The sequence below is a fragment of the Pseudophryne corroboree genome, chromosome 9, assembly GCF_028390025.1.
Source record: "Pseudophryne corroboree isolate aPseCor3 chromosome 9, aPseCor3.hap2, whole genome shotgun sequence".
Lineage (NCBI taxonomy): Eukaryota > Metazoa > Chordata > Amphibia > Anura > Myobatrachidae > Pseudophryne > Pseudophryne corroboree.
In genome coordinates, this window is record NC_086452.1 from 438,475,733 (window position 1) to 438,547,821 (window position 72,089).

Below are 72,089 nucleotides of genomic sequence, written 5' to 3' on the forward strand. Positions count from 1 at the left end.
GATTGAGTCCAGTACTGCTTGTACTTTAACCAAATGGGACCCCCAGTCTGTACTGTGAATTACTACATCATCCAAATAGGCAGCTGCATATTTTCTATGGGGCCTCAAAATTTTATCCATCGCCCGTTGAAAGGTTGCTGGAGCCCCATGCAACCCAAAGGGTAACATCTTATACTGGTACAGCCCCTCCGGAACCGAAAAGGCTGTTTTTTCTTTGGCACTATCAGATAAAGGTATTTGCCAGTAACCTTTGGTCAGGTACAACGTGGTGAGAAACCTGGCTGTTCCCAGCCTTTCTACAAGCTCATCCACACGGGGCATGGGGTATGCGTCAAACTTGGACACCTCATTTAACTTACGAAAGTCATTACAGAAGCGTATGCTACCGTCGGGCTTCGGGATGTGCACTATGGGACTGGACCACTCACTGTTAGACTCCTCTATGACTCCAAGTTCTAACATGGTTTTAACTTCTTTAGAAATAGCTTCTCGCTGAGCTTCAGGAATCCTATATGGCTTTAAATGAACCCTGACCCCTGGTTCTGTGACAATGTCATGTTTTATTATGGTCGTTCGGCCAGGCAGCTCTGAAAATATCTCCCTATTTTGGATGAGAAATTTTTTAACCTGATGGTTCTGATCAGTTGATAATGTCTCTGACACCTTCACTGCGGGAAGCAACCGGGGTGAAGACACCGAAGGGCAAGGCTCCGCTGACAGAGACAACCTATCTTTCCAGGGTTTGATTAAGTTAACATGGTAAATCTGTTCGGGTTTTCTCTTTCCCGGCTGGTATACTTTGTAATTAACCTCATTCACTTTTTCCCTAATCTCAAATGGACCCTGCCATTTAGCTAGGAATTTGCTTTCCACAGTGGGTACCAAAACAAGAACTCTATCTCCAGGAGCAAATTCCCGTATCTTGGCACTCCGGTTATAGACCCTCTGTTGAGCACTTTGGGCCTGTTCCATGTGCTCTCTGACAACAGGTACCACGGCTGCAATCCTATCCTGCATTTGTGTTACATGTTCAATAACGCTCCTATAAGGAGTGGGCTGTCCTTCCCACGTCTCTTTGGCAACGTCCAACAGCCCTCTGGGGTGTCTACCATACAACAAATCAAATGGAGAAAACCCCGTAGAGGACTGAGGAACTTCTCTGATGGCCATTAACAAGTAGGGCAACAAACAATCCCAGTTTTTCCCATCTTTATCAACCACCTTTTTTAACATACTTTTTAATGTTTTATTGAACCTTTCCACCAACCCATCAGTTTGGGGATGGTAAATGGACGTCCTGAGGTGATTGACCTTAAATAATTTACACAATTCTTTCATGACCCTTGACATAAATGGAGTACCTTGGTCAGTCAAAATTTCTTTTGGTATTCCCACTCTACTAAAAACCTGCACCAGCTCCCTAGCTATCGCCTTGGTTGTGATAGTGCGTAAAGGGACAGCCTCAGGATATCGAGTGGCATAGTCCATTATTACCAGGATATACGGATGGCCCCGAGCGGACTTCAACAAGGGCCCCACGAGATCCATGGCTATTCTGTCAAACGGGACCTCTATAATAGGCATGGGAACTAGTGGGCTCCTGAAATGGGGTCTAGGGGCATGATACTGGCACTCAGGACAGGAAGAACAATATTCAGACACTTCTTTATAAACCCCTGGCCAAAAGAACCTTTGTAAAACTCTTTCAGTGGTTTTTTATGCCCCTAAATGTCCTGCTGTAACGTGACTATGAGCTAAATCTAGTACCGTTCTCCGATAAGGCTGGGGTACTACCAGCTGTTCCACCACATCCTCACCCTTTTTGACAATGTGGTACAAGAGCTCATTACAGATGGCCATGTGGGGATACGTAACCCTGTCACCTGGTACCACAGGCTCCCCATTAACAATCTTAACATTCTCTCTAGCCTTTATCAAGGTAGGATCCTTTAACTGTTCAGACGCAAACAGATCCTTTTTTACCTCCAGGTCAGGCACGCTTTCGTTTCTAACCACTATGTCTCTGTTCCCAGCAAGAGGGTCCTCACTGGACTCCCCATCTGTCACTTCCCCAGCCAAACTGGCAAAAGGCAAAGGGTCAGAAAGTTCCGAAGACACACGTACACCCATACAATCACCGGTATTACCAACTGGCTCTTCACTTCTCACATCTGTTGATAAACGTGATTCCCACAGTTTCCAAAAATGAGGAAAATCCCTCCCTATTATGGCCTTATGCACCAAGGTGGGGACCAGTCCTACTTTAACCATTGCTGACCCACAACAAGTTTCTATATTCACTTCAGCAGTGACATAATATTGGGTATCCCCATGTATGCAAGTTACCCCAATAGGTATTTGCTGGACCTTTAAGGGGTTCACTAACCCAGCTTTCACGAGGGTAACTAAACTTCCTGAATCCAGCAAGGCCTCTACCCGGTTACCCTCTAAGAACACATCACACATTTGTTTTTCCAGCTCAGGTGAAGGTACCACAGTACAGACTAACCTAGCAAAGAAAGACATTCTGCGACATTCAAAGGCAGCATCACATTGCATGGGTTCTTGCATGACTGGGCAATTGGCAATAACATGACCTGGCATACCACATCTAAAACATTTAACCACACGATTATCAACCCGTTTGTGCAACATAGACCGTTCTAGCCCCATTGGCCTGTCTCCAGGGCCAGTGTTTACAGTCTCTCCAGCCTTGCGTTCTCTTAACCGCCCAGCAACGTTTTCCCAAGGAACAGTCTTACCAGTCTTTACTGAGGGGCGCTGTCGAGGATCTATGGGTTGCTGGGTGGTCATCAGTAGTTCCTCTGCTGCCAAATACCGCTCTACCATGTCCACTAATTGGTCAGCAGTACCCGGGTTTCCATGGCTCACCCACTTGCGCAGGACCATGGGCAAAGATCTCAAGTAGCGGTCCATGACGACTCTTTCAACCATCTGAGGACCAGTTAATGTCTCTGGCTGTAGCCATTTTTTTGTTAGCTGAATAAGGTCGTGCATCTGGGAGCGCGGAGGCTTCTCCATGGCGTACACCCAACGGTGCACCCGTTGTGCTCGTACTGACAGCGTGACTCCCAGGCGGGTCAGGATCTCAGTCTTTAGTTTATCATAGTCCCGAGCCTCAGCAGGGCTTAAATCAAAGTACGCTTTTTGGGGCTCGTCTGACAAAAAAGGTGCCAGCAGACTGGCCCACTGCGCTTTCGGCCAGTTCTCACGCTCGGCAGTCCTTTCAAACGTGGTCAGGTAGGCCTCCACATCATCAGCCTCTGTCATTTTCTGCAGGAAGTGACTGGCCCGTATAGAACTAGAGCTGGTCGGAGCACTGACGGCCACATCTCCAATCCGGGCTGCAAGGCTCTGCACCACTTATGCTAAGGCCTCTCTATCCTGACGCTGTTGCCTGTAAAGTTCGTCAATAGCCACCTGCTGCTGTCTCCTATTTTCCTCCATTGCCACCTGCTGCTGTCTGTTGGCCTCCTGCTGAGCCGCTGTAGCTTGCAGCAAGGCTTTAAGCAGATCCTCCATGTCGACAGATTTTTCAGGCGGCTTTGTAGCTGCTTTCACCCAGGACATATATCAAACCCTCAGGGGTGAGTCTCAGTAACTTCCCACTGGGCTGTATCTGCATAAACCACCGTTTTCTGCAGGCCTCACAAAGCTGCTGCTTTCACTTATGCACAGAACGGCATGCTCGCATTCTCCACCAAGTTGTAACACTGTAGGGGTGCAAGGCGCCTCTTCCTGGGGAATATGGCAGCACACAGCAGCTGAGGAACAACACAAGTCCAGTGTCTGGTACAACTGGCCCCGGACAGTTTTATTGAAACAGAAAATAAAACAAACACCAAAAGAAAATACCTTGCCTGTCCGGCACTAACTAAACACAAGATGTTCCTAACTGTCACTAAACAAAAACACAGAGTTCTCCAGTAACACTGTATAGCTCACTTGTATCAGGAAGCGTGTTTCTCTCACACAGATCCCTCCAGTCTTCCCAGGCAGTCTCTCCCATACTAATCAGGCTAGCAGCCCTATAACACTCTTACACAGCTGAAACCCTGATTAGTCCTCTGTGAGGCCAAAGACCCGAACTGGGCCCAATGTCTAGAACTCGCCTTATCTTTCTCTCAGAGCCTTTACCCAGCTTTTACAGCAAACTGAAAAGGTTCTGACAAAACAAAAGCATTTTTCCTAGAAGTTTCCATTTTCTAAAACATGTAAGACAAGAACCTGGGACAAACATACCTGCCCTCAAACACTATCCCAGTGTTCTTGTCACAATATATCTCCTATATAATAGCCCAGATCTGTGACTTTGTGATTCATTTGCTAACGCTGGGCGGAGTCACAACAGTGGGCGGAGTTAGTCAAATGAGTCACGGATCTGGCCAAATCTACAGGAGACTAGGAGCAGAAGCAGATAGTATGGGCATGGCACAGGCAGGGGTACATACCTCCCAGCTTTCTGCAGGAGCTTTCTTCAGACAGGAGGGACACACACTCGGCGAAATGGGGGCGTGGCTTCATGGGAGGGCCCCGTTTTCGTCAATGAGGGGGCATGCCCAGCGCTCTGTGAGCAGCTGGCATGCCCCCAGGGGCTGATTATGAGTCCGGGGGGGCCAGGGCACTTGAGACAGGGGAGCCCTATCTCATTGCTGTGCCTGCTGTGGGTTGGGGGCGTGGCCTAATCGTGGGACGCGAGGCCACGCCCCTTTACGCAAATTCAGCTTTTTGTGTTTTTTTTTTAATTGAATTTTGGCCCCTCAGCTAGGGGTAAATCCAGAGGAGGTGGTCGCTCTCACCTACACACCCGCACAGGCAGAAGAAAGCAGGGAGACTGCTGCCTCCCTGCAACACCACAGACCTGCCAACACGCAGCAGCGTGTGCTGACAGTAGCACAATGCTGCCGTTGTTGCTGGCAGGACGGGGGGGGGGGGGGCTTCTGAGCTGGGACAGAGCTACTCGAGCCGGGGGGCCCCCTAAAACTGTGGGGCCAACGGTACGTACCCCCTGCCCCCCCCCTTAATCCGGCTCTGCTGCTGGAACCCCCCTTTAATCCATACCCCCTGATGCCCCCTCTCCCTCTGTCTCCACTATTCACCGCTGCTCTGATAAGCAGAACAGCGAGTACAGGAGCTTTCCAACTGACCCCCCCGTTACCGCGGGACACTGCGACCCGCGGGTGGGACAGCGGGACAGACCCAAAAAATGGGACTGTCCCGCGAAAATCGGGACATTTGGGAGGTATGGGGGTGTGTGAGGGGGTATGCCGTACAGACAGACGGGCACCGGCTCACTGTGTGCTTGACCCCCCACTTCAGCATACTCAGCAGGGTCTCTCTGGCGCGGAGGAGCGTCACTTTCTGGCACACTCCACGCTTCTTAGCTGCAGTTTAGTGGGGCACCTGCCGCTGTGCAGGTTCCGTACTGCCTCTGTTATCTCCAGCCCCGGCAACCCCACCGCTAGCTGCAGCGCTGCCACCTACAGTGAGGTGCGCCCAGCTCCTTCACACACTTTAGCCGGCGGGTAACGCTGCAGAAGTCCGAGCTGCTTGCAGGCTCCGACCCCCTCCTCCCTCCAGCCACAGCATCTCCTGGGGGCTAACCAGTCACTCCCAGTCTCCCCTTACCACAGTGCCCGGCAGCTGCGCGAGGTCTGCGGTGTGTGACTGAGGAGGGGGGGAGGGATGCGGACGGGCAGAGGAAGCAGGACTCCAGCCTAAGAGAGTCAGCCATGCCAAGTCTCCACCAGCAGCAGATCCCAACAGGTTGGAGTGGAACAGCAGCAGCTAGCAGCAGTGACTCCGGTAAGACACATCTGTCTGTCACCACTGTTTTGTCCCTAATACCAATCTCTCCCGTGCCCTGTGTTCTGTTATGTCCCTGTCACCCCTGGCCTTGCCCTGCCACCCTTATCCTGGCCCTGTCACCCTTATCCTGGCCCTGTCACCCTTATCCTGGCCCTTTCACCCTTATCCTGGCCCTTTCACCCTTATGCTGGCCCTGTCACCCTTATGCTGGCCCTGTTACCCCTATCCTGGCCCTGTTACCCCTGTGCTTGCCCTGTCACCCCTGTCCTGTTCCTGCCACCCCTACCCTGGCCTGTCACCCCTATCCTGTCCCTGTCATTTCTGTCCTGGCCCCGTCGCCCCTGTCCTGGCCCTGTCACCCCTTTTCTGACCCTGTCACCCCTGTCCTGGCCCCGTCAACCCTGTTCTGACCCTGTCACCCCTGTCCTGGCCCTGTTACTGCATACCCTCCAACTACCTTTTTGGCAGGTACAGTACCCGCAGCGCCTCCAGACCTCTCCCCAATGCACCACCCCTCCGCACCTTCCCCTCCACCCCTCCCCCACACGCTGTGCCTCCAGACCCCCTACACCACCCGCGGCTCCCACTCCTCCGCCCCTTCACCACCCACAGCACCTCCAGGCCCCCTCCACCATCCACCCCCTTTATATGTCTCCCCCCACACCTGCCCCCCTCCACCCGCAGCATCTGCAGACACCCTCCTCCATCCGCGGTCCCCCCCTCACCCACCCCTCCCCCACCAATGGCACCACCGCACCTGCCCCTCCACCACCACCTCCGGACCTCCTTCCCTATGCGCCGCACCACCCGTACCTGCCCCTCCCCTACCCATGGCGCCTGCGGACCCCTACCCCACCCCCGGCACTCCCGCCCCATCCCATCCCACAGCACCTCCGGAACCCTTCACCCATCCACAACATCCCCACAACTGCCCCTCTCCCACCCATGGCACCCCTGCCCCTCCCCCACCTGCAGTGCCTCCGGACCCCTCCCCAATCTGCATCCCCCACTCCTCTGCCCCTCCCCCACCCGCAGCACCTCCCGACTCTTCCCCATCCGGGCCCCACCCCCACTTCTGCCCCCCCTCCACCTGCAGCATCTACAGACACCATCCGCAGTCCCCCCCGCACCCGCTACATTCTGTACATCGTGCCCTGCAGGTGCTGTTCACGCCGTCGCAAGGGGCTGCGCCTCCTTCACCATCGCACGCCCTTTCATTGTGCAATATTTAACCACTAACAAAGGAATGCAGGTAATACTTTATATAATACAAATATTGAACCCCAGAAAGGCATGCAAGGGTTAAGGGGGCGTAGCCCCTTGCGACGGTGTGAAGAGCGCCCGTAGGGCGCGATGAAGCACCTAGTATATATATATATATACATATATACATATACACACACGGTATATATCTATATATATTTATTTATGTGTGTACACAAAACCCTTTTCTCCCATACTTAACTTACTTAACATGTACCAGTGGGGTCAGCAGGAGGAAAAGCCACACCAGAGAGCCAGGTCCCTGTTACTGATGGGATTGGGAGCCAGGTGTGTCGAGCCATTAGGTCACTTGCAGTGCGATTTGCGGGTATGTGGAGAGGGGGCGGGGTCAAACGCAACAATGGGTGGGGCTTAACTTGGGTGCCGTGGCTGCATTCTTTTGTTGAAGATAAAAACATTTTGGTCTGTTAGGGATGGATTGGTAGGGAAGGTGGGAGGGCAGGCGTTTGATAAGTCCTGCAGGCTGCAGCTGCAGCAAGCATCGTGTGAAAGGACAGCATACATCCTTTTTCTTTTTTTCTTTTTCTTTTTTTGTTAAGTGGCTCAGCGGCGCCCTCCAGTGGCTGGCGCTCTAGGCAGCTGCCTAAAGCTGCCTAGTGGTAGCGCCGGCCCTGCATCCAGCCATTCAAGAATCAACTCAACCATTTCCAGGTTTGGGTCCAGAGGGACAATTACATGAAATGGACTCTGGTCATGTCCATCCGCAAATGCCAACAGCTCCTAGTCCTGCACCTCCTGATAGTGCAACCATACCAGGACCATACACACAACAACAAAAACAAGATAAATCACATTGGCCTTAATCCAACAAATTTATGTACTTCTTACCTTAGAATATTTTTTTAAACTACAGTATTTGTACATTGTTTACGTTTAAGAAAGTTTGCACATATTTATTTCCTCTAATTATAGAAGAGGGATGTTAATTGTTACTTGTACTCTCAAATTTGACCAATGTCTATATGTACTACTCCTTGTGGTTTGCACTATCATTCATTTTAATGTTATACCTTTTACATTTGCTTTTCAGGGTAAACATAACTCTGTTTGATTGTTTGGCTTGTTTGGAGTCCTACCTGCATGATTTGTTTCTGTGCTTTGGGATGCTTATGTGTGTGCACAGTAAAATGGAGGTATATACACTATACCTAGATATATATATAGGTATACTATACTAATTATATTGTCTTTTATAAAAAAAATTACTGACCAAATTACTTTTAATATGTAAGTTTATTAAAAAAAAGTTGAATAAAAATGAAAACACAAGTAAATATTGTTTACAGCTCATTGACATTTACAAAATAAATTAAATTAATTACTTTAATAAACTCATAAAAACATGCTTGAATATTCTTTTACATTATAACCTTTAAGAAGTTTAAAACTTTGCTACCTTCTGTTCCGTTTGATAAGAAAGTTGATTTGGTTGTGTTGAAAGGATCAAAGAAAAGTCCAAATCAGTGTTCCTAGGAAAAAAACAAAGAGGACAGGGCTTAGTACACACTTACAACATCAAAGCTAGCGTGGACACAGAGGGAGGGGATTTGGGGGATACTCACCGGAAAGGAGACTGAAGGGATCCCTCAGCATCAACCTCTTTCTACCAGGAAAGAAGTGGAGAGGCCATCTCGCTGCTGGGAAGGATGGATCACAGGAGCCAGGGACAGGTAAGTGAGGGCACAAAGGAGACGCCTCTCATGGAGTCAAGGTAGCTGCAAAAACAGAAAATAAGATTTTAAACCTATCGGTAAATCTTTTTCTCGTAGTCCGTAGAGGATGCTGGGGACTCCGTAAGGACCCTGGGATAGACGGGCTCCGCAGGAGACATGGGCACTTTAAGAAAGACTTTAGGTATGGGTGTGCACTGGCTTCTCCCTCTATGCCCCTCTTCCAGACCTCAGAGAAACTGTGCCCAGAGGAGACGGACAGTACGAGGAAAGGATTTTTGTTAATCCAAGGGCAAGATTCTTACCAGCCCACACCTATCATACCGTATAACTTGTGATATACTAACCAGTTAACAGTATGAAAACAACATAGCATCACTCCAAGACCGATGAAAACTATAACATAACCCTTATGTAAGCAAAACTATATACAAGTCTTGCAGAAGTAGTCCGCACTTGGGACTGGCGCCCAGCATCCTCTACGGACTACGAGAAAAAGATTTACCGGTAGGCTTAAAATCTTATTTTCTCTTACATCCTAGAGGATGCTGGGGACTCAGTAAGGACCATGGGGATTATACCAAAGCTCCCAAACGGGCGGGAGAGTGCGGATGACTCTGCAGCACCGATTGAGCAAACAGGAGGTCCTCCTCAGCCAGGGTATCAAACTTATAGAACTTTGCAAAGGTGTTTGAACCCGACCAAGTAGCAGCTCGGCATAGTTGCAGTGCCAAGACCCCTCGGGCAGCCGCCCAAGACGAGCCCACTTTCCTAGTGGAATGGGCCTTAACAGATTTTGGTAACGGCAATCCAGCCGTAGAATGCGCCTGCTGAATCGTGTTACAGATCCAGCGAGCAATAGGCTGCTTTGAAGCAGGGGCGCCAACCTTGTTGGCCGCATATAGGACAAACAGTGCTTCTGTTTTTCTGACTCTAGCCATTCTGGCCACGTAAATTTTCAAAGCCCTGACTACATCAAGGGATTCGGAATCCTCCAAGTCGCGCGTAGCCACAGGCACCACAATAGGTTGGTTCATATGAAAAGATGACACCACCTTAGGCAAGAATTGAGGACGGGTCCGCAATTCCGCTCTATACATATGGAAAACTAGATAGGGGCTTTTATGAGACAAAGCCGCCAATTCCGACACTCGCCTAGCCGAAGCCAAGGCTAACAACATGACCACTTTCCAAGTGAGATATTTTAACTCCACCGTTTTAAGTGGTTCAAACCAGTGCGACTTAAGGAAACTCAACACCACGTTAAGGTCCCAAGGTGCCATCGGAGGTACAAAAGGAGGCTGAATATGCAGTTCCCTTCACAAAAGTTTGTACTTCTGGGAGAGAAGCCAATTATTTTTGAAAGAAAATGGATAAGGCCGAAATCTGAACCTTAATGGAGCCTAATTTTAGACCCAAATTCATTCCAGTTTGTAGGAAGTGAAAGAAACGGCCCAGATGGAATTCTTCCGTAGGAGCATTCCTGGCCTCACACCAAGCAACATATTTTCGCCATATACGGTGATAATGTTTAGACGTCACTTCCTTCCTAGCCTTTATCAGAGTAGGAATGACCTCATCCGGAATGCTCTTTTCCGCTAGGAGCCGGCGTTCAACCACCATGCCCTCAAACGCAGCCGCGGTAAGTCTTGGAGACAGGGCCCCTGTTGCAACAAGTCCTGTCGTAGGGGAAGAGGCCACGGATCTTCTGTGAGCATTTCCAGTAAATCCGGATACCAGGTCCTTCGTGGCCAATCTGGAACAATGAGAATTGTCTGTACTCCTCTTTTCCTTATTATTCTCAACACCTTTGGGATGAGAGGAAGAGGAGGAAACACATAGACCGACTGGAACACCCACGGTGTCACTAGGGCATCTACAGCTACCGCCTGAGGGTCTTTTGATCTGGCGCAATACCTCTGTAGCTTTTTGTTGAGGCGGGATGCCATCATGTCTATCTGGGGCAGTCCCCACTGACTTGCAATCTGTGCGAAGACTTCCTGATGAAGTCCCCACTCTCCTGGATGCAGGACGTGTCTGCTGAGGAAGTCTGCTTCCCAGTTGTCCACTCCCAGAATGAACACTGCTGACAGTGCGCTTACATGATTTTCCGCCCAGTGAAGAATCCTGGTGGCTTCTGCCATTGCCACTCTGCTCCTTGTGCCGCCTTGGCGGTTTACATGAGTCACTGCAGTGATGTTGTCTGACTGGATCCGAACTGGTCGGTCGCGAAGTAAGGTCTCCGCTTGTCGTAGGGCGTTGTATATGGCCCTCAGTTCCAGGATGTTGATGTGAAGACAAGTCTCTTGACTTGACCAAAGACCTTGGAAGTTTCTTCCCTGCGTGACTGCTCCCCAACCTCGGAGGCTTGCGTCCGTGGTCACCAGGATCCAGTCCTGAATGCCGAACCTGCGGCCTTCTAGAAGGTGAGCACTCTGCAGCCACCACAGGAGAGATACCCTGGCTCTGGGGGACAGGGTGATCAACTGATGAATTTGTAGATGTGTCCCGGACCACTTGTCCAATAGGTCCCATTGGAAAGTCCTCACATGGAACCTGCCGAAGGGAATGGCTTCGTATGATGCCACCATCTTTCCTAGGACTCGAGTGCAGTGATGCACTGACATGAGTTCCTGAGCTTTTTCTATCGGAAGATAAACTCTTTTCTGGTCTGTATCCAGAATCATGCCCAAGAAAGTCAGACGAGTTGTAGGAACCAACTGCGACTTCGGGATATTGAGAATCCAGCCATGTTGCGGTAACACCTTCAGTGAAAGTGAGACGCTGTTCAGCAATTGCTCTCTTGATCTCGCTTTTATGAGGAGTTCGTCCAAGTACGGGATAATTGTGACACCTTGCTTGCCCAGGAGTACCATCATTTCCGCCATCACCTTGGTGAAAATCCTCGGGGCCGTGGAAAGCCCAAACGGCAATGTCTGAAATTGGTAATGACAATCCTGTACCGCAAATCTCAGGTACGCCTGATGAGGTGGATAAATGGGAACATGAAGGTATGCATCCTTTATGTCCAGAGATACCATAAAATCCCCCCCTTCCAAGCTTGCGATGACTGCTCTTAGCGATCCCATCTTGAACTTGAAACTTTTCAAGTATAGGTTCAGGGATTTTAAATTTAAAATGGGTCTGACTGAACCGTCCAGTTTCGGGACTACAAACAGGGTTGAGTAATATCCCCTCCCTTGTTGAAGCAGGGGAACCTTGACCACCACCTGTTGAAGATACAATTTATGAATTGCATTTAACACTATCTCCCTTTCTGGGGGAGAAGCTGGTAGGGCCGATTTGGAAAACCGGCGAGGAGGCACCTCTTCGAATTCCAGCTTGTAACCCTGGGAAACAATTTATATTGCCCAGGGATCCACCTGTGAGTGAACCCAGATGTGGCTGAAAATTCGAAGACGTGCCCCCACTGGGGCGGACTCCTGTAGCGGAGCCCCAGCGTCATGGGGTGTATTTTGTAGAGGCCGGGGAGGACTTCTGTTCCTGGGAACTAGCTGTGTTGTGTAGCTTTTTTCCTCTGCCCTTACCTCTGTCAAGAAAGGACGCACCTCGTACTTTCTTGTTTCTTTGTGATTGAAAGGACTGCATTTGATAATGTGGCGCTTTCTTAGGCTGTGAGGGAATATAAGGTAGAAAATTTGATTTACCAGCTGTAGCTGTGGAGACCAGGTCCGAGAGACCTTCCCCAAACAATTCCTCACCCTTGTAAGGTAAAACCTCCTTATGCCTCCTTGAGTCGGCATCACCTGTCCATTGCCGGGTCCATAGGACTCGTCTAGCAGAAATCGACATTGCGTTGATTCTAGAACCCAGTAGACTAATGTCTCTTTGAGCATCTCTCATATATAAGACAGCATCTTTTATATGCCCTAGGGTCAATAAAATGGTATCCTTATCTAGGGTCTCAATTTCCGCTGATAAGGTATCTGTCCATGCTGCTACAGCGCTACAAACCCAGGCCGACGCAATCGCTGGTCTGAGTAAGGTACCAGAATGTGTGTAAATGGACTTCAAGGTAACCTCCTGCTTGCGGTCAGCAGGATCCCTGAGGGTAGCCGTATCTTGGGATGGCAGCGCTACCTTTTTGGATAAGCGTGTCAATGCTTTGTCCACCCTAGGGGAGGATTCCCACCATATCCTGTCCGTTGGCGGGAAAGGATACGCCATAAGAATTCTTTTGGGAATCTGCAGTTTTTTGTCTGGAGATTCCCAAGCTTTTTCACATAATTCGTTCAACTTATGTGAGGGGGGAAAGGTTACCTCAGGTTTCTTTCCTTTATAAATGTGTACCCTCGTGTCAGGCGCAGGGGGTTCCTCTGTGATATGCAAAACATCTTTTATTGCAATAACCATATATCGAATACATTTAGCCAATTTTGGCTGTAACTTTGCATCATTGTAGTCGACACTGAAGTCAGAATCCGTGTCGGTATCTGTGTCTACAATTTGGGATAGTGGGCGCTTTGGAGACCTCGAAGGTCCCTGTACATAGGGACAGACATGGGTTGACTCCCTGGCTGTTCCCTAGCTTTAGCTTTGTCTAATCTTTTGTGCAATAAATTTACATTATCACTTAAAACATTCCACATATCCATCCAGTCAGGTGTCGGCGTTGTCGACGGAGACACCACATTCATTTTCTCCTCCTCCCCTTGGAAGCCTTCTACCTCAGACATGTCGACACACATGTACCGACACACCACACACTCAGGGAATCCTCTTATCTGAAGATAGTTCCCCCACAAGGCCCTTTGGAGAGACAGAGAGAGAGTATGCCAGCATACACCCAGCGCTATATGACCCAGGAAAAAACACTATATGAATATATGTTTACCCAGTAGCGCTATTTGTACATATATAAATGCGCCAAATTATGTGCCCCCTCCCCCTTCTTCAAAACCCTCCTTCACCATGGATTAAGCAGGGGAGAGTCCGGGGAGCTTCCTCTCAGCGCTGTGCTGTGGAGAAAATGGCGCTGGAGAGTGCTGAGGGAGAAGCCCCGCCTCCTCGGCGGCGGGCTTCTGTCCCGCTCAAATATACTAAAACCTGGCGGGGGCTCTTTATATATACACAGTGCCCAGCTGTATATATATATATATATATATATATATATATTTTGGCCAGAGAGAGGTTTATATGCTGCCCAGGGCGCCCCCCCTGCGCCCTGCACCCTTACAGTGACTGCCGTGTGTGAGGTGTATGCAGGGCCGGAGCTTCCACTAGGCAGCTTTAGGCAGTTGCCTAGGGGCACCGGGACCTGAGGGGCTGGCCTGATACAGTTACCTGAAAAAGGTACTGTGGTCCTACCTCTTACAGCCGTCGCAATCCCCCCAGCACTCATCTTACAGTAGCCGCGACTGCCAAGCTCCGCCTTCACCCGCCACAGGCAGTAACTTTGACATCTCCTGGAGTCCTGGCCAGGGGTTACATACGGTGCTACTCTTCATTCCAGGCTCTTTCACAGACTACTCTGCAATGCAGCCTGCAGGTAAAAGTGGCTGCACAGTGTACTCTCTGCATTTGATAAGGAAATAGGTTGAGAGCAGCAGTCTGGGTGTGTGTGTGTGTGTGTGTGTGTGTGTGTGTGTGTGTGTGTGTGTGTGTGTGTGCCAGTGGCGTGCGGTGAGGTCAGTGGCTGGTGAGGCACTACAGCCATAATGTCCGCCGAATCCTGCCGATGACCCCTACCGCCGCTGAGCCAATGCCCACTACTACCACTGCGCCGATGCCTGCTGCCACAGCCAATGGCTTACAAACTCGCCCACCATCAACTGACCCAGCCCCCCGCCACTAATTTGCATCTCAGTCCGATGCCGCGGGAGATCAGCAGTCAGCATGGGGGCCAGGAGAGGAGGCAGGCCGTTGAGCACAGGGAACACTAAGAGAGCGAGGGGGCCGAGGCTGGGAACACGGGGGATAAGGGAGCGGGAGGGGGGGGAGCGCAGCGGAGTATGCAGAGGTAAAGGGGGGGAAACAGCGCAGCACACAGAGGCTCCCACTTGTCGGATCTTGGAACGGTAGAAGCGGCTGTGAGCAGCGGGTACATGCGGCCAATCGGAATAGGGGTATCTGACTCACTGCCCATCACAGTCCCAGCCTACCCCCTGCCGCTGTCCAATGATTTGACAGGGGTGTGCCTTGATGTGAGCTAAAGGCACAGCCCCTGTCAATGAGGCAGGTCTGGTGGTGCCGCAGTACATTCGTTTTTCAATGGGCTTTTACAGCCCGTGATTTGGCTCCGCCCCCTGCCCGCCCCCCTCTTCAGACACTTTATCATTGTCACTGGGAGGCAGCGCTCTCGCTGCCTCCCATAGAGATTCAGAGGCATTCTCAAGTAAAAATGACTAAAATAATACAAAGTAGAATGTGTTGTTAGTATCGTCTTTGTATTATTTTAATCATTATGACAAGGGAGGCACTGCCTTCCCTGCCTCCCCTGACTGCACGTCCCTGGTGTGTGCGGGGTGGGGGTTAGGTGATGAGCAGCAGGCATGCACACAGTCTGGGGGGGGGGGGGGGATGAGGAGCAGCACGCACACAGATGGTGGGGGATAGAACAGCAGACATTTAACATGGGGGGGAGGTGAGAGCAGCAGGCACCCACAGAGACTGGGGAGATGGGGAGAAGAGAGCAGCCATGCAACAGATTGGGGGTGGGGGAGAGCAGCAGCATACCTTTCACCTGAAGGGTGGGTATGGGGAAGGGGCAGTAGGCAGAAGTTTTGCCTAGGGTGCCAAGAAACCTTGCACCGGCCCTGGGTGTATGGGAGCAATGGCACACAGTTTCACCGCTGTGCGTTACCTCAGTGAAGATCATGAAGTCTTCTGCCGCCTCTGAAGTCTTCTTTTCTTCTCATACTCACCCGGCTTCTACCTTCCGGCTCTGTGAGGAGGACGGCGGCGCGGCTCTGGGATGGACGGCGAGGGTGAGACCTGCGTACCGATCCCTCTGGAGCTAATGGTGTCCAGTAGCCTAAGAAGCAGAGCCTTTAAACTCACAGAAGTAGGTCAGCTTCTCTCTCCTCAGTCCCTCGATGCAGGGAGTCTGTTGCCAGCAGGCTCCCTGAAAATAAAAAAAACCTAACAAATATACTTTCTGACAGGAAACTCAGGAGAGCTCCCTGTAATGCACCCAGTCTCCTCTGGGCACCGTAGTAAACTAAGGTCTGGAGGAGGGGCATAGAGGGAGGAGCCAGTGCACACCCATACCTAAAGTCTTTCTTAAAGTGCCCATGTCTCCTGCGGAGCCCGTCTATCCCCATGGTCCTTACGGAGTCCCCAGCATCCTCTAGGACGTAAGAGAAAGGCTGTTTATTTATTTTTTAAAATGACACAAACTTAACACATTTGAAATAGCAAACTCATTCACATCATAACTAATAGACAAATTTCACACCTGATAGGATGTAAAAAAATAAAAAACCCTCCAACAAGTAAATGGAAAAATAAACAACAGCGCTTCAAAAAGCAAACAAGAAAAACCAAATGGCCATATTTTAAACAACAGGGGCCAAACTCGGAAGAAAATCTCAAGTACATTCTTCTGCAAATAAAAACAAAACAAAACCATTAGTATGATCAGTATCTAACAAGCACAAACAAATAGAAAGGCAATAAAAAAAAAACTCACCAGTGAAGAATCCATCAGTGTTCGACAAGAATCACCTTCTTCATTCATACCCTCAAGTGATGCTGAGCAAATGTCCGAATCCCGCCAAACACCTGGATCTATATTCTCCGGATATCGGTTTGCAACACAGATGTTATGTAAAATGCAACAAGCATTAACTATATTGCAAACTTTATCTGGAGAATATAACAGCGTACCCCCGGACCTGTCTAAACAGCGAAACCGGGATTTAAGCACACCGAAGGTCCTTTCAATTACACCCCTCGATGCAATGTGCGCTTTTTGGTACATATGCTCAGCATCACTATCGGGATTGGACAATGGGGTAAGAAGCCAACTCTTGTTAGGATATCCCCCATCACCTTTAAAGAAATAAATGTTGGGAAAAAAACATAAATAATAAACCACAATTAAAATTTTTTTACTAAATCAGAAAACAAAAAAAAAACTCACCCAACAGCCAGCCATCCGGCATATTGCAATCTTCAAAATCACGGAACACGGATGACTGGCTCAAAATAAAGGAGTCGTGGGCCGACCCAGGAAAGCCCACAAAAAGATTGGTGATTTTCAATTTGGCATCACACACCATCTGTACATTCAAGGAATGGAAACATTTTCGATTACGAAAACACTCTTCCATTTGCCTTGGTGGTGCAATTGTCACATGAGTGCAATCTATCACGCCCAGAACATTGGGAAAGCGTGATTTCTCAAAAAAATCCAATTTGGCCTCCCTCCATTCGCTGACAGAGCTTAGAAAATAAATAAACTGGGTCGTTAATTTACGGAAAGCCGTACAGACCTGAGTTAAAATACGCGACAATGTGGGCTGGGAAAAACAGACTGTTTGGGACAAAACTGGCTGGAAAGTGCCAGACGCAAAAAAATGTAACGCAGCCAGCAGTTTAGACATACCACTGACTGCGTGATTGGTGGGCACCCGAGATTCAAGGTCCGGCTCCATCAAGTCATATAGCATATGGATTGAACGAGAGGATAAGCGAAAGTTCTTAATCACATCCACCTCAGAGAAGTCTGCCAGCACACGCCTACTACGATAGAAACGTGGGCGTGGGCATGGAATTGAAACGCACTCTACCTCACCACATAGAGCAATTGACTGATCACCTTCCTAATCTGTCCTGTCCTCATAGACGTGCGCAGCACATTTTATTAGGGGGTGCACCGTCGTAGGGGTGTGTCTAGCACCGCCTTTGGGTGTGTTTAGCACCATCTATTGACGGTCAACGCAATATAAAATATCCACCCTTGTACCAATCCTAATAAAGCAGATACATTGTCAGATATTGTGGTGTGCACCAAACAAACACCCCTGCTCCTCCTCAGCCTGGTCTGGCTCCCCCTCACTTTTCTCTGCAGAGTGCAGCAGCTTACTTACAAGTCACTCACTCACTGACAGTCACAGACTAGTACTGCTGCTGCTGGAAAAACGTGTTACGTGTCAATGCTGCTGCCGACCGCCTGCCAGTAACGCTAGCTGCATGCTGAGCTTCATCAGTGGCTGGCGTTGGCATAGCATAGAAGGAGAGAGGTGGGCATGTGACGGGTGGTCATGCGAGCAGCATGACGTAATCACATCTCGCTGTTTTTGTACATGGAGGTGGAGCCGATAGTTTGAAAGCCAGTGGCAGTGGCACCCTTGATTAACCCAGGCGTCCAGTCAGTAATGCATTCCTGTCAGGGTGCAGCGCAGAGGGGACAGTAATCAGCCTGCTCGGCGATCGCTGCATCAGGCATGTGAGATTGGGGTGCCAGACATTAGGGGGTGCCTGTGCGTACCAGGCACCCCCCCTGCGCACACCTAAGCCTGTCCTCCTGTGTCACAACAGCAGCCTGGATCATGAACATGCAAACAGTATCAGTGAATGGCTCCATGATTGTAGACAATGCTAAAAAGTTGTCAAGTAATAAATCCGCAAACTAACCGCAAAAAAAACGTATCCAACAGCAGACTGCACAATTGCTGTGTTTCTCCTTGAAGTCCCAAGAGAGGAGTGACAGATTCCTGTCAAAACAGGAGCAATGCATCCTGGGGACTTTTGCATTGCATCATGGGGATTAATATTACAGTAACCAAAAAAACTATTTCAAAATGCTTTAAAAATTATAAAAAAAGACAAATTACAAAAATAAAACATGGGGCACACTTTAAAAAAAAAACAACTAAACTATTGACTTTTTTCTGAAAAAAAATAACATTAAAATATATTTCACCTACTCAGCAGTAGGTTAAGTAATACGGCGATAAGTACCCGTCAAAACGACCGAAGAATATCGATTTGGACAAAATTAATACCATTCCGCGATAACCCTATCTTTAACCATTGAAAATTGGTTACGGGTGAAAGTGAAAACGAAAATACACATATCACCCGAAAAACACGTAAATGAATATACCGATAATATTTTACCCGGAAAACTGACCACGTGACCGCAAGTTAACGGGTCTTAAGACGTTACCAATCCAAATTGAATACCCTAGTATGACTTTATTATTTCAACTGGACCCCAGTCTCTATCCGGTTATATGATATCTGGCTCAAACTTTATTGAATTTTTAATAAATGTTCTTATTTTGGGACTGCAATACCTGTTACCCCGTAATTCTTATTAAGGAACAGAGATACATGCATGAATTGAACTGCAAAACAAGTAGCACAAACTAGCTATTACATCTCTGATTGTTACATGCCATTGTATCTATCTGGTGCTTGCTGCCAATAACTCGTTATTAATTAATAACCACTGGCATTTACTGTGATTAAAATGGTTCTCTAGTGCGACCCTTTATATATACAAATGCAGCAGGAGGCGTTTGTTACATGCAGACGCCTCCCCCTGCAGTAGTGATCTGACCTGCATTCTAGGACACAGCATCGGATCACTGACTCCCCGGCATGCGGCACTCATGGGGATGTTCAAGCCACCCACTGCAGAGGCCAGGAAATCTCCGTCCAACGATGGAGATCCCTGGCCTCTTCCCTCCCCCTAAACAGCGGTGACATGCCTCCATTTTGGGAAACTGAGGGCATTGCCACCTCTCCTGCCCCAAAATGGCTGCAGACTATCTATCACTGACAATATGCTGCCATCCTTCTTCCTACATCGCAGGACACATTTGTGCACGTACTCAACGGGTCCTGCGCACGAGCAAAGTACCGATAATCGGTAGTATACAGCAACAACTGGACCATAATGAGGTCCAAAATACTGTACAATAACCACCTCACATCACCTCCCTCAGCTCCTTCAATGTCCAAATTACATAAAATGTATCAAGATTAAAAAAAAAAGAGTAAAGGCGATTTTGAGCAGAAAGCAGTCACTTTTGGTGTTTTCAGCTGCTTTCAGCTCAAAAACGCCCAGTGTGTATGCCCCGGTGATGAGCGCTGATGCGCACTCCCGCTTCATCGCCAGCGGCCGCCGTTTATCTGCTGGTATTACCAGTAGATGAACGGCGGGGTGAACGGCTATCCACAGCGTCCTGCTATGGAAAGCCGTTCACTCCCACTGACATTGCTGGGCAGGGGGGAAGAGCGCTCAGTGTGTATGCACTGACCGATTTCCAGCCCTGCGATGTCATCAGCCATCATCGCTGTGCATACACGCTGGGCAAAAACGCTCAGTGTGTATGCACCTTAAGAAGGTGCAGAACAAAACAATCACATTCAAAACACTGAGGCGTACGAATAAGCAATTCATAAATCACAATAAACCATTAGCATCACTGTTCTAGGAGCATACAGATCAGAGGCGTATCTAGAGAGGAAGAGGCCCGTGTGCAGGCTCCGTCAGGTGACCCTAGCGCTGTCCCAGAGCGTAGAGAGCATGCACAGATCTCCAGGAAAATGTTGCGGCGCTCATTTTCCCAGTGAATTTCCTACAATGCATGGGCAAAACACCGGGAAAGTAGCGCTGCACCATTTTTCTGTGATTTCTGCAGCACTGCTGCTTCGCCGTGGGGCTCAAGAGGGTATTACAAATAATGGGTGCAGGTTGTGTCGTGTGGGCCCCCCTGGACCCCAGAGGTCCATGTGCACCGCACACACTGCACTCATTATAAATACACCAGTGATACAGCTGACACAGTACTGAAGTCATTTCACAGGTGGGGCTGCATAGTACCAGTGTACACAGTGTGGGGGCACAGGTGGTGCTGCATGGTGTCAGTGGGCATAGGTGGGCTGCATAGTACCTGATGTTATAAAGGTACTGTCTAGCTGCCTGCAGCTGAATGATTATGATGTCACAGAGCTACTGTCTATCTGCCTGCAGCTGAATGCATTGTGATGTCACAGAGGTACTGTCTAGCTGCCTGCAGTTGAATGCATTGTGATGTCACAGAGGTACTGTCTAGCTGCCTGCAGCTGAATGCATTGTGATGTCACAGAGGTACTGTCTAGCTGCCTGCACCTATAGTGATAGTAATGTCACAGAGGTACTGTCTAGCTGCCTGCAGCTGAATACATTGTGATGTCACAGCGGTACTGTCTATCTGCCTGCAGCTGAATGCATTGTGATGTCACAGAGGTACTGTCTAGCTGCCTGCAGCTAAATGATTGTGATGTCACAGAGCTACTGTCTAGCTGCCTGTACCTATAGTGATAGTAATGTCACAGATACACTGTCTAGCTTCAAGCAGCTGAATGCACTGTGATGCCACAATGGTACTGTTTAGCTGCCGGCAGCTGAATGCATTGTGATTCCAAAGTGGTACTATCTACCTGCAACTGAATGCATTGTGATGTCACAGAGGTATTGTCTAGCTTCCTGCAGCTAAATGCATTGTGACATCATAGAGGTAATGTCTAGTTTCATGCAGCAAAATGCATTGTGATGTCACAGTGGTACTGTCTAGTTGCCTGCAGCTGAATGCATTGTGATGTCACAGAGGTACTGTCCAACTGCCTGTAGCTAAATGCATTGTGACATCATAGAGGTACTGCCTAGTTTTCTGCAGCTGAATGCATTGTAATGTCATAGAGATACTATCTAGCTGTCTGCAGTTGAATGCATTGTGATATTACAGTGGTACTGTCTAGCTGCCCGCACCTGTATCGATTGTAATGTCACAGAGACACTGTCTAGCTGCCTGCAGCTGAATACATTGTGATGTCACAGAGGAACTGTCTAGCTGCCTGCAGCTGAATGCATTGTGATGTCACAGAGGTACTGTCTAGCTGCCTGCAGCTGAATGCATTGTGATGTCACAGTAGTACTGTCTAGCTGGCTGCAGCCGAATGCATTGTGATGTCACAGAGGTACTGTCTTGCTGCCTGCAGCTAATTGATTGTGATGTCACAGAGGTACTGTCTATCTGCCTGCACGTATAGTGATAGTAATGTCACAGAGACACTGTCTAGCTGCCTTTATCTTGCAGCTGAATGCATTGTGATTCCAAAGTGGTACTGACAATCTACCTGCAACTGAAAGCATTGTGATGTCACAGAGGTACTGTCTAGCTTCCTTCAGCAAAATGCATTGTGACGTCATAGAGTTACTGTCTAGTTTCATGCAGCTGAATGCATTGTGATGTCACAGTGGTACTGTCTAGTTGCCTGCAGCTGAATGCATTGTGATGTCACAGAGGTACTGTCTAGCTGCCTGCAGCTAAATGCATTGTGACATCATAGAGGTACTGTCTAGTTTCCTGCAGCTGAATGCATTGTGATGTCACAGAGGTGCTGTCTAGCTGCCTGCAGCTGAATGCATTGTGATGTCACAGTGGTACTGTCTAGCTGCCTGCAGCTGAATGATTGTGATGTCACAGAGGTACTATCTAGCTGCCTGCACCTATAGTGATAGTAATGCCACAGAGACACTGTCTAGCTGCCTGTAGCTGAAAGCATTGTGATGTCACAGAGGTACTGTCTAGCTTCAAGCAGCTGAATGCATTGTGATTCCAAAGTGGTACTGACTATCTACCTGCAGATGAATGAATTGTGATGTCACAGAGGTACTGTCTAGCTTCCTGCAGCTAAATGCATTGTGACGTCTTAGAGGTACTGTCTAGTTTCATGCAGCTGAATGCATTTTGATGTCACAGTGGTACTGTCCAGATGCCTTCAGCTGAATGCATTGTGATTTCACAGAGGTACTGTCTAGCTGCATGTAGCTGAATGCATTGTGATGCTATAGAGGTGCTGTTTAGCTGCCTGCAGCTGAATGCATTGTGATATCACAGAGCTACTGTCTAGCTGCCTGCACCTATAGCATACCTCCCAACTTTGTATGTCTGTGGAGCGGGACACTCGCGCGGCGAAGCCGCGCGCGTTCCCGAAAAGGGGGCGTGACCTATGAAAAAGGGGCATGGCTTCGTGGGAGGACCCGCAATCGCGAGCCACGCCCCCGTTTTCATCACTGAGGGGGCATGCCCAGCGCTCTGTGAGCCGCTGGCATGCCCCCTCTCCCTCTAACTCCACTGAACAGACGCTGTGCGCATTGTCAGAGCCTCCCAACTGACGCCCCCCACTGCGGGACACTGTGGCCCGCGGGTGGGACAGCGGGACAGTCCCCAAAAAACTGGACTGTCCCGCGAAAATCGGGACAGTTGGGAGGTATGCCTATAGTGATAACAATATCACAGAGATACTGTCTAGCTGCCTGTAGCTGAAAGTAGAGATGAGCGCCGGAAATTTTTCGGGTTTTGTGTTTTGGTTTTGGGTTCGGTTCCGCGGCCGTGTTTTGGGTTCGACCGCGTTTTGGCAAAACCTAACCGAATTTTTTTTGTCGGATTCGGGTGTTTTTTTCCAAAAAACCTAAAAAACAGCTTAAATCATAGAATTTGGGGGTCATTTTGATCCCAAAGTATTATTAACCTCAAAAACCATCATTTCCACTCATTTTCAGTCTATTCTGAATACCTCACACCTCACAATATTATTTTTAGTCCTAAAATTTGCACCGAGGTCGCTGGATGACTAAGCTAAGCGACCCTAGTGGCCGACACAAACACCTGGCCCATCTAGGAGTGGCACTGCAGTGTCACGCAGGATGTCCCTTCCAAAAAACCCTCCCCAAACAGCACATGACGCAAAGAAAAAAAGAGGCGCAATGAGGTAGCTGTGTGAGTAAGATAAGCGACCCTAGTGGCCGACACAAACACCGGGCCCATCTAGGAGTGTCACTGCAGTGTCACGCAGGATGTCCCTTCCAAAAAACCCTCCCCAAACAGCACATGACGCAAAGAAAAAAAGAGGCGCAATGAGGTAGCTGTGTGAGTAAGATAAGCGACCCTAGTGGCCGACACAAACACCGGGCCCATCTAGGAGTGTCACTGCAGTGTCACGCAGGATGTCCCTTCCAAAAAACCCTCCCCAAACAGCACATGACGCAAAGAAAAAAAGAGGCGCAATGAGGTAGCTGTGTGAGTAAGATAAGCGACCCTAGTGGCCGACACAAACACCGGGCCCATCTAGGAGTGGCACTGCAGTGTCACGCAGGATGGCCCTTCCAAAAAACACTCCCCAAACAGCACATGACGCAAAGAAAAAAAGAGGCGCAATGAGGTAGCTGTGTGAGTAAGATAAGCGACCCTAGTGGCCGACACAAACACCGGGCCCATCTAGGAGTGTCACTGCAGTGTCACGCAGGATGTCCCTTCCAAAAAACCCTCCCCAAACAGCACATGACGCAAAGAAAAAAAGAGGCGCAATGAGGTAGCTGTGTGAGTAAGATAAGCGACCCTAGTGGCCGACACAAACACCGGGCCCATCTAGGAGTGGCACTGCAGTGTCACGCAGGATGTCCCTTCCAAAAAACCCTCCCCAAACAGCACATGACGCAAAGAAAAAAAGAGGCGCAATGAGGTAGCTGTGAGAGTAAGATAAGCGACCCTAGTGGCCGACACAAACACCGGGCCCATCTAGGAGTGTCACTGCAGTGTCACGCAGGATGTCCCTTCCAAAAAACCCTCCCCAAACAGCACATGACGCAAAGAAAAAAAGAGGCGCAATGAGGTAGCTGTGTGAGTAAGATAAGCGACCCTAGTGGCCGACACAAACACCGGGCCCATCTAGGAGTGTCACTGCAGTGTCACGCAGGATGTCCCTTCCAAAAAACCCTCCCCAAACAGCACATGACGCAAAGAAAAATTAAAGAAAAAAGAGGTGCAAGATGGAATTGTCCTTGGGCCCTCCCACCCACCCTTATGTTGTATAAACAGGACATGCACACTTTAACCAACCCATCATTTCAGTGACAGGGTCTGCCACACGACTGTGACTGATATGACGGGTTGGTTTGGACCCCCACCAAAAAAGAAGCAATTAATCTCTCCTTGCACAAACTGGCTCTACAGAGGCAAGATGTCCACCTCATCATCATCCTCCGATATATCACCGTGTACATCCCCCTCCTCACAGATTATCAATTCGTCCCCACTGGAATCCACCATCTCAGCTCCCTGTGTACTTTGTGGAGGCAATTGCTGCTGGTCAATGTCTCCGCGGAGGAATTGATTATAATTCATTTTAATGAACATCATCTTCTCCACATTTTCTGGATGTAACCTCGTACGCCGATTGCTGACAAGGTGAGCGGCGGCACTAAACACTCTTTCGGAGTACACACTTGTGGGAGGGCAACTTAGGTAGAATAAAGCCAGTTTGTGCAAGGGCCTCCAAATTGCCTCTTTTTCCTGCCAGTATAAGTACGGACTGTGTGACGTGCCTACTTGGATGCGGTCACTCATATAATCCTCCACCATTCTTTCAATGTTGAGAGAATCATATGCAGTGACAGTAGACGACATGTCCGTAATCGTTGTCAGGTCCTTCAGTCCGGACCAGATGTCAGCATCAGCAGTCGCTCCAGACTGCCCTGCATCACCGCCAGCGGGTGGGCTCGGAATTCTGAGCCTTTTCCTCGCACCCCCAGTTGCGGGAGAATGTGAAGGAGATGTTGACAGGTCGCGTTCCGCTTGACTTGACAATTTTCTCACCAGCAGGTCTTTCAACCCCAGCAGACTTGTGTCTGCCGGAAAGAGAGATCCAAGGTAGGCTTTAAATCTAGGATCGAGCACGGTTGCCAAAATGTAGTGCTCTGATTTCAACAGATTGATCACCCGTGAATCCTTGTTAAGCGAATTAAGGGCTCCATCCACAAGTCCCACATGCCTAGCGGAATCGCTCCGTGTTAGCTCCTTCTTCAATGTCTCCAGCTTCTTCTGCAAAAGCCTGATGAGGGGAATGACCTGACTCAGGCTGGCAGTGTCTGAACTGACTTCACGTGTGGCAAGTTCAAAGGGCATCAGAACCTTGCACAATGTTGAAATCATTCTCCACTGCGCTTGAGACAGGTGCATTCCACCTCCTATATCGTGCTCAATTGTATAGGCTTGAATGGCCTTTTGCTGCTCCTCCAACCTCTGAAGCATATAGAGGGTTGAATTCCACCTCGTTACCACTTCTTGCTTCAGATGATGGCAGGGCAGGTTCAGTAGTTTTTGGTGGTGCTCCAGTCTTCTGTACGTGGTGCCTGTACGCCGAAAGTGTCCCGCAATTCTTCTGGCCACCGACAGCATCTCTTGCACGCCCCTGTCGTTTTTTTAAAAATTCTGCACCACCAAATTCAAGGTATGTGCAAAACATGGGACGTGCTGGAATTTGCCCATATTTAATGCACACACAATATTGCTGGCGTTGTCCGATGCCACAAATCCACAGGAGAGTCCAATTGGGGTAAGCCATTCCGCGATGATCTTCCTCAGTTGCCGTAAGAGGTTTTCAGCTGTGTGCGTATTCTGGAAAGCGGTGATACAAAGCGTAGCCTGCCTAGGAAAGAGTTGGCGTTTGCGAGATGCTGCTACTGGTGCCGCCGCTGCTGTTCTTGCGGCGGGAGTCCATACATCTACCCAGTGGGCTGTCACAGTCATATAGTCCTGACCCTGCCCTGCTCCACTTGTCCACATGTCCGTGGTTAAGTGGACATTGGGTACAACTGCATTTTTTAGGACACTGGTGAGTCTTTTTCTGACGTCCGTGTACATTCTCGGTATCGCCTGCCTAGAGAAGTGGAACCTAGATGGTATTTGGTAACGGGGGCACACTACCTCAAGAAATTGTCTAGTTCCCTGTGAACTAACGGCGGATACCGGACGCACGTCTAACACCAACATAGTTGTCAAGGCCTCAGTTATCCGCTTTGCAGCAGGATGACTGCTGTGATATTTCATCTTCCTCGCAAAGGACTGTTGGACAGTCAATTGCTTACTGGAAGTAGTACAAGTGGGCTTACGACTTCCCCTCTGGGATGACCATCGACTCCCAGCAGCAACAACAGCAGCGCCAGCAGCAGTAGGCATTACACTCAAGGATGCATCGGAGGAATCCCAGGCAGGAGAGGACTCGTCAGAATTGCCAGTGACATGGCCTGCAGGACTATTGGCATTCCTGGGGAAGGAGGAAATTGACACTGAGGGAGTTGGTGGGGTGGTTTGCGTGAGCTTGGTTACAAGAGGAAGGGATTTACTGGTCAGTGGACTGCTTCCGCTGTCGCCCAAAGTTTTTGAACTTGTCACTGACTTATTATGAATGCGCTGCAGGTGACGTATAAGGGAGGATGTTCCGAGGTGGTTAACGTCCTTACCCCTACTTATTACAGCTTGACAAAGGCAACACATGGCTTGACACCTGTTGTCCGCATTTCTGTTGAAATACTTCCACACCGAAGAGCTGATTTTTTTGGTATTTTCACCAGGCATGTCAGTGGCCATATTCCTCCCACGGACAACAGGTGTCTCCCCGGGTGCCTGACTTAAACAAACCACCTCACCATCAGAATCCTCCTGGTCAATTTCCTCCCCAGCGCCAGCAACACCCATATCCTCCTCATCCTGGTGTACTTCAACACTGACATCTTCAATCTGACTATCAGGAACTGGACTGCGGGTGCTCCTTCCAGCACTTGCAGGGGGCGTGCAAATGGTGGAAGGCGCATGCTCTTCACGTCCAGTGTTGGGAAGGTCAGGCATCGCAACCGACACAATTGGACTCTCCTTGTGGATTTGGGATTTCGAAGAACGCACAGTTCTTTGCGGTGCTACTGCTTTTGCCAGCTTGAGTCTTTTCATTTTTCTAGCGAGAGGCTGAGTGCTTCCATCCTCATGTGAAGCTGAACCACTAGCCATGAACATAGGCCAGGGCCTCAGCCGTTCCTTGCCACTCCGTGTGGTAAATGGCATATTGGCAAGTTTACGCTTCTCCTCCGACAATTTTATTTTAGGTTTTGGAGTCCTTTTTTTACTGATATTTGGTGTTTTGGATTTTACATGCTCTGTACTATGACATTGGGCATCGGCCTTGGCAGACGACGTTGCTGGCATTTCATCGTCTCGGCCATGACTAGTGGCAGCAGCTTCAGCACGAGGTGGAAGTGGATCTTGATCTTTCCCTAATTTTGGAACCTCAACATTTTTGTTCTCCATATTTTAATAGGCACAACTAAAAGGCACCTCAGGTAAACAATGGAGATGGATGGATACTAGTATACAATTATGGATGGACTGCCGAGTGCCGACACAGAGGTAGCTACAGCCGTGGACTACCGTACCGTACTGTGTCTGCTGCTAATATAGACTGGATGATAATGAGATGTAGTATGTATAAAGAAGAAAGAAAAAAAAAACCACGGGTAGGTGGTATACAATTATGGATGGACTGCCGAGTGCCGACACAGAGGTAGCTACAGCCGTGGACTACCGTACTGTATTGTGTCTGCTGCTAATATAGACTGGATGATAATGAGATGTAGTATGTATAAAGAAGAAAGAAAAAAAAAACCACGGGTAGGTGGTATACAATTATGGATGGACTGCCGAGTGCCGACACAGAGATAGCTACAGCCGTGGACTACCGTACTGTACTGTGTCTGCTGCTAATATAGACTGGATGATAATGAGATGTAGTATGTATAAAGAAGAAAGAAAAAAAAACCACGGGTAGGTGGTATACAATTATGGATGGACTGCCGAGTGCCGACACAGAGGTAGCTACAGCCGTGGACTACCGTACTGTACTGTGTCTGCTGCTAATATAGACTGAATGATAATGAGATGTAGTATGTATAAAGAAGAAAGAAAAAAAAAACCACGGGTAGGTGGTATACAATTATGGATGGACTGCCGAGTGCCGACACAGAGGTAGCTACAGCCGTGGACTACCGTACTGTGTCTGCTGCTAATATAGACTGGATGATAATGAGATGTAGTATGTATAAAGAAGAAAGAAAAAAAAAACCACGGGCAGGTGGTATACAATTATGGATGGACTGCCGAGTGCCGACACAGAGGTAGCTACAGCCGTGGACTACCGTACTGTACTGTGTCTGCTGCTAATATAGACTGGATGATAATGAGATGTAGTATGTATAAAGAAGAAAGAAAAAAAAACCACGGGTAGGTGGTATACAATTATGGATGGACTGCCGAGTGCAGACACAGAGATAGCTACAGCCGTGGACTACCGTACTGTACTGTGTCTGCTGCTAATATAGACTGGATGATAATGAGATGTAGTATGTATAAAGAAGAAAGAAAAAAAAACCACGGGTAGGTGGTATACAATTATGGATGGACTGCCGAGTGCCGACACAGAGGTAGCTACAGCCGTGGACTACCGTACTGTGTCTGCTGCTAATATAGACTGGATGATAATGAGATGTAGTATGTATAAAGAAGAAAGAAAAAAAAAACCACGGGTAGGTGGTATACAATTATGGATGGACTGCCGAGTGCCGACACAGAGGTAGCTACAGCCGTGGACTACCGTACTGTGTCTGCTGCTAATATAGACTGGATGATAATGAGATGTAGTATGTATAAAGAAGAAAGAAAAAAAAAACCTCGGGTAGGTGGTATACAATTATGGATGGACTGCCGAGTGCCGACACAGAGGTAGCTACAGCCGTGAACTACCGTACTGTGTCTGCTGCTAGTATAGACTGGATGATAAATAATGATATAAAAAATATATATATATCACTACTGCAGCCGGACAGGTATATATTATATAATGACGGACCTGCTGGACACTGTCTGTCAGCAGAATGAGTTTTTTATAGAATAAAAAAACACCACACAAGTCACACGACGAGTGTTTAACTTTTTCAGGCAGACAATCACAATATACTGGTGGTCAGTGTGGTCACTGGTCAGTCACACTGGCAGTGGCACTCTGGCAGCAAAAGTGTGCACTGTTTAATATGTACTCCTGGCTCCTGCTATAACCTATAACTGCTCCCCAGTCTCCCCCACAATTAAGCTGTGTGAGCACAGTCAGATATTATACATAGATGATGCAGTACACTGGGCTGAGCACAGATATGGTATGTGACTGAGTCACTGTGTATCGTTTTTTTTCAGGCAGAGAACGGATTATATTAAATAATAATAAAACTGCACTGGTGGTCACTGGTCAGTCACTAGTATAACTAACTACTATCAGCAAAATTCTGCACTCTCTGAGTACTCCTCCTAAGCTCCAGTAAATGAAGTGTCTCACTCTCACTCTCCTATCTATTTCTAAACGGAGAGGACGCCAGCCACGTCCTCTCCCTATCAATCTCAATGCACGTGTGAAAATGGCGGCGACGCGCGGCTCCTTATATAGAATCCGAGTCTCGCGATAGAATCCGAGCCTCGCGAGAATCCGACAGCGTGTGATGATGACGTTCGGGCGCGCTCGGGTTAACCGAGCAAGGCGGGAAGATCCGAGTCGCTCGGACCCGTGTAAAAAAACATGAAGTTCGGGCGGGTTCGGATTCAGAGGAACCGAACCCACTCATCTCTAGCTGAAAGCATTGTGATGTAACAGAGCTACTCTCTAGCTTCAAGCTGCTGAATGCATTGTGATTTCAAAGTGGTACAGACTATCTACCTGTAGTTGAATGCATTGTGATGTCACAGAGGTACTGTCTAGCTTCCTGCAGCTAAATGCATTTTGACGTCACAGAGGTACTGTCTAGTTTCAAGGAGCTGAATGCATTGTGATGTTACAGTGGTACTGTCCAGCTGCCTTCAGCTGAATGCATTGTGTGATGTCACAGAGGTGCTGTCTAGCTTCCTGCAGCTGAATGCATTGTGATGTTATAGAGGCACTGTCTACCTTCCTGCAGCTGAATGCATTGTGATGTCACAGAGGAACTGTCTACCTTCCTGCAGCTGAATGCATTGTGATATCACAGAGGTACTGTCTAGCTGCCTGCAGCTGAATGCATTGTGATGTCACAGAGGTACTGTCTACCTGCCTACAGCTGAATGCATTGTGATGTCACAGTAGTACTGTCTACCTTCCTGCAGCTGAATGCATAGAGATGTCACAGAGGTACTGTCTAGCTGCCTGCAGCTGAATGCATTGTGATGTCACAGAGGTACTGTCTACCTGCCTACAGCTGAATGCATTGTGATGTCACAGAGGTACTGTCTACTTTCCTGCAGCTGAATGCATTGTGATGTCACAGAGGAACTGTCTACCTTCCTGCAGCTGAATGCATTGATTTGTGATATCACAGAGGTACTGTCTAGCTGCCTGCAGCTGAATGCATTGTGATGTCACAGAGGTACTGTCTACCTGCCTACAGCTGAATGCATTGTGATGTCACAGTAGTACTGTCTACCTTCCTGCAGCTGAATGCATAGAGATGTCACAGAGGTACTGTCTAGCTGCCTGCAGCTGAATGCATTGTGATGTTACAGAGGAACTGTCTATCTTCCCGCAGCTGAATGCATTGTAATATCACAGAGGTACTGTCTAGCTGCCTGCAGCTGAATGCATTGTGATGTCACAGAGGTACTGTCTACCTGCCTACAGCTGAATGCATTGTGATGTCACAGAGGTACTGTCTACTTTCCTGCAGCTGAATGCATTGTGATGTCACAAAGGTACTGTCGAGCTCACTGCAGCTGAATGCATTGTGATGTCACAAAGGTACTGTCGAGCTAGAGCCGGCCCTAACCAATATGATTTTGGCTGGTGCCCCCAGCACCACCGCTAGTTCCGCCTCTGACCCTGCACCCCTTTCTCAGCACCATCACCCCCCACCCATAGCAGTCCTTTTTTTGTTTTCCTACCCCCTGTAATATAAATAAGAACAGTGTGCACATTCGGCGCACAGCCCAAAAAGGGTGTGTTTTTGCTGGCAAGGGGCATGGCCACACAATAGTGCCCCCAATTCATCTTATGACTCACAGTAGTGCAACTTTATTCACAATTAATAATACGATTGTGTCTCTTATTCACATTACATCACACAGTAGTATCACTTTACCTTATATACGTTACTCCTCACAGTAGTGCCCCTCATTCACATAACATCATACTGAATTGCTCCTTATTCACATTACATTACATAATATTGCTCTTTATTCTCATTACACCACACCATATTGCTCTTTATTCACATTAGACCACACAGTAGTGCCCTTTCTATACGTTACGCCACACAGTAGAGCATCTTATACACATAATGCCACACATTGGTAATGCATTTATCCACATAATGACACACATAATGTCCCTTACACATATGTTGCACATTATTAATGCCCTTATACACATATTGACACATATAGTTCCAGGCGTGAGTCAACTGGCAGCTATGCTAACGTCGGGTGTCTATTTTTAATGAAAATGCATCTTATTTGCATTGCTATGTTGCTAGGATGCACAAGCAGCTTCTGCTGATTAAAATGATATGTGGCATGCCTATATACTGTGTACGACTGTGGCTGTATCTGCATCCGAAATGCTACACACAGAATATAGGCATGCCGCATATCATTTTAATCAGCAGAAGCTGCTTGTGCCCCTAGGCATACCAGATGCCCTAGGCAATTGCCTGTTTGCCTATGCCTAGGGCCAGCTCTGTGTCGAGCTGTCTACACCTGTACTGATAGTAATGTCACAAAGACACTGTCTAGCTACCTGCAGCTGAATGCATTGTTATGTCACAGCGGTACTATCTAGCTACCTGCAGCTGAATGCATTGTGATGTTACAGAGGTAAAATATAGGAAACATGCAGCATACTTAACATACAGTGTATAGATTTTATACCAATATAACTATATTAGACAGAGGCAGTGGACTTGGCTTTGGAACTGAACAGTTTTTGTTTTTTTCTTTTGTTTTATTTTATCAGTAAATATTCCATCAGGTTGTGCTTTAGCATACTATACATTATCCCAGCAGGTCATACTATACATTATTCCAGCAGGTCATACTATACATTATTCCAGCAGGTCATACTATACATTATTCCAGCAGGTCATACTATACATTATTCCAGCAGGTGGCGCTAGTGCCTAGCATTATTGAATGATTTGATTACAGTGTTGAGAATGCGGATCTCACTGTGATGTTGCAGCTTCTCCGCTGAGACGGGCGCAGCATAAACATTACATTCTTTACATAGGCCCTCATTCCGAGTTGATCGGTCGCAAGGCGAATTTAGCAGAGTTACACACGCTAAGCCGCCGCCTACTGGGAGTGTATCTTAGCATCTTAAAATTGCGACCGATGTATTCGCAATATTGCGAGCACAAACTACTTAGCAGTTTTAGAGTAGCTTCAGACTTACTCTGCCTGTGCGATCAGTTCAGTGCTTGTCGTTCCTGGTTTGACGTCACAAACACACCCAGCGTTCGCCCAGACACTCCCCCGTTTCTCCGGCCACTCCTGCGTTTTTTCCGGAAACGGTAGCGTTTTCAGCCACACGCCCATAAAACGCTGTGTTTCCGCCCAGTAACACCCATTTCCTGTCAATCACATTACGTTCGCCGGAGCGATGAGAAAGCCGTGAGTAAAAATACTTTCTTCATAGCAAAGATACTTGGCGCAGTCGCAGTGCGAATATTGCGCATGCGCACTAAGCGGAATTTCACTGCGATGCGATGAAAAATACCGAGCGAACGACTCGGAATGAGGGCCATAGCTTCAGGATGGCCAAGACAAATGGCTTTTGGGTGATGCTCTATAGATACAGCATAATAGTGACAAGGTGACTACAATACAATGGGGCCAACGCAGATCGCCCCTGTCCATATGCTTGGTGTGATAACAATTACTATCATCACTGCGAACTTGCACCAGACCTGGTCTTGCTGCAAAAGATACCTCTGTAAACAAGCGCATTTACACTTCTGGCCAACACTGCGCAGCTTCCTTTCCAGATAACGAACCTGATTCTGAGTCGCAAGCCTGCTGCTGGTACAAGACAACGCCAGCGGCTGATAGATTTACTATGTGAGTATCTGGCTATAACCATATGGTAACCGGGATCCGGTCTGAAGATCGACAGTGTTTAGGTCGACAATATTTGGGTCGACCACTATAGGTCGACAGGCACTAGTTCGGCAGGGATGGAAGGTCGACATGGTTTCTAGGTCGACATGTTCTATGTCAACAGATCAAAAAGTCGACATGAGTTTTTCACATTTTTTTTCTTTTTTTGAACTTTTTCATACTTAACGATCCACGTGGACTACGATTGGGAATAGTAACCTGTGCCAGGCGCAGCGGTAGCGGAGCGAGGCACCATGCGCCGCAGCATGGCGAGCAAAGCGAGCCATGCGAGGGGACACGGGCTTCCCGGTCACTGTATGGAGTAAACGACACCAAAAAAAAGTGAAAAAACTCATGTCGATCTTTTGAACTGTCGACCTAGACCATGTCGACCTAGAAGCCCTGTCGACTTTCACACACTGTCGACCTAGTGCCTGTCGACTTAGATACTGCTGACATTGACGACTTAGATACTGCCGATTTGATGAACCACACCGATGGTAACCAACCAGTTGATGCCTAGAACACAGATCTCACTGATAGAATGATCTGGTCATGAAGCTAACCGTCCACCAGGGGCTGGCTGGCAACTTTAAGCCTGTGGGGGCAAATGTAATCAGGTAGCCCCGGCTTCTCTACCAGCGCATGGCAATGGCAATATGGATGTGGCAAAAAAACTGCAGGCGTGGTTTACCTAATGGGTATGCAATTTAATACCCCTTTTCCACTAGCGTAGCACGGGTCGCAGCCGTTTCGCCTGACACGGCTGTGACCCGTGCTACAGCCCCCTGCAGACAGCAGTGGCAAACGCAGGATTTCTAGAGGGGGGTTTCCAAATGCCTTACACAATCTCCCACTCTGCGGAACATTGGAGCAAGTGCGGGAGTCTAGGGAAGCGGTAGAAGAACCTAGTAACAACATTGGTCTTTTTATACACTGTATAGTGTATAGAAATCAGTATTACTATTTAACTCTATAGATGGTCTATATTACAGGCTGTAGCAAACATTTTAATAATATAAATAAGTGGTCAGGAAAAGGTTAAACATTCCATAATAATAAATATACAAATATAATAGAACCAGTACTGCACTTTCTAAGCACACATTCTCTCACCTCTTGGTAAGGCTCCTATCTCTTCTTCCTGGCAGCTACTCACTGGTCCGGTGAATTGCTTAAAGACTCAGATCCACACACACAGCAATCTTGGTAGAAGAAGCTGCTTCCACTGGGCATGTGCAGCAGCTCTGCTCTGTCCCTTACAATGCATGATATGGTGGCAACTCTAGTAATCATATTTATATACCATTGCTATTGTCATAATTTGAGCCACTTGCCCAGAGAGGGGGGTTTCCAGGCAACCGGAAACCCCCCCTGCGTTTGCCTATGGACAGCGCTCACCAACCCGGCAATTGCCGGGTTGGTGACGCGCTAGCGACGCGACAGGGGCGGTGCTGGGAGATCACATGATCTCCCAGCGCCGCCCTCCCTATGCACTGTGAACGGGAGCTGTGTCGCCTCGACACGGCTCCCGTTCACACTAGACAGCTAGCCGGGATGAACAGGTGTTCAACCCGGCTAGCTACCAGGGTAGGATTCCCGGATCACTTGATCCGGGAATTTGCCGGGGAACCCTTTTCCACTAGGGAAAAACACGGGTAAATGCGCGCCCCCGCGCATTTACCCGTGTTTAAAAAAGCTAGTGGAAAAGGGGTATTACTGTGTAGTGAAATAGTATCTGAAAATCATTATGTCTAAAGCCGGGTACACACTGGGCGATTTCAGCCTAAAAAATAAACGATAATGACATAAATGTAATTTTCGTTTATTTTTTAGGCTTATATCATCCAGTGTGTATGGGGTAATATTGGTGAAGGATGAACGATGCGCGCTCCCGCACGCCATTCAGCGATCACCAATATTGAGCTGACATGCAGCTCAACGCGTCAATGTGGTGCTGAGCTGCATGTCCGGGAATGGCGGCGGTGACGTCACTGATCGTTATCGTTGAACAAAAACGTTCAGTGTGTACGTGCTATATCGTTGAACGCTATATCGTACAACGATATAGTCGTTCATCGTCGGCATTTCATTATCGCCCAGTGTGTACCTGGCTTTAGAACAATAATCCAATCCATCGCCTACCAGCCCTGTCTGACAAACAGAAACTATTCTAATGACTAACATAAAACGGGATACGGTCTCTAGGTCGGCAGTAACTAGGTCGACACTATATCGACAGTAACTAGGTCGACAAAGTTTCTAGGTCGACAGGGTCTCTAGGTCGACGTGTTCTAGGTCGACAGGTCAAAAGGTCGACAAGAGTTTTCCTTTTCTTTTTTTCCTTTTTATGAACTATTTCATACTTAACGATCCACGCGGACTACGATTGGGAATAGTAACATGTGACGAGCGCAGCGGTAGCAGAGCGAGGCACCTTGCCCGAAGCTCGCTCGTCATGCGAGGGGACACGGTGCACTAATTGGGGTTCCCCGTCACTGTACGGAGAAAACAGCACCAAAAAACATGAAAAACTCATGTCGACCTTTTGACCTGTCGACCTAGAACATGTCGAACTAGAGACCCTGTCGACCTAGCATCCCTGTCGACCTACTTACTGTTGACCAATAGTGGTCAACCTAGGCACTGTCGACCTAGTTACTATCTACCTTCCATACCACACCCCATAAAACATAGGAAACAAGAGGCCTAATTCAGGAGTAGAGTTCTAAAAATTAGTAATGGCGGGGATGTGCTATCCGTGCACGTAATGTGCCGAGGGCAGCGCATCCCCCGATTTATGAACACCGCGAAGTGGGCACAAAGCCTGGTGCAATATGCAGCTTTGGCTTTATCGGCGCTTCTATCTTTTAGATGGAATACTGATAAGTTCCTTAATGTGTGAAAGTTCATTGTCGCGGTCCGTCTCGCTTCGTATCTCATTGCAGATCGCCAGCCTGATATGATATGATTTTTTTTATTTTTTATTTTGTTCTTTATCAATAAAGCTTTGTTGTTTTCTCTTCAGTGAACTCTTGCTGAGGCGTTTGTGATAATCGAACGCGCATGCGGCGGCTCACAGCCAGGTCAAGTGCCCGCTGGGAGTTAGTGACGGCGCCGTCACTTACTCCCAGCATGCCATTTGCTTGTGAGGCGGCGCATGCATAGTACTCAGTGTAGCAGCCGAGGTGGAAAGCGGATGTGGAAGATTGCGAATCACCAGAAGGGTGACATAACAAACTTCCATATCGTATACAGCCAGGATAATTCATGATGACGATGAGAGGACCCGCTTTACCATGATAATGCAGTGAAGCAGGTCCACATACTTTAAGAACGATATTCCGTTGTGATAAATATACCCCTCAGATGTGGTTGGAGGTGATATCAGTTTCTTGGAAGCAGCAGTGATAGCGCTGTATGGTGGTGCAGCAGAAGACGTCTATTACAGGCAGCAGTGATAGCGCTGTATGGTGGTGCAGCAGAAGACGTCTATTACAGGCAGCAGTGATAGCGCTGTATGGTGGTGCAGCAGAAGACGTCTATTACAGGCAGCAGTGATAGCGCTGTATGGTGGTGCAGCAGAAGACGTCTATTACAGGCAGCAGTGACAGCGCTGTATGGTGGTGCAGCAGAAGATGTCTATTACAGGCAGCAGTGATAGCGCTGTATGGTGGTGCAGCAGAAGACGTCTATTACAGGCAGCAGTGACAGCGCTGTATGGTGATGCAGCAGAAGACGTCTATTACAGGCAGCAGTGACAGCGCTGTATGGTGATGCAGCAGAAGACGTCTATTACAGGCAGCAGTGATAGCGCTGTATGGTGGTGCAGCAGAAGACGTCTATTACAGGCAGCAGTGACAGCGCTGTATGGTGATGCAGCAGAAGACGTCTATTACAGGCAGCAGTGACAGCGCTGTATGGTGGTGCAGCAGAAGACGTCTATTACAGGCAGCAGTGATAGCGCTGTATGGTGGTGCAGCAGAAGACGTCTATTACAGGCAGCAGTGACAGCGCTGTATGGTGATGCAGCAGAAGACGTCTATTACAGGCAGCAGTGACAGCGCTGTATGGTGATGCAGCAGAAGACGTCTATTACAGGCAGCAGTGATAGCGCTGTATGGTGGTGCAGCAGAAGACGTCTATTACAGGCAGCAGTGATAGCGCTGTATGGTGATGCAGCAGAAGACATCTATTACAAGCAGCAGTGATAGCGCTGTATGGTGGTGCAGCAGGAGACGTCTATTACAGGCAGCAGTGATAGCGCTGTATGGTGATGCAGCAGGAGACGTCTATTACAGGCAGCAGTGATAGCGCTGTATGGTGATGCAGCAGAAGACATCTATTACAAGCAGCAGTGATAGCGCTGTATGGTGGTGCAGCAGAAGACGTCTATTACAGGCAGCAGTGATAGCGCTGTATGGTGGTGCAGCAGGAGACGTCTATTACAGGCAGCAGTGATAGCGCTGTATGGTGATGCAGCAGGAGACGTCTATTACAGGCAGCAGTGATAGCGCTGTATGGTGATGCAGCAGCAGACGTCTATTACAGGCAGCAGTGATAGTGCTGTATGGTGATGCAGCAGAAGACATCTATTACAAGCAGCAGTGATAGCGCTGTATGGTGGTGCAGCAGAAGACGTCTATTACAGGCAGCAGTGATAGCGCTGTATGGTGGTGCAGCAGAAGACGTCTATTACAGGCAGCAGTGATAGCGCTGTATGGTGGTGCAGCAGAAGACGTCTATTACAGGCAGCAGTGATAGCGCTGTATGGTGGTGCAGCAGAAGACGTCTATTACAGGCAGCAGTGACAGCGCTGTATGGTGGTGCAGCAGAAGACGTCTATTACAGGCAGCAGTGATAGCGCTGTATGGTGATGCAGCAGAAGACGTCTATTACAGGCAGCAGTGACAGCGCTGTATGGTGATGCAGCAGAAGACGTCTATTACAGGCAGCAGTGATAGCGCTGTATGGTGGTGCAGCAGAAGACGTCTATTACAGGCAGCAGTGATAGCGCTGTATGGTGATGCAGCAGAAGACATCTATTACAAGCAGCAGTGATAGCGCTGTATGGTGGTGCAGCAGAAGACGTCTATTACAGGCAGCAGTGATAGCGCTGTATGGTGGTGCAGCAGGAGACGTCTATTACAGGCAGCAGTGATAGCGCTGTATGGTGATGCAGCAGGAGACGTCTATTACAGGCAGCAGTGATAGCGCTGTATGGTGATGCAGCAGAAGACATCTATTACAAGCAGCAGTGATAGCGCTGTATGGTGGTGCAGCAGAAGACGTCTATTACAGGCAGCAGTGATAGCGCTGTATGGTGGTGCAGCAGGAGACGTCTATTACAGGCAGCAGTGATAGCGCTGTATGGTGATGCAGCAGGAGACGTCTATTACAGGCAGCAGTGATAGCGCTGTATGGTGATGCAGCAGCAGACGTCTATTACAGGCAGCAGTGATAGTGCTGTATGGTGATGCAGCAGAAGACATCTATTACAAGCAGCAGTGATAGCGCTGTATGGTGGTGCAGCAGAAGACGTCTATTACAGGCAGCAGTGATAGCGCTGTATGGTGATGCAGCAGAAGACATCTATTACAGGCAGCAGTGATAGCGCTGTATGGTGGTGCAGCAGGAGACGTCTATTACAGGCAGCAGTGATAGCGCTGTATGGTGATGCAGCAGGAGACGTCTATTACAGGCAGCAGTGATAGCGCTGTATGGTGATGCAGCAGGAGACGTCTATTACAGGCAGCAGTGATAGTGCTGTATGGTGATGCAGCAGAAGACATCTATTACAGGCAGCAGTGATAGCGCTGTATGGTGGTGCAGCAGAAGACGTCTATTACAGGCAGCAGTGATAGCGCTGTATGGTGGTGCAGCAGGAGACGTCTATTACAGGCAGCAGTGATAGCGCTGTATGGTGGTGCAGCAGGAGACGTCTATTACAGGCAGCAGTGACAGCGCTGTATGGTGGTGCAGCAGAAGACGTCTATTACAGGCAGCAGTGACAGCGCTGTATGGTGGTGCAGCAGGAAACGTCTATTACAGGCAGCAGTGACGGCGCTGTATGGTGGTGCAGCAGAAGACGTCTATTACAGGCAGCAGTGATAGCGCTGTATGGTGGTGTAGCAGGAGACGTCTATTACACGCAGCAGTGATAGCGCTGTATGGTGGTGCAGCAGGAAACGTCTATTACAGGCAGCAGTGACAGCGCTGTATGGTGATGCAGCAGGGGACGTCTATTACAGGCAGCAGTGATAGCGCTGTATGGTGGGGCAGTAGGAGGCGTCTATTACAGGCAGCAGTGATAGCGCTGTATGGTGGTGCAGCAGGAGGCGTCTTTTACAGGCAGCAGTGATAGTGCTGTATGGTGGTGCAGCAGGAGGCGTCTATTACAGGCAGCAGTGATAGCGCTGTATGGTGGTGCAGCAGGAGGCGTCTGTTACAGGCAGCAGTGATAGCGCTGTATGGTGGTGCAGCAGGAGGCGTCTATTACAGGCAGCAGTGATAGCGCTGTATGGTGGTGGCGCAGGAGGCGTCTATTACAGGCAGCAGTGATAGCGCTGTATGGTGGTGCAGCAGAAGACGTCTATTACAGGCAGCAGTGATAGCGCTGTATGGTGGTGCAGCAGGAGACGTCTATTACAAGCAGCAGTGATAGCGCTGTATGGTGGTGCAGCAGGAGACGTCTATTACAGGCAGCAGTGATAGCGCTGTATGGTGGTGCAGCTGGAGGCATCTATTACAGGCAGCAGTGACAGCGCTGTATGGTGGTGCAGCAGGAGACGTCTATTACAGGCAGCAGTGATAGCGCTGTATGGTGGTGCAGCAGGAGACATCTATTACAGGCAGCAGTGATAGCGCTGTATGGTGGTGCAGCAGGAGACGTCTATTACAGGCAGCAGTGATAGCGCTGTATGGTGGTGCAGCAGGAGACGTCTATTACAGGCAGCAGTGACAGCGCTGTATGGTGGTGCAGCAGGAGACGTATATTACAGGCAGCAGTGATAGCGCTGTATGGTGGTGCAGCAGGAGACGTCTATTACAGGCAGCAGTGATAGCGCTGTATGGTGGTGCAGCAGGGGACGTCTATTCCACGCAGCAGTGATAGCGCTGTATGGTGGTGCAGCAGGAGGCGTCTATTACACGCAGCAGTGATAGCGCTGTATGGTGGTGCAGCTGGAGGCATCTATTACAGGCAGCAGTGACAGCGCTGTATGGTGGTGCAGCAGGAGGCGTCTATTACAGGCAGCAGTGATAGCGCTGTATGGTGGTGCAGCAGGAGACATCTATTACATGCAGCAGTGATAGCGCTATATGGTGGTGCAGCAGAAGACGTCTATTACATGCAGCAGTGATAGCGCTGTATGGTGGGGCAGCAGGAGGCGTCTATTACAGGCAGCAGTGATAGCGCTGTATGGTGGTGCAGTAGGAGACGTCTATTACAGGCAGCAGTGATAACGCTGTATGGTGGTGCAGCAGAAGACGTCTATTACATGCAGCAGTGATAGCGCTGTATGGTGGGGCAGCAGGAGGCGTCTATTACAGGCAGCAGTGATAGCGCTGTATGGTGATGCAGCAGGAGACGTCTATTACAAGCAGCAGTGATAGCGCTGTATGGTGGTGCAGCAGGAGGCGTCTATTACAGGCAGCAGTGATAGCGCTGTATGGTGGTGCAGCAGAAGACGTCTATTACAGGCAGCAGTGACAGCGCTTTATGGTGGTGCAGCAGGAGACGTCTATTACAAGCAGCAGTGATAGCGCTGTATGGTGGTGCAGCAGGAGACGTCTATTACACGCAGCAGTGATAGCGCTGTATGGTGGGGCAGTAGGAGACGTCTATTACAGGCAGCAGTGATAGCGCTGTATGGTGGTGCAGCAGGAGACGTCTATCACAGGCAGCAGTGATAGCGCTGTATGGTGGTGCAGCAGGAGACGTCTATTACAGGCAGCAGTGATAGCGCTGTATGGTGATGCAGCAGGAGGCGTCTATTACACGCAGCAGTGATAGCGCTGTATGGTGGTGCAGCAGGAGGCGTCTATTACAGGCAGCAGTGATAGCGCTGTATGGTGGTGCAGCAGGAGACATCTATTACATGCAGCAGTGATAGCGCTATATGGTGGTGCAGCAGAAGACGTCTATTAGATGCAGCAGTGATAGCGCTGTATGGTGGGGCAGCAGGAGGCGTCTATTACAGGCAGCAGTGATAGCGCTGTATGGTGGTGCAGTAGGAGACGTCTATTACAGGCAGCAGTGATAACGCTGTATGGTGGTGCAGCAGAAGACGTCTATTACATGCAGCAGTGATAGCGCTGTATGGTGGGGCAGCAGGAGGCGTCTATTACAGGCAGCAGTGATAGTGCTGTATGGTGATGCAGCAGGAGACGTCTATTACAGGCAGCAGTGATAGCGCTGTATGGTGGGGCAGTAGGAGACGTCTATTACAGGCAGCAGTGATAACGCTGTATGGTGGTGCAGCAGAAGACGTCTATTACATGCAGCAGTGATAGCGCTGTATGGTGGGGCAGCAGGAGGCGTCTATTACAGGCAGCAGTGATAGCGCTGTATGGTGGGGCAGTAGGAGACGTCTATTACAGGCAGCAGTGATAACGCTGTATGGTGGTGCAGCAGAAGACGTCTATTACAGGCAGCAGTGATAGCGCTGTATGGTGGTGCAGCAGGAGGCGTCTATTACAGGCAGCAGTGATAGCGCTGTATGGTGGTGCAGCAGAAGACGTCTATTACAGGCAGCAGTGATAGCGCTGTATGGTGGTGCAGCAGAAGACGTCTATTACAGGAAGAAGTAATAGCGCTGTATGGTGGTGCAGCAGGAGGCGTCTATTGCAGGCAGCAGTGATAGCGCTGTATGGTGGTGCAGCAGGAGGCGTCTATTACAGGCAGCAGTGATAGCGCTGTATGGTGGTGCAGCAGGAGGCGTCTATTACAGGCAGCAGTGATAGCGCTGTATGGTGGTGCAGCAGGAGGCGTCTATTACAGGCAGCAGTGATAGCGCTGTATGGTGATGCAGCAGAAGACGTCTATTACAGGCAGCAGTGATAGCGCTGTATGGTGGTGCAGCAGAAGACGTCTATTACAGGCAGTAGTGATAGCGCTGTATGGTGGTGCAGCAGGAGGCGTCTATTACAGGCAGCAGTGATAGCGCTGTATGGTGGGGCAGCAGGAGACGTCTATTACACGCAGCAGTGATAGCGCTGTATGGTGATGCAGCAGGAGACGTCTATTACAGGCAGCAGTGATAGCGCTGTATGGTGGGGCAGCAGGAGACGTCTATTACACGCAGCAGTGATAGCGCTGTATGGTGATGCAGCAGAAGACGTCTATTACAGGCAGCAGTGATAGCGCTGTATGGTGATGCAGCAGAAGACGTCTATTACAGGCAGCAGTGATAGCGCTGTATGGTGGTGCAGCAGAAGACGTCTATTACAGGCAGCAGTGATAGCGCTGTATGGTGGTGCAGCAGGAGACGTCTATTACAAGCAGCAGTGATAGCGCTGTATGGTGGTGCAGCAGGAGACGTCTATTACAGGCAGCAGTGATAGCGCTGTATGGTGGTGCAGCAGAAGACGTCTATTACAAGCAGCAGTGATAGCGCTGTATGGTGGTGCAGCAGGAGACGTCTATTACAAGCAGCAGTGATAGCGCTGTATGGTGGTGCAGCAGGAGACGTCTATTACAGGCAGCAGTGATAGCGCTGTATGGTGGTGCAGCAGGAGACGTCTATTACAAGCAGCAGTGATAGCGCTGTATGGTGGTGCAGCAGGAGACATCTATTACAGGCAGCAGTGATAGCGCTGTATGGTGATGCAGCAGAAGACATCTATTACAAGCAGCAGTGATAGCGCTGTATGGTGATGCAGCAGAAGACGTCTATTACAGGCAGCAGTGATAGCGCTGTATGGTGGTGCAGCAGGAGACGTCTATTACAGGCAGCAGTGATAGCGCTGTATGGTGGTGCAGCAGAAGACGTCTATTACAGGCAGCAGTGATAGCGCTGTATGGTGGTGCAGCAGGAGATGTCTATTACAGGCAGCAGTGATAGCGCTGTATGGTGGTGCAGCAGGAGGCGTCTATTACAGGCAGCAGTGATAGCGCTGTATGGTGGTGCAGCAGGAGATGTCTATTACAGGCAGCAGTGATAGCGCTGTATGGTGGTGCAGCAGGAGACGTCTATTACAGGCAGCAGTGATAGCGCTGTATGGTGGTGCAGCAGAAGACGTCTATTACAGGCAGCAGTGACAGCGCTGTATGATGGTGCAGCAGGAGACGTCTATTACAGGCAGCAGTGATAGCGCTGTATGGTGGTGCAGCAGGAGACGTCTATTACAAGCAGCAGTGATAGCGCTGTATGGTGGTGCAGCAGGAGACATCTATTACAGGCAGCAGTGATAGCGCTGTATGGTGATGCAGCAGAAGACATCTATTACAAGCAGCAGTGATAGCGCTGTATGGTGATGCAGCAGAAGACGTCTATTACAGGCAGCAGTGATAGCGCTGTATGGTGGTGCAGCAGGAGACGTCTATTACAGGCAGCAGTGATAGCGCTGTATGGTGGTGCAGCAGAAGACGTCTATTACAGGCAGCAGTGACAGCGCTGAATGATGGTGCAGCAGGAGACGTCTATTACAGGCAGTAGTGATAGCGCTGTATGGTGGTGCAGCAGAAGACGTCTATTACAGGCAGCAGTGATAGCGCTGTATGGTGGTGCAGTAGGAGACGTCTATTACAGGCAGCAGTGATAGCGCTGTATGGTGGTGCAGCAGAAGACATCTATTACAGGCAGCAGTGACAGCACTGTATGATGGTGCAGCAGGAGACGTCTATTACAGGCAGCAGTGATAGCGCTGTATGGTGGTGCAGCAGGAGACGTCTATTACAGGCAGTAGTGATAGCGCTGTATGGTGGTGCAGTAGGAGACGTCTATTACAGGCAGCAGTGACAGCGCTGTATGGTGGTGCAGCAGGAGACGTCTATTACAGGCAGCAGTGATAGCGCTGTATGGTGGTGCAGCAGAAGACGTCTATTACAGGCAGCAGTGACAGCACTGTATGGTGGTGCAGCAGAAGACGTCTATTACAGGCAGCAGTGATAGCGCTGTATGGTGGTGCAGTAGGAGACGTCTATTACAGGCAGCAGTGACAGCGCTGTATGATGGTGCAGCAGGAAACGTCTATTACAGGCAGCAGTGATAGCGCTGTATGGTGGTGCAGCAGGAGACGTCTATTACAGGCAGCAGTGATAGCGCTGTATGGTGGTGCAGCAGAAGAAGTCTATTACAGGCAGCAGTGACAGCGCTGTATGATGGTGCAGCAGGAGACGTCTATTACAGGCAGCAGTGATAGCGCTGTATGGTGGTGCAGCAGGAGACGCCTATTACAAGCAGCAGTGATAGCGCTGTATGGTGGTGCAGCAGAAGACATCTATTACAGGCAGCAGTGATAGTGCTGTATGGTGGTGCAGTAGGAGACGTCTATTACAGGCAGCAGTGATAGCGCTGTATGGTGGTGCAGCAGAAGACATCTATTACAGGCAGCAGTGATAGCGCTGTATGGTGGTGCAGCAGGAGGCGTCTATTACAGGCAGCAGTGATAGCGCTGTATGGTGGTGCAGCAGGAGACGTCTATTACAGGCAGCAGTGATAGCGCTGTATGGTGGTGCAGCAGGAGACGTCTATTACAGGCAGCAGTGATAGCGCTGTATGGTGGTGCAGCAGGAGACGTCTATTACACGCAGCAGTGATAGCGCTGTATGGTGGTGCAGCAGAAGACGTCTATTACAGGCAGCAGTGATAGCGCTGTATGGTGGTGCAGCAGGAGACGTCTATTACAGGCAGCAGTGATAGCGCTGTATGGTGATGCAGCAGAAGACGTCTATTACAGGCAGCAGTGATAGCGCTGTATGGTGGGGCAGCAGGAGGCGTCTATTACAGGCAGCAGTGATAGCGCTGTATGGTGGTGCAGCAGGAGACGTCTATTACAGGCAGCATTGATAGCGCTGTATGGTGGTGCAGCAGGAGACGTCTATTACAAGCAGCAGTGATAGCGCTGTATGGTGGTGCAGCAGGAGGCGTCTATTACAGGCAGCAGTGATAGCGCTGTATGGTGGTGCAGCAGGAGGCGTCTATTACAGGCAGCAGTGATAGCGCTGTATGGTGGTGCAGCAGGAGACGTCTATTACAGGCAGCAGTGATAGCGCTGTATGGTGGTGCAGCAGGAGACGTCTATTACACGCAGCAGTGACAGCGCTGTATGGTGGTGCAGCAGAAGACGTCTATTACAGGCAGCAGTGATAGCGCTGTATGGTGGTGCAGCAGAAGACGTCTATTACAGGCAGCAGTGATAGCGCTGTATGGTGGTGCAGCAGAAGACGTCTATTACAGGCAGCAGTGATAGCGCTGTATGGTGGTGCAGCAGAAGACGTCTATTACAGGCAGCAGTGATAGCGCTGTATGGTGATGCAGCAGAAGACGTCTATTACAGGCAGCAGTGACAGCGCTGTATGGTGGTGCAGCAGCAGACGTCTATTACAGGCAGCAGTGATAGCGCTGTATGGTGGTGCAGCAGAAGATGTCTATTACAGGCAGCAGTGATAGCACTGTATGGTGGTGCAGCAGAAGACGTCTATTACAGGCAGCAGTGACAGCGCTGTATGGTGGTGCAGCAGGAGACGTCTATTACAGGCAGCAGTGATAGCGCTGTATGGTGGTGCAGCAGGAGACGTCTATTACAGGCAGCAGTGATAGCGCTGTATGGTGGTGCAGCAGAAGACGTCTATTACAGGCAGCAGTGACAGCGCTGTATGGTGGTGCAGCAGGAGACATCTATTACAGGCAGCAGTGATAGCGCTGTATGGTGGTGCAGCAGAAGACGTCTATTACAGGCAGCAGTGATAGCACTGTATGGTGGTGCAGCAGAAGACGTCTATTACAGGCAGCAGTGACAGCGCTGTATGGTGGTGCAGCAGGAGACGTCTATTACAGGCAGCAGTGATAGCGCTGTATGGTGGTGCAGCAGGATGCGTCTATTACACGCAGCAGTGATAGCGCTGTATGGTGGTGCAGCAGGAGGCGTCTATTACAGGCAGCAGTGATAACGCTGTATGGTGGTGCAGCAGGAGACGTCTATTACAGGCAGCAGTGATAGCGCTGTATGGTGGTGCAGCAGGAGGCGTCTATTACAGGCAGCAGTGATAGCGCTGTATGGTGGTGCAGTAGAAGACGTCTATTGCAGGCAGCAGTGATAGCGCTGTATGGTGGTGCAGCAGGAGGCGTCTATTACAGGCAGCAGTGATAGCGCTGTATGGTGGTGCAGCAGGAGATGTCTATTACAGGCAGCAGTGATAGCGCTGTATGGTGGTGCAGCAGGAGACGTCTATTACAGGCAGTAGTGATAGCGCTGTATGGTGGTGCAGCAGGAGGCGTCTATTACAGGCAGCAGTGATAGCGCTGTATGGTGGTGCAGCAGGAGGCGTCTATTACAGGCAGCAGTGATAGCGCTGTATGGTGGTGCAGCAGGAGACGTCTATTACAGGCAGCAGTGATAGCGCTGTATGGTGATGCAGCAGAAGACGTCTTTTACACGCAGCAGTGATAGCGCTGTATGGTGGTGCAGCAGGAGACGTCTATTACAGGCAGCAGTGATAGCGCTGTATGGTGGTGCAGCAGAAGACGTCTATTACAGGCAGCAGTGATAGCGCTGTATGGTGATGCAGCAGGAGACGTCTATTACAAGCAGCAGTGATAGCGCTGTATGGTGGTGCAGCAGGAGACGTATATTACAGGCAGCAGTGATAGCGCTGTATGGTGATGCAGCAGAAGACATCTATTACAAGCAGCAGTGATAGCGCTGTATGGTGGGGCAGCAGGAGGCGTCTATTACAGGCAGCAGTGACAGCGCTGTATGGTGGTGCAGCAGGAGACGTCTATTACAGGCAGCAGTGATAGTGCTGTATGGTGATGCAGCAGAAGACGTCTATTACAGGCAGCAGTGATAGTGCTGTATGGTGATGCAGCAGAAGACGTCTATTACAGGCAGCAGTGACAGCGCTGTATGGTGATGCAGCAGAAGACGTCTATTACAGGCAGCAGTGACAGCGCTGTATGGTGATGCAGCAGAAGACGTCTATTACAGGCAGCAGTGATAGTGCTGTATGGTGATGCAGCAGAAGACGTCTATTACAGGCAGCAGTGATAGCGCTGTATGGTGGTGCAGCAGGAGACGTCTATTACACGCAGCAGTGACAGCGCTGTATGGTGATGCAGCAGAAGACGTCTATTACAGGCAGCAGTGACAGCGCTGTATGGTGATGCAGCAGAAGACGTCTATTACAGGCAGCAGTGATAGTGCTGTATGGTGGTGCAGCAGAAGACGTCTATTACAGGCAGCAGTGATAGCGCTGTATGGTGATGCAGCAGAAGACGTCTATTACAGGCAGCAGTGATAGCGCTGTATGGTGGTGCAGCAGGAGACGTCTATTACACGCAGCAGTGACAGCGCTGTATGGTGATGCAGCAGAAGACGTCTATTACAGGCAGCAGTGACAGCGCTGTATGGTGATGCAGCAGAAGACGTCTATTACAGGCAGCAGTGATAGTGCTGTATGGTGGTGCAGCAGAAGACGTCTATTACAGGCAGCAGTGATAGCGCTGTATGGTGATGCAGCAGAAGACGTCTATTACACGCAGCAGTGATAGCGCTGTATGGTGGTGCAGCAGGAGGCGTCTATTACACGCAGCAGTGATAGTGCTGTATGGTGGTGCAGCAGGAGGCGTCTATTACAGGCAGCAGTGATAGCGCTGTATGGTGATGCAGCAGAAGACGTCTATTACACGCAGCAGTGATAGCGCTGTATGGTGGTGCAGCAGGAGGCGTCTATTACACGCAGCAGTGACAGCGCTGTATGGTGGTGCAGCAGGAGACGTCTATTACAGGCAGCAGTGATAGCGCTGTATGGTGGTGCAGCAGGAGACGTCTATTACACGCAGCAGTGACAGCGCTGTATGGTGATGCAGCAGAAGACGTCTATTACAGGCAGCAGTGATAGCGCTGTATGGTGGTGCAGCAGGAGACGTCTATTACATGCAGCAGTGATAGCGCTGTATGGTGATGCAGGAGGAGACGTCTATTACAGGCAGCAGTGATAGCACTGTATGGTGGTGCAGCAGGAGGCGTCTATTACAGGCAGCAGTGATAGCACTGTATGGTGGTGCAGCAGGAGGCGTCTATTACAGGCAGCAGTGATAGCGCTGTATGGTGATGCAGCAGGAGACGTCTATTACAGGCAGTAGTGATAGCGCTGTATGGTGATGCAGCAGAAGACGTCTATTACACGCAGCAGTGATAGCGCTGTATGGTGATGCAGCAGGAGGCGTCTATTACAGGCAGCAGTGACAGCGCTGTATGGTGATGTAGCAGAAGACGTCTATTACACGCAGCAGTGATAGCGCTGTATGGTGGTGCAGCAGGAGACGTCTATTACACGCAGCAGTGATAGTGCTGTATGGTGGTGCAGCAGGAGGCGTCTATTACACGCAGCAGTGATAGTGCTGTATGGTGGTGCAGCAGGAGGCGTCTATTACACGCAGCAGTGATAGTGCTGTATGGTGGTGCAGCAGGAGGCGTCTATTACACGCAGCAGTGATAGTGCTGTATGGTGGTGCAGCAGGAGGCGTCTATCACATGCAGCAGTGATAGCGCTGTATGGTGGTGCAGCAGTGATAGCGCTGTATGGTGGTGCAGCAGGAGCAGGGCCGTCTTTTCGTATGGACTCAATGGGCTCTTGCCCAAGGGCCCCAGGAGTATAAGGGCCCTAGGCTGATAGCTGAGGGTCCCCTCTTTCTAGGGGTACCAGATTTTTGAAAATCGGCCCTGGGGAACCAGAGATATCCGACTTGAAAGCAGTGGTCCCCATCCTAGCCTGTTAATTGCTCTTCCCAGCCAGATATCTCGGGTTTTGTTTGACTTAGAGTTTTTCTGATGGTATACGCCAAAAGCTGCGACTCTCCCCTTTTGGTTGTCACTGGCAGCTTGTCTCTACTATGCCCAGAGCCAGAGATATCAGCCTTCCAGCAGCTCATCACTGCTCCAGCTCCAAATGGTTGGTATGCAGTTTTATATATTTGTTGGTGAATTGCTCCGGCTCCTGAACTCTGATCCCCAAGTCCCCAGTACCTCCTGATAGGTGGGACTCTCTAGTATTGTATCCCATTCAAAGCTAAGAAATATATTTTCAGAAACTTGAGATATCTGCAGTCAAGTAAGCTGACCCCCCCCCACCGGAAAATGACGAATATTAAGCCCACTCCACTATCCTCCCCTCCCCTACGTATTAAACACCCCCTACCACCCTGGAAGTCATGTACCAGGGCTTCTTCACTCAACCTAATGCCCCTTCTACAGTTTAGCCCCATCTGTGCAGTAAAGGCTCCAGGTCCTACATGCTGAGTGGAAAATAGAACACCCACTACCGCTTGCAGGACATCAAAGCTGCCGCTGATAGCACCCCCACCCCTACCTCTGGAGGATGGGTAGGGGGCCCACTGCATTGCTGTGCCCAGGGGCCTACACTGCTGTTAAGACGGGCCTGAGCAGGAGACGTCTATTACAGGCAGCAGTGACAGCGCTGTATGGAGGTGCAGCAGAAGACGTCTATTACAGGCAGCAGTGACAGCGCTGTATGGTGATGCAGCAGAAGACGTCTATTACAGGCAGCAGTGACAGCGCTGTATGGTGATGCAGCAGAAGACGTCTATTACAGGCAGCAGTGATAGCACTGTATGGTGGTGCAGCAGAAGACGTCTATTACAGGCAGCAGTGATAGCGCTGTATGGTGGTGCAGCAGAAGACGTCTATTACAGGCAGCAGTGACAGCGCTGTATGGTGGTGCAGCAGAAGACGTCTATTACAGGCAGCAGTGATAGCGCTGTATGGTGATGCAGCAGAAGACGTCTATTACAGGCAGCAGTGACAGCGCTGTATGGTGGTGCAGCAGCAGACATCTATTACAGGCAGCAGTGATAGCGCTGTATGGTGGTGCAGCAGAAGACGCCTATTACAGGCAGCAGTGACAGCGCTGTATGGTGGTGCAGCAGGAGGCGTCTATTACAGGCAGCAGTGACAGCGCTGTATGGTGGTGCAGCAGGAGGCGTCTATTACAGGCAGCAGTGATAGCGCTGTATGGTGGTGCAGCAGGAGACGTCTATTACACGCAGCAGTGATAGCGCTGTATGGTGGTGCAGCAGGAGGCGTCTATTACAGGCAGCAGTGACAGCGCTGTATGGTGGTGCAGCAGGAGACGTCTATTACAGGCAGCAGTGACAGCGCTGTATGGTGGTGCAGCAGGAGACGTCTATTACAGGCAGCAGTGACAGCGCTGTATGGTGGTGCAGCAGGAGACGTCTATTACAGGCAGCAGTGATAGCGCTGTATGGTGATGCAGCAGGAGGCGTCTATTACAGGCAGCAGTGATAGCGCTGTATGGTGGTGCAGCAGGAGACGTCTATTACAGGCAGCAGTGACAGCGCTGTATGGTGGTGCAGCAGGAGACGTCTATTACAGGCAGCAGTGATAGCGCTGTATGGTGATGCAGCAGAAGACGTCTATTACAGGCAGCAGTGATAGCGCTGTATGGTGATGCAGCAGGAGACGTCTATTACAGGCAGCAGTGATAGCGCTGTATGGTGGTGCAGCAGGAGGCGTCTATTACAGGCAGCAGTGACAGCGCTGTATGGTGGTGCAGCAGGAGACGTCTATTACAGGCAGCAGTGATAGCGCTGTATGGTGGTGCAGCAGGAGACGTCTATTACAGGCAGCAGTGATAGCACTGTATGGTGGTGCAGCAGGAGACGTCTATTACAGGCAGCAGTGATAGTGCTGTATGGTGATGTAGCAGAAGACGTCTATTACAGGCAGCAGTGATAGCGCTGTATGGTGATACAGCAGAAGACGTCTATTACAGGCAGCAGTGATAGCGCTGTATGGTGGTGCAGCAGAAGACGTCTATTACAGGCAGCAGTGATAGCGCTGTATGGTGGTGCAGCAGGAGACGTCTATTACATGGAGACGCCTCCCCCTGCAGTAGTGATCTGACCTGTGTTCTAGGACACAGGCATCGGATCACTGACTCCCCAGCATGCGGCACTCATGGGGATGTTCAAGCCACCCATTGCAGAGGCCTGGAAATTTCTGTCCAACGATGGAGATCCCTGGTCTCTTCCCTCCCCATAAACAGCGGTGACATGCCTCCATTTTGGGAAACTGAGGGCATTGCCACCTCTCCCCGCCCCAAAATGGCAGCAGACTATCCATCACTGACAATCTGCCATCCTTCTTCCTACATCGCAGGACACATTTGTGCACGTACTCAACGGGTCCTGCGCACGAGCAAAGTACCGATAATAAGTAGCAACATCAATTGGACCAGAATGAGGTCCAATATACTGTACAATAACCGCCTCACATCACCTCCCTCAGCTCCTTCAATGTCCAAATTGTCCAAATTACATAAAATGTATCAAGACAAAAAAGAGTAAGAAAGTGCAGAACAAAACAATCACATCCACAGCACTGAGGCGTATGAATAAGCAACTCATAAATCACAATAAAGCATTAGCATCACTGTTCCAGGAGCATACAGAAGACACAGTACTGTAACTAATTTCCCAGGTGGGGCTGCATAGTACCAGTGTACACAGGGTGGGGGCACAGGGGGGATGCATGGTGTCAATGGGCACAGGAGGGGCTGCATAGTACCAATGTATACAGGGTGGGGGCACAGGGGGGACCACAGGTGGGCTGCATAGTACCAGTGTACACAGGGTGGGGGCATGGGGGGTTGCACGGTGTCTGTGGAGTGCATAGTACCAGTGTACACAGGGTGGGGGCATGGGGGGGTTGCACGGTGTCTGTGGGGATGCATAGTACCAGTGTACACAGGGTGGGGGCATGGGGGGGGAGCACGGTGTCTGTGGGGATGCATAGTACCAATGTACACAGGGTGGGGGCATGGGGGGGAGCACGTTGTCTGTGGGGCTGCATAGTACCAGAGTAAACACAGTGGGGGCACATGTGGGACAGCACAGTGTCGGCGTACATGGGGGTAGAGCTTTACAGTGACAGTGTCTATAAGGTGGCACCCTGCCCCCTTGCAAGCCAGTCTCTGCCATTCGCCTCTTGCACACGTCTTTAACGCAGATCTCACGGATAGAATCATCTGGTCATGGAGCTAACCCACAGTGTAATTTCAGCCTGCCCCACAGTCTCCCTATAGTCCTAACTCCCAATAACCCTCCAGCCCTAGCCTCCACAGTGTCGCTCCAGCTACCTTCTGTCTCTCCAGCCCTAGCCCCCCCCCCCCCCCACAGCGTCCCTGCAGCCCTAGCCCCCCCCCCACAGCGTCCCTGCAGCCAACCCCCCTGCATACAGCCCCACAGTGTTCCTATAGCATTAACTCCCACAGTATCCCTCCAGCCCTAGCGCCCACAGTGTCGCTCCAGCTGCCTTCTGTCTCTCCAGCCTTTGCCCCACCACATCCCTCCAGCCCTAGCCCCCACAGTGTCGCTCCAGCTGCCTTCTGTCTCTCCAGCCTTTGCCCCACCACATCCCTCCAGCCCTAGCCAACATAGTGTAACCCACTCTTAATATAACCAGGCTAATGAGTTACAAATTTAACAAATGAGCTACCTTTAAAACAAAGTGCCTCACCCAAGTATTTATATATCATGGGGCCTACTTGGGAAAACCCACCGACGAAAAAAAAAAAGGTGTCGGGACGTGAAGCCCCACCCCTCCCACAAAGCCCTGCCCCCTTTTCGTGCCTTCAATGGTCTAAAACAGGTACCGTCCGCAAAGCCCCGCCCCTCTATTTAAGCCCCACCCATTCTTATGAAGCCCCGTCCCCTTTTCCTTGTTGCCGCACCGGGTGTTGCAGAGGTGAGTGACGCCTCTGTACATATATGAAAGCTTTCAACACAAGGTGGGTACAATCCTTTAAATTTGTGTAGCACTGAGGAAACAAGGCAATAGAATTATATTACACAACAGCGACCTACATTTCTATATCCAGGGGTCACCTCAGTAACTCAGTGCTATCCAATGTGGTTAAACCAGTTTAAAGTATATATCTACGTACAACTATTGCATACAGTTACTGCTATGTCTAGTTTACAACAGGTACCGTTTTTCCCTTACACGTTTACAACTTTAACACGACACATCTTCAGTTAATACATATCACGTCCCTTGTAGGAGAAATCATCCTAAATTTATTTCGGTCCTGGAGACATACTGTAAGTGGTTACATTCCTTACCACATGTCAAGCTAATTTTTACTTGGTCAGTTACCAGGACCGGTTCTAGCCCTTGTGGCGCCCCGGGTGAAAATAGGGGTGTGGCTTCATAAAGGGGCGTGGTCAGGTATGCCCCATGTAGAGTTGTGCCCCCAGTATTGTGCCCCCGTTTGTGCCCGCAGTACTGTGCCCCCGTTTGTGCCCCCTAGTTTGTGCTGCTTACAAAAAATAAAATTAGAAAAATGTAATTAATTAATACTCACCATCCCCGCTCCTGTTTCCCGACCGCTGCTGACTTCCGTCTCCGGCCACCGGCGCTGCTTCTCTGATCTATGGGAGAGACGTCATGATGTCTCTCCCATCTCACCACATAGACACTAGAGGTCAATTATGACCCCTAGCGTCTATGTGTCGGACCCACAATACCGTGCGGTGCACGATGACATCATCGCTAGGGGGTAATTCCAAGTTGATCGTAGCAGGAAATTTTTTAGCAGTTGGGCAAAACCATGTGCACTGCAGGGGAGGCAGATATAACATTTGCAGAGAGAGTTAGATTTGGGTGGGTTATTTTGTTTCTGTGCAGGGTAAATACTGGCTGCTTTATTTTTACACTGCAATTTAGATTGCAGATTTAACTCACCACACCCAAATCTAACTCTCTCTGCACATGTTATATCTGCCTCCCCTGCAGTGCACATGGTTTTGCCCAACTGCTAACAAAGTTCCTGCTGCGATCAACTTGGAATTACCCCCTTAGTTCTCAGATATAAAGTTAGTAGATCATATATATGCATACTAGGTGCTTCATCGCGCCCTACGGGCGCTCTTCACACCGTCGCAAGGGGCTACGCCCCCTTAACCCATGCATGCCTTTCTGGGGTTCAATATTTGAATTATATGGAGTATTACCTGCATTCCTTTGTTAGTGGTTAAATATTGCACAATGAAAGGGCGTGCGATGGTGAAAGAGGCGCAGCCCCTTGCGACGGCGTGACCAGCACCTGCAGGGCACAATGTACAGAATGTAGCAGTTGCGGGGGGGGCTGTGGATGGGGGAGGGTGTCTGTGTAGATGCTGCGGGTAGAGGGGGGGTGGAAGCGGGGGGGCCCGGATGGGGAAGGGTCGGGAGATGCTGCGGGTGGGGGAGGGGCAGAGTAGTGGGGGCTGCAGATGGGGAATGGGGTCCGGAAGCACTGCCGGTGGGGGCAGGGCAGGGGTGCCAAGGGTGGGAGAGGGGCAGGTGCGGGGATGTTGCGGATGGGTGAAGGGTTCCGGAGGTGCTGTGGGATGGGAAGCGGCGGGGGTGGGGTAGGGAGTCCGGAGGGGCCGTGAGTAGGGGAGGGGCAGGTACAGGTGGTGAGGCGGATGGGGAAGGGGGTCCGGAGGTGCTGCAGGTGGTGGAGGGGCAGGTGGGGTAGGGGTGGATGAGGGGGGCACCGCGGATGGAGGAGGGTGTCTGCAGATGCTGCGGGTGGAGGTGGGGGGGCAGGTGTGGGGGAGACATATATTGGGTGTGGAGGGGGTCTGGAGGTGCTGTGGGTGGTGGAGGGGCGGAGGAGTGGAAGCCGCGGATGGTGTAGGGGGTCTGGAGGCACAGCGTGTGGGGGAGGGGTGGGGTGCCGCATGTGGTAGAGGGGAAGGTGCGGAGGTGTGGTGCATTGGGGAGGGGTCTGAAGGCGCTACGGGTACTGTACCTGCCAAAAAGGTAGTTGGAGGGTATGCAGTAACAGGGCCAGGACAGGGGTGACAGGGTCAGGACAGGGGTGACGGGGCCAGGATAGGGATGACAGGGTCAGAATATGGGTGACAGGGTCAGAACAGGGCTGACAGGGCCAGGACAGGGGTGACGGGGCCAGAACACGGGCGACGGGGCCAGGACAGAAATTACAGGAACAGGATAGGGGTGACATGGCCATGGTAGGGGCGGCAGGACCAGGACAGGGTTGACAGGGCAAGCACAGGGGTGACAGGGCCTGGATAGGGGTGACAGGGCCAGGATAAGGGTGACAGGGCCAGGATAACGGTGACAGGGACATGACAGAACACAGGGCACGGGAGAGATTGGTATTAGGGACAGAACAGTGGTGACAGACAGATGTGTCTTACCGGAGTCACTGCTGCTGGCTGCTGCTGTTCCACTCCAACCTGTTGGGATCTGCTGCTGGTGGAGACTTGGTATGGCTGACTCTCTCAGGCTGGAGTCCTGCTTCCTCTGCCCGTCCGCATCCCTCCCCCCCTCCTCAGTCACACACCGCAGACCTCGAGCAGCTGCCGGGCACTGTGGTAAGGGGAGACTGGGAGTGACTGGTTAGCCCCCAGGAGACGCTGTGGCTGGAGGGAGGAGGGGGTCGGAGCCTGCAAGCAGCGTGGACTTCTGCAGCGCTGCCCGCCAGCTAAAGTGTGTGAAGGAGCTGGGCGCACCTCACTGCAGGCGGCAGCACTGCAGCTAGCGGTGGGGTTGCCGGGGCTGGAGATAACAGAGGCAGTATGGAACCTGCACAGCGGCAGGTGCCCCACAAAACTGCAGCTAAGAAGCGTGGAGTGTGCCAGAAAGTGACTCTCCTCTGCGCCAGAGAGACCCTGCTGAGTATGCCGATGTGGGGGGTCAAGCACACAGTGAGCCGGTGCCCGTCTGTCTGTACGGCATACCCCCTCACACACCCCCACACCTCCCAACCGTCCCGATTTTCGCGGGACAGTCCCATTTTTTAGGGTCTGTTCCGCTGTCCCACCCGTGGGCCACAGTGTCCCGCGGTGGTGGTGGTGTTGGAGGGGGGCCGTTGGGAAGCTCCTGTACTCTCTGTTTTGCTTAGAGCAGCTGTGAATTTAGTGGAGACAGAGGGAGAGGGGGCATCAGGGGGTACGGATTAAGGGGAGGTTCCAGCAGCAGAGCCGGATTAAGGTAGGGCAGGGGGTACGTACCATGGGCCCCACAGTTTTATGGGGCCCCCTGGCTGGAGTAGCTCTGTCCCAGCTCAGAAGCTTCCCCGTCCTGCCAGCAACAGCGGCAGCATTGTGCTACAGTCAGCACACGCTGCTGCGTATTGGCAGGTCTGTGGTGTTGCAGGGAGGCAGCAGTCTCCCTGCTTTCTTCTGCCTGTGCGGGTGTGTAGTGGGGAGCGACCACCCCCTCTGGATTTACCTCTAGCTGAGGGGCCAAAATTCCATTAAAAAAAAATACTGGAATTTGCATAAGGGGTGTGGCTTCATGGGCGTGATTAGGCCACACCACCAATCCCACAGCAGGCACAGCAATGAGATAGGGCCCCTTGTCTTAAGTGCCCTGGGCCCCCCAGACTCATAATCTGCCCCTGGGGGCATGCCAGCAGCTCACAGAGCGCTGGGCATGCCCCCTCACTGACGAAAACGGGTGCCCTCCCGTGAAGCCACGCCCCTTTCATTGACCACACCCCCTTTTCGCCGTGTGGTGTTTTGTGTGTGTGTGTCCCTCCTTCTGTCTGAAGAAAGCTGGGAGGTATGCACCCCTGCCTGTGCCATGCCCATACCATCTGCTTCTGCTGCTGGTCTCCTATAGATTTGCCCTGTGACTCATTTGAATAACTCCACCCACCACTGTAACTCCGCCCAGCACAGAGTCACAGACTTGGGCTAATATATAGGAGATATATTATTTGTTTATTTAATGAGCTCTCAAATCCCTTTCCTGACTGAAATGGGTTCCTCGTTAGATGGACTGTCGTTGTATGGCTCCTGATGTAGTTTAATGTAGTCCCAAGGATTTGTCTTTGGAAATAAGATGTATCTAATAAAGTTGCTGTGCTGTTATATTGGAGAAAGTAATTTAGCTCTATATACTGTAAGTTCTTTGCTTCACTTCAGGTGATAACTAGATCAGCTGTTTCCCCTTCTTTTTCTTATTACTGTAAGGTGGAACTCTGTCTATGCCTAAGTTTGCAGAGCCGTCTGTCCTGTGTTACAAGTGGCTAGAAGCCCTTTTACTCAGTCAGTGGCGGGCTATATTACATGCAGGCTGTGCAGCAGAGCAGTGTATAAACCTGTCACAAGGTGCCGGCTCAGTCACAAGTTATAAGCCTACTGAATTCTGCTGGTAAGGACAAGTAACCGCTGGCCACCACGTTACTATCTGGCCAGGGGCGTTTCTACAGAGGAGGGGCCCCGTGTGCACCTCCGGGTGGGCCCCCTCCTCTGTATGGCGCTGTAGACTCCGGCATTGTGCCGGACTCTATTGCGCATGTGCAGTTCTCCGGAAACATGGCTCCCGCCATGATCCGGAGACCAATTTGGCTATCGCGAATGCGCGGCGGCCATTTCAGCCGCTATTGCAGGTCCCGGCGCTGGACTCTGGAAAGCTTCTCCTGGATGATCCCTATACCTGCCTGTGCTCTGCTGAACATGCAGCATCACAGGCAGTGGTGAGAGCTTGGTTTATGTGTGGGCACCACAGGGGCCCCCTAGAGCAACAGAGTCCATTATAGTTGTGCCCTTAGACCCACCTGTCACTGGGCCTGCTTGTGGTCAGTGCAGCAGTTTTTCTATGCAACTTATTGTTCACTTGAACCAAGAGTCAAACAAGGGACAGAAGTTCCTGCTTTATCATTCTATATATGTGCCTCCTGATTCCTGGTGAGCTCTGTGCCGGGCCTCTTCCAGCAGGATGGTCACAAGCATCGATTGCCTTTGCTCCTGCTCGTATAATTACTGCACAGGTATGGGGATTAAATTCCCTTTGACCAGCTAGGAGGATTATTATAAGGGACTCCTAACCTCCATCTGCGGCAATTCCATCAGCACAGGGTCAAGACAAGTGCTTCTGCTCTCAAAGCAAGATTCCACTAAGCAGCATGATCTGTATGCAGATCCTCAGCAGTGTCTCTCACCTCACTGCTGCAGTGCCTCTCAAAAATGCTGCCCCTGCAGCTCCTCAGCAACGCCTCTCACCTTACTGCCCCTTTATTACCTCAGCAATGTCTCTTGCCTCACAGCTCCTGCAGCATCTCAGCTGTGCCTCTGCATCCCCTCAGCAGTGCTTCTCACCTCACTGCCTCTGCAGCGTCCCAGCAGAGTTTCCCAACTCACTACCTCCGCAGCACCTCAGCAGTGCTTCTCACCTCACTGCCGCTGCAGCACCTCCTGAGAGTGCTGGCAAGAAGAAGGTGGAGAGCGTGGTGTGTGCTGGCAGATGGAGGAACGCGGAGCAGAGTGGCAGCTGTAAGCTGGAGAGAGCCGCAGGACGCTGGGCGGTGAGAGCAGTGCAGTTAAGAAGAGCAGTGGAGTGCTGCCGGGGAGTGCTGCCGGAGAGTGGGTGTTGAGATGCCGCAGCTGGAGGACCAGACACCGCCAGTCCTTGTGAAAGCCATCTTGAGGGAGAGAGTGAGGAGCCATTACAGCGGGAACAGCCAGCTTGAAATTCCATTCCCTGGGTCTGAGTGAGTACTGTTTGAAACTGACAGCCAGCCACAGACCAGTGTACTATTCAGCCTTCACCACCTGTGTTACAAACTAGTCAGTGTTTAAGAAGGGTGCAGCCAGCAGCACCATATTGTACCAACTAAGACCCATAGAAGAAGGACTAAACCAGGACTGAGTTTATTACAAGTTCAAGAAACATTTGTTTGTGCTCCAGAACAGAGTTTTAATGCAAGGATAAGAGACTGAGTTTGTGCAATGCAGATAGATAGTTATTGCTAGAAGGACTGAGCTAATTATGCAAGTGTTGATCAAGCCCTGCAACTGAAGAGATTGAGATTGTTCCATACAAAGCCCCTTTATTCAGTTTATTGTGACATAAGTTACATGGTCAAGGGACATTGCTTCACCTTGGCTAGGTAAGACCCGGGTAGGAGGCGGTATAAATGGGTAAGCCGGGTCAGCCGACCCAGCACCCATTTACAGCATGGCAAACCTTCTGTACCACAGCGTCCGGCGGGCGGTCGGGAGGCTGGGGGTCACGGCGCACGCTGTCTGTGCACGTTGCCATGCTGCGGCTGGGTACATGGCACATACTATCTATGCAGACAGCAGCACCATGTTTGGTGCCTTGAAGCGCCAGAGGCTTGGGGCAGCACAGCAGCTTCCAGATTGCTGTGCTTGACCCTGGCGAGACGCTCCAGAGCACCAGTCTGCAGTGTTTCCCGGCGCTTGGAGATGACATTATCTGTAAGCACCGGCCCACAAGACACTGCACCCGGGTGCAGTGTAAACGGTGCCGATCCGGGAATATCTCGGATCGGCACTGCAGTGTAAATGGGGGGAGTCCCCGGTCTGACCCGGCTTGGAACCGTGTTCCAAATCCTGGATCAGACCCGGGATTTTGGTGTAAAAGGGGTATTAGACATACCCTGCCAACCCCGGGGCTGTTACATATACAGAATCAGTGGCAAACCAGCAGGCAGAAGAATTGCCAGGAACCCAGCCAGGTTACTTGCACAAAAAGCAGTCAGAAATGAGGATTCTTATAACCAGGACACTGATCCCTAGAAGTGTAGGAGCACAGGTTGTGAGCCTGACACTCCAGCACGGATCTCTGCAAAGAGCTGCCTTAAGCACCCTATTCAGTATCAGTAGCGGATTCTGCTAAAAAGCAGAATCTGCTACTGCTGAAGATCGCATGCTGGGGGCTGCCCAGCACAGGTCAAGGCCGCCCAGCATGCCGAGTCCTGCCCAGCATTGCGTTCGCAATCTAATTGCAATCGCATCGCCATTTTCTCAGTGATTTCTGCAGCGCTGCTGCTTCACCACGGGACTCTGGAAGGTAAGTATTAAAATAATGGGTGCAGGGTGCGTGGTGTGGGCCCCCCTGGACCCATTATAAATACGCACGTGCGGTGACACCAAAATGCCAGCTCCTCAGTGACAGAGAACTGTGCGCTGCACTGTGACATTATCATGCAGCGCCCAGCTCCTGTTAGTGAGGAGTAGCCAGCAGTGTAGGGAGTGTCTCTGGGGGCAGCCCAGCATCTCTGGGACTACAGGGCACGTCCCGAGAGTGATGAACATGAGGGTGTGCCATGAAGACATGTTCCATTCACACAAAACCCCACCCTTTTGGGTCATACAGGGGTTCTATATGGCGACCCCAGTGATACCACTGCCTTTAGCCCCTCCCCTAATAACATCCTTCCCTGTCCCCGTTGCTGGTACACCCAAAGTTGGAATCACCACAAAGACTACCTGTGTTACCCCAAAGGGGTGGACTTGAGCCACTTGAGGTCGGGAACTAATACAGGTATTGGGGGCTGCTGAAAGAATGGAGGGGACTACACAACCTTTTCCTCAATCACTGTTGTGATGTTTTAGATACACAACCATATATGGCTGCATAAAATAGACCTTCCTGAACTCATAATTGTTGCCAATGTCCCCACAATAACAAGTATGAGGCAATGTATTATTTGTTTTTGGACATGAGACATAACAAGTCGGAAAACAGATGGTTCCGGGCAATATCTACAGTTGGTCAAGGTTGATTAAGCTATTTGGCAATGGTAAGACGCAGTAAATAAACTTAATTAGTCAGAGAGTACAGAGGTGTGGTAATCGGCAAGTATAATGAAATTTAGTATAAAAGTGATAAGAAGTTGTATAAAGTTTCACCCACTTCTTGGACATCAAGAATTTGTAACCAGAAAGACGACCATGGAAGATCATATGGAGACCACCCTACGAAGATATCGTATCCTGCTGCTTCTTATGGGAATGTTTGTTGCTGGTAACCAATCTTGAATGTGTTATGTGTCTGGACCAGATAGTATATTCTAGGAGGACTCTCAGATGATGGTAGGCTACCAGTATCTGCAAGCCCTCCTAGAATATCCTGTGACAATATCCTACCATGGCTAGCAGCTAAAAAGTGTCTCTTCAAGGTATGTGATAGAGGGGTACATGTGCCCTCCATCTCTGACAGCCAGGAATGTTGTATTAGATCCAGCCCATGCCAAGAAAAGTGTCATACTTATTACCCGCGGCTGATAATTGACCGATGGTCCATAATGACATTACATATAGCATTTGTAGTAGTTAATCACGTATAATAGGTGTTTCTGGCTGTGACAAAGCACGGTTGTGGTAGGTCGTCCACACTTAGGTCAACAGTGTCTAGGTCGACCACTATTGGTCGACAGTAAGTAGGTCGACATGGTTTCTAGGTCGACAGGGACTCTAGGTCGACATGAATGACATGAGGTTTTTTTTCACTTTTTTTGGTTTTGCTTTCTCCGTACAGTGACCGGGAACCCCAGTTTGTGCACCGTGTCCCCTCGCATGGCTCGCTTCGCAGGTTACCATTCCCAATTGTAGTCCACGTAGATCGCAAAGTTTGAAAAAGGTCAAAAATGAAAAAAGAAATGGAAAAATTAATTATGACCTTTGTCATGTCGACCTAGAACATGTCGACCTAGAGTCCCTGTCGACCTAGAAACCATGTCGAACTACTTACTGTCGACCAATAGTGGTCGACCTAAACACTGTCGATCTAAGTGTGGTCAACCTAAAGACCGGATCCCACAAAGCACATATACACTTCTCTGTTTTGGGTCATTCTCTTTTAATAGTTAGCTCTGGCTTTAATGACCCCTACATTAGCCGCAATATACAGTACAGAGTAATATCTATATTTTTGGTCGAATTACGTTATTGCAGCTTATTATATTGCAAGACTTGCTAGCAGATAGAATCCATGCAATCCTTTGAGGCATGTTATTATTATTCACATTCAGCACACTAATAACACTTGTTTTACACCTTTATGTCTCCAGGACAGACTCAAAGAACATATATCACAGCCTTCATGGAAAACTACGCCGTGTCCACAGATACAACCTTCCAGCTGTATCTTGTAACATATTATAAAGCAGCCTCAGTCACGGTCATGGTGTCCAAACCGCAATTCAACCAGACGGTGTTCATTGAGAGGGAAAGCAGTGCACTGGTGACCTTGAACTACACATATATGATCACCGAAAGCCAAGAGACTTCCAAGGCTGTGCTGGTGACATCTGACGTTGACGTATCTGTCTTTGCTTTCTACACAAGTAGCAGTTCTGCCGACGCTATGGCCTGTCTTCATCTTGAAGACCTGGGAACAGAGTATTACATATCAACTACTGGGTCGAGAACAAGCAAGCAATTTGCCGTGGCCAATGGCCTGGAAGAAGATGTCTCAGTGAATGTGACCACCTCTGGGTCCATCACCTTTAAAGGTGTCTCCTACTCCAGTGGAGATTCCTTCTCGTTTCAACTTGAGTATCAACAAGTCGTTCAGTTTCAAAGTGTAGATGACCTCACAGGCACCAGGGTCTCGTCCACAGCCCCAGTGGCTGTGTTTAGTGGCCAAAAATGCTTCTCTGGGATCAACAATGCATGTGATACCTTGGCCGTGCAGCTGCATCCTGTGGAGAACTGGGGGAGCTTTTTTGCTGTGTTTCCATTGTTGAACCACACTAAGGATGTCATTAGAATTATATCAGCAAGTCCAGATACTCTAGTGGATATTAACAGTCCTCTTGGGTACACCAACTACAGCCTACAGAATGGATCCTATATCCAAATCGACTTAGAGAAAGGAATAACTATTAATTCCACCAAACCCATTATGGCTACATACATCTTCCAAGATTCTATACCAGGAATAGTTAAGAATTATGACCCCTTTATCACTAACATCCCACCGTCAATAGTCACCACAATGTATTACAGATTTATCACACAGGCGAGATACTACAACTTCCTCCTGATTGTATCCCAGGCATCTGCAGATGATGGGTTCTACCTGGACCACCGCCGGCTCAGTTCTTACAACGTTTCTTCTAAATATTTCAATGGATTCCATGCTTGGGAGGTCGCTTTGGGCAAAACAGAGGGACAACATGAAATATATCATGAGTCAATGCCTTTTACAATATATGTTTATGGAATTGAGAACTATATTTCCTATGGCTACTCAATGGGGCAGGAAGCAATATATCCAGGTAACAACTTATTTTCTCTTCTGCCCTTATACTTGGGCATCCAGGGCAGAATAACTTGGGCATATGCAGACACGGCATCTATATTTAGTTATATAATGGGGTGACAACAGTGGCCTGCATGTGTTGCGATGCATGCTGAGGAACTTATTTTAGGGTGCAAGGATGGGATGGGGTGGGGGAGGGGGTATTTGCCTTGTTGGCAGGTAACACATAAAAATATAAACAGCTGTCTTAGAACCACTTAATTGACAAACCACCTACCTGTAAAAGACCCTTTTATGTGCACCCCTTACTACCCTGTAATCAATTCTTTTATTATTATTTTATACCCTTCCCCCTCCAGCATTATTTAACTATTTAACTTTATTTTACCCCTCCCCCACCCCAATTAGTAACAGATCTTCCCCTGGGGATTACCCCCCTTCCTTTCCCACGAGCATATAGCCCCTCTCCCCCACATGCAGAAATCAGCCAAATTGTATGGGCAAAATGTGTAAGGAGCAATGATATATGGGCATAATGTGTAAGGGGAATTACTACTGTGTGGGTGTAATGTGTAAGGACACTATTACTGTGTGGATGTGATGTGTATGGGGAACTACTACTGTGTGGGTGTAATGTGTAAGGGCACTATTACTGTGTGGATGTGATGTGTATGGGGAACTACTACTGTGTGGGTATAATGTGTAAGGGACACTACTACTGTGTGGGTGTAATGTGGCAGGGCAACTCACTGCCTCACCCTCTGCCTCTCCTCTACGTCACTATCTCCCCATTATCCTCTCTCTCCTGTCACCCTCTCCCTGCTATATGGATACAGCATTCTCTTTGAGACCATGCCCTTGTTGTGAGGCCACAGCAAATAACGCCCCACCACAGACACATATTGGGAGGGCCCACCAAAAATTGTCTAACAGGGTGTTACTAGGTTACTAGGTAAAGTTATGTAAAGTTATCCAAAATGCCAAAATACAGAAAATGTTTAAATGTGACTGAGCTAGTGATACGTTTGCTGCAGCATGTGATGGTTCAAGGTACACAAACTTTCATTACTGCACAGAATTATTAAAATATTATATAAAATGTACTTCAGGCTATGTGTATAATGTGTACAGTACAGATGGAGCCACGCTAATCACAGCTCCGCCTGTGCCTGGGCACGCCCTGCGAGGCGAACCGCCGGGAGCAGTGGTGGAACTACCGCCAGTGCAAGCTGTGACTTGCACTGGGGCCCGCTACTGTCAAGGGGCACAAAGCCAGTGGCATGTAATGAGTCAAACTGACTCATTATATGCCACTGTGTGCTGCCGGCCACCGCCGCCCGCCGAGGAGAGGAGCGCAGTGGCCACGGGCAGAAGGAGGAGGAGGTAGGTGTAGCAGTGAGCCGCAGCAGTGCTGTGTAATTGTTGGAGGCGCTGCTGCAGCTGTCCCTCTCCTTCACCATAGGCTGTCCTCCGCCGCTGTAAATGCTGGGAAGTGCATCCCAGCATTCACAGCGGCGGACAGCCTATGGTGAAGGAAAGGGACAGCTGCAGCAGTGCCTCCACCAATTACACAGCACTGCTGCGGCTCTCGAGTCCCCCTTCCTCCTCCTCATTATCCCCTGCCCAGGATCTGCGGCTGCCTGACAGTGACTGCCTGCACCGAGGAGCCTTACTGCTAGCGGAGACAGTAACTATAATCTATTTTTTCTTTCTTTGTTTCTTTCTTTCTATATATTCTGTCTGTCTGCCTTAATGTGTAAAAAGGGGGACGCTGTCTGCCGTAATGTGTAAAAAGGGGGATGCTGTCTGCTGTAATGTGTAAAAAAGGGGACGCTGTCTGCCGTAATGTGTAAAAAGGGGACGCTGTCTGCCGTAATGTGTGGGGACACTGTCTGTTGTAATGTGTAAAAAGGGGACACTGTCTGCCATAATTTGTAAAAAAGGGGACGCTGTCTGCCGTAATGTGTAAAAAGGGGACGCTGTCTGCTGTAATGTGTAAAAAGGGGGACGCTGCCTGCCGTTATGTGTAAAAAGGGGATGCTGTCTGCCGTTATGTGTAAAAAGGGGACGCTGTCTGCCGTAATGTGTAAAAAGGGGACGCTGTCTGCCGTAATGTGTGGGGACACTGTCTGTCGTAATGTGTAAAAAGGGGACACTGTCTGCCATAATGTGTAAAAAAGGGGACGCTGTCTGCCGTAATGTGTAAAAAGGGGACGCTGTCTGCTGTAATGTGTAAAAAGGGGGACGCTGCCTGCCGTTATGTGTAAAAAGGGGATGCTGTCTGCCGTTATGTGTAAAAAGGGGACACTGTCTGCCATAATGTGTAAAAAAGGGGACGCTGTCTGCCGTAATATGTAAAAAGGGTATGCTGTCTGCCATAAATGTGTAAAACAGGGACGCTGTCTGCTGTAATGTGTAAAAGGTGGACGCTGTCTGCCGTAATGTGTAAAAAGGGGAATCTGTTCACCGTACAGTGTAAAACGGGCTCTATCTGGGGTAGTGGTGCTACTCTGCAGCTTAATTTGAATAATGGAGACTACTGTGCACCGTTATATGAATTGGTATTATTTTGTGGCCACACCCCTTCCCAGCGAAGCCATGCCCCTGTTTTGCATGTAGGGGTGGGGATCCGTTGCCGTTTCTTGCACACAGCGCTAAAATGTCTAGTTACAGCACTGTTCCTAGGTATCCATTTCTCTGGCCCTGAGCAGGTCCCCTCACCAGATCCTCTCCAGGGGTGAGGGGGTGGACTTGGATGGGATGAGGGGATGCCCAAAGCATTTTGTCGCACCTGGGCCCACCGCTCACTAGTTCCGCCACTGGACGGGAGCAAACGGGGCATGCGTCGTAGACACCCACGCGCCCAATTCACTTTGAATGGGAGCATCGGTGTACGCTAGTGCAGCGTGGCTCCATCTTTTAATGAGACATAAATGCATTCTGTGTTTAGACTTGGGTCCCATCCCCAAGATATCTCATTTTGGTATGCAAATATTCCAAAATATGGCAAAATCCAGCATCCAAAACACTTCTGGTCCCAATCATTTTGGATTTGGGAGACTCACTGAACCTGTACTAGCAATATAGTTATACAGTTATCTGTTAATATTTATGTTTAAACAGATATGAAAAGTAAATACAATTATAAGATGATACATTATTCTATGTGGTGATCCAAAAGTTGCAGTCCTCCCTTTTGTTTCAAAAACTGTGCAGGAAATGGGAAAGCTAAATACTCCACTAAGGTATGGGTGAGGTGGGCTATCTTTTAGGGTATGTACCGAACAGGGGCGCCATCTTGAAATTGGCCATCTTGAATCTAAGTCAGTTTTCCCATTTTCGGCACAGTTTTGGAAACAAAAAGGGTGTACTGCGACTTTTGAAACACCCTATACATTGAAGACTGTCTGCAACATGGCTCTAGTCTAAACATGTTTGTTTTTTTTTGTCTCTTTATTTTTTATTTCTGTACTTAATTCTTCAAAGTAAAAGTCCAGCCACCGTAGGGCTTCATGGACCCTCTTTTGGCAGGACTCCCTCAATACTCAGGGGATCCGGACAGGATAGGGTTAGGCTGTGGGGGGGGGGGGGGAGGGTTAGGATTAGGCTGCGGGGAGAGGGAGTTAGGTTTAGGCACCCCCGGGGAGGGTTAGGATTAGGCTGTGGGAAGGGAGGGTTAGGGGTGCATTTGGGAAAGGTAATAATACTTACCGTGCCCCTGTCGGGATTTTCACCATCAGGATGACGCAGTCAGTACTCTGAATGCTAGCATGCCGACCGCCGGCATTTCAAACCCCAACCGATTCTCAGACTCAAGATGGCTTCAAGATACTGTGGCTAGATACCACATTTGAGTGTGGTTTATGCATTTTTTGGGTGTGGCTTGGGTGGATTATTAGAAGGTCTTATTCCGCCTCTATTTTACTTTGTAGAACGTTGTAAGGTGTGACCTGTTTCAAGCCTTACAACTATAATTAAAATGTTATTAGGAGCTGTTTATATTGGCCAACTTGCATTTTAAATGTATAGGTTTTTAACACAGTTTGGGATTTGGAAACTTTTTATAAACAGAGTAGTTTATGTTCCCCAAGATTCTCTACTGAAGAAGATGTCAGATACTTACTTCATTCTCTCTCCCCTTACTGCAGCTTTTACTAAAATACATTGCTTCAGTCCTCTACTTTCCTTCTGTGCTTCCCAGTATTTATATCATCAGATTACAGTGGCGCACCCAGGGTTTTTTTTTTTTTTTGCTGCATGAGTATCTCCTATATAATAGCCCAGATCTGTGACTTTGTGATTCATTTGCTAACGCTGGGCCGAGTCACAACACTGGGCGGAGTTAGTCAAATGAGTCACAGATCTGGCCAAATCTACAGGAGACTAGGAGCAGCAGCAGATGGTATGGGCATGGCACAGGCATGGGTGCATACCTCCCAGCTTTATTCAGGAGCTTTCTTCAGGCAGAAGGAGGGACACACACTCGGCGAAAAGGGGGTGTGGCTTCATGGGAGGGTCCCCGTTTTCGTCAGTGCTCTGTGAGCTGCTGGCATGCCCCCAGGGGCTGATTATGAGTCCAGGGGGCCCAGGGCACTTGAGACAGGGGAGCCCTATCTCATTGCTGAGCCTGCTGTGGGGTTGGGGGCGTGGCCTGTTTGCGCCCGTAAGGCCACGCCCCCTTATGCAAATTCATGTTGTTGTTTTTTAAATGGAATTTTGGCCACTCAGCTAGGGCTAAATACAGAGGAGGTGGTCGCTCCCCCCTACACACCCGCACAGGCAGAAGAAAGCAGGGAGACTGCTGCCTCCCTGCAACACCACAGACCTGCCAACACGTAGCAGCGTGTGCTGACTGTAGCACAATGCTGCCGCTGTTGCTGGCAGGACGGGGGAACTTCAGAGCTGGGACAGAGCTACTCCAGCCGGGGGCCCCCCTAAAACTGTGGGTCCAACAGTACGTACCCCCTGCCCCCCCCCCCTTAATTCAGCTCTGCTGCTGGAAACCCCCCTTAATCCGTACCCCCTGATGCCCCCTCTCCCTCTGTCTCCACTATTCACCGCTGCTCTGCTAAGCAGAACAGCGAGTACAGGAGCTTTCCAACTGCCCCCCCCCCTCCCCACCGCGGGACACTGCGACCCGGGGGTGGGACAGCGGGACAGACCACAAAAAATGGGACTGTCCCGCGAAAATCAGGACAGTTGGAAGGTATGGGGGTGTGTGAGGGGGTATGCCGTACAGACAGAGGGGCATCGGCTCACTGTGTGCTTGACCCCCCACATCAGGACACTCAGCAGGGTCTCCCTGGCGCTGAGGAGCGTCACTTTCTGGCACACTCCACGTTTCTTAGCTGCAGTTTTGTGGGGCACCTGCCACTGTGCAGGTTCCGTACCGCCTCTGTTATCTCCAGCCCCGGCAACCCCACCGCTAGCTGCTGCGCTGCTGCCCGCAGTGAGGTGCACCCAGCTCTTTCACACAATTTAGCCGGCGGGCAGCGCTGCAGAAGTCTGAGCTGCTTGCAGGCTCCGACCCCCTCCTCCCTCCAGCCGCAGCGTCTCCTGGGAGCTAACCAGTCACTCCCAGTCTCCCCTTACCACAATGCCCAGCTGCCGCCAGGTCCACGCCGCGTGCATGCTATGACTTCCCTCCTCCCTCCAGCCGCAGCATCTCCTGGGGGCTAACCAGTCACTCCCAGTCTCACCTTACCACAGTGCCCGGCAGCTGCGCGAGGTCTGCGGTGTGTGACTGAGGAGGGGGGGAGGGATGCGGACAGGTAGAGGAAGCAGGACTCTAGCCTGAGAGAGTCAGCCATGCCAAGTCTCCACCAGCAGCAGATCCAAACAGGTTGGAGTGGAACAGCAGCAGTCAGCAGCAGTGACTCCGGTAAGACACATCTTTCTGTCACCACTGTTCTGTCCCTAATACCAATCTCTCCCGTGCCCTGTGTTCTGTCATGTACCCGTCACCCCTGGCCTTGCCCTGTCACTCTTATCCTGACCCTGTCACCCTTATCCTAGCCCTGTCACCCTTATCCTGGCCCTGTCATCCCTGTGCTTGCCCTGTCAACCCTATACTGGCCCTGTCACACCTGTCCTGGTCCTGCCGCCCCTACCCTGGCCCTGTCACCCCTGTCCTGGTCCTGCCGCCCCTACCCTGGCCCTGTCACCCCTATCCTGTCCCTGTCATTTCTGTCCTGGCCCCGTCGCCTCTGTCCTGGCCCCGTCACCCCTGTCCTGGCCCCGTCACCCCTGTTCTGACTCTGTCACCCCTGTCCTGGCCCTGTTACTGCATACCCTCCAACTACCTTTTTGGCAGGTACAGCACCCGCAGCGCCTCCAGACCCCTCCCCAATGCACCACACCTCAGCACCTACCCCTCCCCCACACGCTGAGCCTCCAGACCCCCTACACCACCCGTGGCTCACTTTCCTCCGCCCCTTCACCACCCACAGCACCTCCAGACCCCCTCCACCATCCACCCCCCATATATGTCTCCCCCCACACCTGCCCCCCTCCACCCGCAGCATCTGCAGACACCCTCCTCCATCCGCGGTCCCACCCTCACCCACCCCTCCCCCACCCATGGCACCCCCGCATTTGACCCTCCACCACCTGCAGCACCTCCGGACCTCCTTCCCCATCATCTGCACTACCCGTACCTAATTCTCCCCTACCCACGGCACCTGCGGATCCCTACCTCACCCCCAGGCACCCCCGCCCCTTCCCATCCCACAGCACCTCCGGAACCCTTCACCCATCCGCAACATCCCCACACCTGCCCCTCTCCCACCCGTGGCACCCCTGCCCCTCCCCCACCTGCAGTGCCTCCGGACCCCTCCCCCATCTGCGGCCCCCACTCCTCTGCCCCTCCCCTACCCACAGCACCTCCCGACCCTTTCCCATCCGGTCCGCCCCGCTTCCGCCCCCCCTCCACCCGCAGCATCTACAGGCACCCTCCCCCATCCGCAGTCCCCCCCGCATCCGCTACATTCTGTACATTGTGCCCTGCACGTGCTGTTCACGCCATCACAAGGGGCTGCGCCTCCTTCACCATCACACGCCCTTTCATTGTGCAATATTTAACCACTAACAAAGGAATGCAGGTAATACTCCATATAATACAAATATTGACCCCCAGACAGGCATGCAAGGGTAAAGGGGGCGTAGCCCCTAGCGACGGTGTGAAGAGCGCCCGTAGGGCGCGATGAAGCACCTAGTTATTAATGACTGTCTAGCGTCCTCTGCAGCCTGCTGTCTTCCTGGTGGCACTTGCAAGTGCAATAAAAGTTTACTTTATTGTAATTATAGTACATATATATCCATGTGCATACATATATACACATGTATATACATACATACATACATACATACATACATATAAACACACACACACACACATATGATATATATATATATATATACATGTGTATATGTATGTGTACTGTATGTGTGTGTACATATATATATATATACTAGGTGCTTCATCGCGACCTACGGGCGCTCTTCACACCGTCGCAAGGGGCTACGCCCCCTTAACCCTTGCATGCCTTTCTGGGGTTTAATATTTGTATTATGTGGAGTATTACCTGCATTCCTTTGTTAGTGGTTAAATATTGCACAATGAAAGGGCGTGCGATGGTGAAGGAGGCGCAGCCCCTTGCGACGGCGTGAACAGCACCTGCAGGGCACGATGTACAGAATGTAGCGGGTGCGGGGGGGACTGCGGATGGTGTCTGTAGATGCTGCGGGTGGAGGGGAGGCAGAAGTGGGGATGGGGCCCAGATGGGGAAGGTTCGGGAGGTGCTGCGCGTGGGGGAGGGGCAGAGGAGTGGGGGATGCAGATGGGGGAGGGGTCCGGAGGCACTGCAGGTGGGGGAGGGGCAGGGGTGCCACGGGTGGGAGAGGGGAAGGTGTGGGGATGTTGTGGATGGGTGAAGGGTTCCGGAGGTGCTGTGGGATGGGAAGAGACGGGAGTGCCGGGGGTTGGGTAGGGCACCGCAGGCACCATGGGTAAGGTAGGGGCAGGTACGGGTGTTGCGGCGGATGGGAAAGGAGGTCCGGAGGTGCTGCAGGTGGTGGAGGGGCAGGTGCAGGGGTGCCATTGGTGGGGGAGGGG